Source organism: Parasteatoda tepidariorum, chromosome 6 (genome assembly GCF_982258835.1).
Source record: "Parasteatoda tepidariorum strain Cologne lab strain chromosome 6, Ptep-v5.0, whole genome shotgun sequence".
NCBI classification, from domain to species: Eukaryota; Metazoa; Arthropoda; class Arachnida; order Araneae; family Theridiidae; genus Parasteatoda; species Parasteatoda tepidariorum.
The window spans coordinates 74,468,113-74,540,201 of record NC_141760.1 but is presented as its reverse complement, the minus strand read 5'-3'; the positions used below and the strand labels follow the sequence as shown (position 1 = coordinate 74,540,201).

General features: G+C 28.1%; 3 protein-coding genes across 9 annotated transcripts in view; 2 read left to right on the top strand and 1 right to left on the bottom strand.

Moving 5' to 3' along the window:
- The window catches only part of LOC147808124 (hemolymph trypsin inhibitor B-like), an 8,339-nt gene extending 5,686 nt beyond the window's left edge, over nt 1–2,653 (top strand). The window contains exons 2-3 of the mRNA XM_087166051.1: nt 25–192; nt 2,525–2,653. Of these exons, the coding sequence (XP_087022177.1) occupies nt 25–192; nt 2,525–2,529 (173 nt within the window). The 3' untranslated portion in view covers nt 2,530–2,653. The remainder of the gene's footprint in view (nt 1–24; nt 193–2,524) is intronic.
- A 12,353-nt stretch (nt 2,654–15,006) lies between these two features.
- On the top strand, nt 15,007–34,590 carry LOC107438199 (ras-related protein Rab-38). 3 transcript variants are annotated; one of them, XM_087166048.1, is made up of 10 exons: nt 15,007–15,149; nt 17,252–17,380; nt 19,070–19,102; nt 21,239–21,335; nt 23,612–23,668; nt 23,764–23,796; nt 25,165–25,192; nt 27,618–27,692; nt 28,562–28,670; nt 30,507–34,590. In XM_087166048.1, exons 2-10 carry the CDS (start codon nt 17,260–17,262, stop codon nt 30,644–30,646), a joined length of 693 nt encoding a protein of 230 aa, XP_087022174.1. In that variant the 5' UTR covers nt 15,007–15,149; nt 17,252–17,259; the 3' UTR covers nt 30,647–34,590. The 3 variants fall into 3 exon arrangements, with proteins under 3 accessions (XP_087022174.1, XP_087022173.1, XP_087022175.1); XM_087166047.1 differs by lacking the exon at nt 15,007–15,149 and adding an exon at nt 15,169–15,344; XM_087166049.1 differs by lacking the exon at nt 15,007–15,149 and adding an exon at nt 15,417–15,518.
- Nucleotides 33,859–65,013, bottom strand: LOC107438204 (uncharacterized). 5 transcript variants are annotated; one of them, XR_015434730.1, is made up of 10 exons: nt 64,413–65,013; nt 56,630–59,833; nt 53,707–53,859; nt 51,476–51,560; nt 49,263–49,384; nt 43,125–45,279; nt 41,966–42,241; nt 39,739–39,909; nt 39,442–39,593; nt 33,859–35,889 (listed from the first exon to the last, which is right to left on the bottom strand). XR_015434730.1 is itself a non-coding variant. In XM_087166043.1 (9 exons), the coding sequence occupies exons 1-8, from the start codon at nt 64,443–64,445 to the stop codon at nt 39,746–39,748; spliced, it is 6,192 nt and encodes a 2,063-aa protein (XP_087022169.1). In that variant the 5' UTR covers nt 64,446–65,012; the 3' UTR covers nt 33,859–35,889; nt 39,739–39,745. The 5 variants fall into 5 exon arrangements, 4 of the variants coding, with proteins under 4 accessions (XP_087022169.1, XP_087022171.1, XP_087022170.1 ...); XM_087166043.1 differs by lacking the exon at nt 39,442–39,593 and having other exon boundaries at nt 64,413–65,012; XM_087166045.1 differs by lacking the exons at nt 39,442–39,593; nt 53,707–53,859.
- Between the last annotated feature and the right edge of the window lie 7,076 nt (nt 65,014–72,089).

Genomic DNA, 72,089 nt, shown 5'->3' with positions numbered 1-72,089 from the left:
TTATAATTGCAAAATTTTGTAAAGGTGCTGACGATGTGTGCAACTTGCCTTTCGAGACCGGACCTTGTAGAGCCGGCTTCTTAAGATTCCATTTCGATAAAGCATCTGGGGGATGCAAGCAGTTTGTTTATGGAGGATGCCAAGGAAATGGAAATAATTTTAAGACTGAAAAAGAATGCCAAGACGCTTGCGGTAATCTTTACTTTTCCTTTTATTTTAAGGAATTAAATAAATTAAGAATTGTATATTATAGTATATTAATTGTATATTATAATAAAGCCAATTTAAATAGATGTATAAATGGTCATTGAGGCAAAGTAGCATTGAGGAGTGATGATAGATATTCTAGTCTTCAATGACAATTTCACAGACAAAGGGCCATTCCTGACAGAACAAACCATAGGGCCATTCTTACTGGATGCAATTTTTTTGCAAGTGATTGTTGTTGTTGCAGTTCATTTACGTTGCACTAGATCTGCACAATGGGCTATTGGCGAGGGTTTGGGAAACATCCCTGAGGATGATCCGAAGACATGCCATCACAATTTCGATCTTCTGCAGTGGAAATGGCTTCCCGCTTCGGTAGCCCGTCGACCTGCACGCGAATTCGAACACTTTACGGTAGAACAGTTTAACGAGGACCAATACAGCACACCCTCGGTCCCTACGCAGACTGATGCAAGTGGTCACGCACCCGCACACTGACTGCAGCTAGTGATGCTTGACTTCGGTGATCTGCTGGGAACCGTGCCTTAATGATCAGTCCACTCCGGGACTTTTGCAAGTGAGAAACTTGCATGTGGACGAAGGTTTTATTAACAAGATTTTCGCGAGCAAATATTTTCCACCAATCTAGTTCTCATTTGCATGCATAAAAAATCACAGTCAATGTAAATGGTCCTGTAGAAATGAATTCATATGAAAACTGCCTGCAAAAAATGCCAATATATGATTTTTTTGCATACAGTATGAAATTCATGTGTGTGAATTGAAGTTCAATAGCGAATGAGTAATCTATTTATATTTACCCTCATTGGTAAAATAAATTAACCTGGAAAAAGCTCATAAAATCAGGTTCTCGCTTGCATCTCCAAATTTGCACGCGCTGTTTTTCCCATGCAGTGAGAATAGCCCTAGTACTGACAGGCGGCATAGGCATTTCGTTTATGTCACACTGGAACTACACAAAGGGCTATTGGCGACAGTCTGAGAAACATCTTTGAGGATGATACGAAGACATGCCATCACAATTTGTGAGGCAACTTCCTCAATTTAGATAGAGGGTTGTTCTGAAGGGAAAGGAAATTTTCTCCAGATCTCTGTAACTAAGATACTGTTCAGCAACCGACACCTAGACTTTCGCTCCAAGGATTTTACGATCACGTAAATCGTATGTACTCGGTTGGTCTTTGCAGAGTCGAGTATCGAACCCCGGTCCATCCGGACTGAAGTCCGATTCTCTAACTATTGGCTTAATACGACCCTTCATTTATAGAGCATTCTCACCGTACGTAATTCACATTTGCAAAAACCCGCAAATTTGACTCGCATAGTTTCCTGTAATTCCTTAATGTATTCATGCAGTCGCTAAACGTTCACACAGAACAATCGGATGCAGTGAGCATGGCCACTTTATAGGTGTCGAATAATATTTTTGCGCAATCGCAGAAGATAGTGCATAAAATTCTTGCTGCGAGATTATAATTTTGCCCTATATTTTGCTACAAAATGTTGACAACAGAATAATTAGCTGTTGATTCAGTGTAATGTTATTTCAGCTATTTAGGGGAGGTTATAAAATGGTAGCACTGAGAGCTGATCCAATTTAGGTTTAACGGCTAAAAATATTCACCTCCATTAACTTGTAATCTTCAACCGAACCCAGAAGACAAAGAAACTCCTCAATCAAGCATTGAGATTAACTAGTCTTTCCTGAAGGACTTTTTGATGGAGCTAACCCGTATTTTCACAGCATGTTTATTCAAACCACGATGGCAAGTGAATTCTAACCCATGATCCGGTTGACACTAAAAAAATTTTCTTCAGCACTGTGGTAGGTAAGAGGCAGGGGCAGGAACCATATCATCCAGTCATCACTGGGATTCGAACTTTGATCGCTTCGAAACGCTTCACAGGTGAACAACGTGTTGTCTTGGTTAAGTTGAAGTGTAATTTTTCATTATTGCGATCAGGACACACAGATCAGATCATGAAATTTAATCCTTTTTTTTCGAAGTCTAAGTTTATGTTAACATGCCCACGACCTTCTATGCTCTGAGAAATAAAATTGAGTGCCTTTTAAACGAAATTTAACCAGACTTATACAAAACGGACATTAAATATTTTGATAACTATGTATGTCCCTTCATCAAGCAATATACATATTCTATAGACACTTAGTGAGTCAATAAAAAAAATCTTAATTGAAAACATGAGTTTTGTTTTTCAAAATTATTTCTTGTGTGAATTTTTCTTAACTTGCACGTTGTATCCTAAAATAGCTTAAATTTTCTTATTTTTGTAGCTTGAATGAATCAACAGGAAAGAAGAACAAAAAGAATATGTGTGGTTGGATAACAATACTTAAAACTGAAAGTATATGTACAGAAAAATAATTATGATTATGCATGTCAATAAAAACAATTTTCCAAGAGTTTTTTCACTGATTTTTATGAACAGGGCTCAAATGAGCTTTTTAACTAAAAAACTAAGATAAATAATGTCGATCATAAGTGCCAACGATATTTTTATAAGGGTGAACAAAATGTATAAAATCAATAAATAAATTATTTTAAAGGTAAAAAAGAACAAGATTCCGAAGATTATTTTCAAATATTCTTCGGGAAATACAGCTAATTTAAGGAATGCAGCATTTTAATTAATTTATTTTAGAAAAATTCATTTATTTTGGAAATTTTTTTGTTTGCTTCAAAAAAAAAAATTTGTGGATAACAAGAAGTAAAATAAAATTACTTTAAAGTCGTCTATTTCGATAATTTTACAATGAATTACAGGGTAAAAAATTGCTGTTATTTTTACAGTAACTTTTGATATATTTTTACAACACCAATGTCGTAACAATAAATGAAAATATTTTTCGCTGTGAAATCAGTTGTTTCTAGTCACTTGCGCCTTAGAACCAATCGAAATTATCACTGACTGAAATCGTTTGCTGCCATTTTTCTGTTGGTTTTAAAACAGTGGATTAGCATGTTTTTTCTTATTTAATTAGCTTGTTTGATAATTAGTAATTTTGTTGACATTAGTAGTTTTTTATTCGCGTGCAGGTCGTTGGGCTACCGAAGCGGGGGTGCCATCCCCTCTGCAGAGGATCAAAATTGTGATGGCATGTCTTCGGATCATCCTCAAGGATGTTTCCCAGACCGTCGCCAATAGCCCATTGTGCAGCTCTAGTGCGACGTAAATGAACTACAACTACAACTAGTAATTTTGTATTGTTGTAATTTTTACATAATATTAATAAGCTTTTTTAATATGATAGAGATGGGGTTGAAAATCAATTAAATTCTGTTGAAGCTGGTGTATTCCCTGGTTTTGAAGCAAAAATTTGATTTATGAAACTGAGCAATTAAAGCTATAAAGAAGAGTGTACTTAATCTTAGATCAATTGGGTACTTGCAACTCGAGAAGAAGACGATCACTGGAACACAGACACGTGACCTATGATCTCAGTGTCAGCTGATCGTTTACATACAATACGGCATGTTAAAGACGAGCTAAATTTATCCGCATAAGTTAGAATGCTGACCTAATAACGTGAACCTCAATAAATACAAAGCTTTACAATACAACGTACTTATATTAACGATGAGTTAATTAAAACATTTAACATTCAAAACGATTAAATTTCTTTAAAGAAAACAAATAATGCGATTAAATTAAAAAGGTGTACAGTATATTTAATAACAGCATATTTAATGACAATAGTATTATTTAAACGCGTGGACAATGTTTTTTGAAAATATTTTTATATTCCTATTATATACGAATATTTCATTGATAACCTGTAAGATGATATGTTATAATGATTTGTACGATTCTTAATTTGTATTTTATGAGATTGCGTATGAGATATTAAATATATATCATATCATATGCGATATTCAATAATAATGGAAGATATTTGTCACCGTTATTTGTTTCATAAACATTAGTTTATTTTTGACATTGTCTCGTTAGTTAAACTATTTAAACACTTGTCACTTTCAATATGTAGTGCTTTTATACTAGTAGTATCTATATATATATTTCTCTTACACGGCGACAAAAAAAAAGCCTCATTACAACTCCCCTAATGGCAACGCTAGAAAATCGACCTATGATTGCCGCTAAAAATGTCACATGCCAAATCTAGCAGAGGTGGCTCAACATATAGCGCTTTTCAAAACGGAAACGGAAATAACCTTAAGCTAGGCAGAAGTGAGTAGTCTTTGTCGATAGATCTCTATGTTAGTATTTTGTCGAAAGCGCCTTTTTTCACGAATTTATATAATACGAATTTATTTGACGATTTTTGATTTATATCACGATTTTATTTGTTTTATTATTGTTATTAGTTATTCATTGAAAAATGAGTCTCAGTCGTGCTGTTACGCTTCAAGATTTTATACAATAGCACATTTCTAATAAGTTTAACGAATTACATTCATTTATTTGAATTCAAATTTATTTTAATGACTTAGTATTTACTAAAAAAAACGTAAGTTTTTTTTTAAAAAAAATTTTGTTATATGGATTTGAATGATGGTTTTGAATTCTTAGAATTTTGTGTATTTGCGATGTACCTAAGTCAGTAGCGAGCGAAGACAGCTTGGTTTGCGTAGCAATTTTCGGGGGTTGGCGAGAGTTAGCGAGAAGGGGGCGCAGCCCACTAGTTTTTATATAATGCTCCAAAGTGGATGAAAAATCCCACACTAAATTGTGCTGTTTAAGTTGACCGTAATTTATTGGTATTTTTGGGAATGCTAAAGCAAATTTTCATAATGCAAATTTTCATAATTTCAAAAGTTAAATTTTTTTTTAAAGTGAATGTATTAAATAATCTTTTATCTGTTTAGTCACGGGTAAATATGATTTACAAAAATTCTATTTCATGTTAGTCATAAACAGTTGAATTTTCTTAAACTTATTTATTAAGACAAATATATGGGTATTGGAGGTTTGATTAAAAATATCTCTAGAACCACTTAAAATTAAACAAAAAATAGTTTAAAAGAAAACATAAAAACAGCTAAACATTAAAAACAAAGTAATGATACTGCAAAGTGATTTCTTAGATTTTAAATTAAAAAATGCTCTCCCTCACGCTGATGTAAAATAAAAATAGGGTTAAATGAAAATTTATTAATCATTTTAATAATAATAAAAATTCGCCTAGAACTTTAAAAGAATAAAAAAAAAGAACATTTTTTGATTGTTCGATACTTGGTTTGTTTTGGGAAAAAAATGGTTTTCATATTACAGGCAGCGAGAAAGGGGAATTTCATTCTTCGGTTATCAAAAGTAACGTACTCTGCTCCTCCTTCAAGAGACTCTTTATTTCCAGTAGCTATGGCAACAGATTATAAAGATTTGAATTTACTAGAAACGTATAATGGCAGACAGTAAAAATATGCTGTAATTTTTTTTATGCCGGATGATTTTTTTTTTCCTTTAAATTCTTCAAAAGACTTCTCAAAGCATACATTGTAGCTTTGCAAACAAGTATTTTAACTACGAAAAAGAAAAACTCTATTGAAATCTGTAGAATCAGTAGCAAGGAAATCGAGACGAAAACACCGAAACCAGTTTGGTTGTCGGATGAAAACTTGTAGATGTATATTATTATGTTTTTTTTTAACTCCCTTCAATTTCCATTATGTAGTGAAACAGGTTTTTATATCTTCAGTTTCGCACTTTGCTCAGAAATGAATAGATAGATTTTGTATTTTTCCTTGCTATAATATTATTTTGGAACCCATTATATATATGCTTTTTTCCCCCTTACTTTCTGATATTTTTTTAATTAAGAATGGTCGTAATGGTATAACCTATCATGGTATGCTCAGAAATGATTAGATAGATTTTGTATTTTTCCTTGCTATAATATTATTTTGGAACCCATTATATATATGCTTTTTTCCCCCTTACTTTCTGATATTTTTTTAATTAAGAATGGTCGTAATGGTATAACCTATCATGGTATGCTCAGAAATGATTAGATAGATTTTGTATTTTTCCTTGCTATAATATTATTTTGGAACCCATTATTTATATGCTTTTTTCCCCCTTACTTTCTGATATTTTTTTAATTAAGAATGGTCGTAATGGTATAACCTATCATGGTATGCTCAGAAATGATTAGATAGATTTTGTATTTTTCCTTGCTATAATATTATTTTGGAACCCATTATATATATGCTTTTTTCCCCCTTACTTTCTGATATTTTTTTAATTAAGAATGGTCGTAATGGTATAACCTATCATGGTATGCTCAGAAATGATTAGATAGATTTTGTATTTTTCCTTGCTATAATATTATTTTGGAACCCATTATTTATATGCTTTTTTCCCCCTTACTTTCTGATATTTTTTTAATTAAGAATGGTCGTAATGGTATAACCTATCATGGTATGCTCAGAAATGATTAGATAGATTTTGTATTTTTCCTTGCTATAATATTATTTTGGAACCCATTATATATATGCTTTTTCCCCCTTACTTTCTGATATTTTTTTAATTAAGAATGGTCGTAATGGTATAACCTATCATGGTATGCTCAGAAATGATTAGATAGATTTTGTATTTTTCCTTGCTATAATATTATTTTGGAACCCATTATATATATGCTTTTTCCCCCTTACTTTCTGATATTTTTTTAATTAAGAATGGTCGTAATGGTATAACCTATCATGGTATGCTCAGAAATGATTAGATAGATTTTGTATTTTTCCTTGCTATAATATTATTTTGGAACCCATTATTTATATGCTTTTTTCCCCCTTACTTTCTGATATTTTTTTAATTAAGAATGGTCGTAATGGTATAACCTATCATGGTATGCTCAGAAATGATTAGATAGATTTTGTATTTTTCCTTGCTATAATATTATTTTGGAACCCATTATATATATGCTTTTTCCCCCTTACTTTCTGATATTTTTTTAATTAAGAATGGTCGTAATGGTATAACCTATCATGGTATGCTCAGAAATGATTAGATAGATTTTGTATTTTTCCTTGCTATAATATTATTTTGGAACCCATTATTTATATGCTTTTTTCCCCCTTACTTTCTGATATTTTTTTAATTAAGAATGGTCGTAATGGTATAACCTATCATGGTATGCTCAGAAATGATTAGATAGATTTTGTATTTTTCCTTGCTATAATATTATTTTGGAACCCATTATATATATGCTTTTTCCCCCTTACTTTCTGATATTTTTTTAATTAAGAATGGTCGTAATGGTATAACCTATCATGGTATGCTCAGAAATGATTAGATAGATTTTGTATTTTTCCTTGCTATAATATTATTTTGGAACCCATTATTTATATGCTTTTTTCCCCCTTACTTTCTGATATTTTTTTAATTAAGAATGGTCGTAATGGTATAACCTATCATGGTATGCTCAGAAATGATTAGATAGATTTTGTATTTTTCCTTGCTATAATATTATTTTGGAACCCATTATATATATGCTTTTTCCCCCTTACTTTCTGATATTTTTTTAATTAAGAATGGTCGTAATGGTATAACCTATCATGGTATGCTCAGAAATGATTAGATAGATTTTGTATTTTTCCTTGCTATAATATTATTTTGGAACCCATTATTTATATGCTTTTTTCCCCCTTACTTTCTGATATTTTTTTAATTAAGAATGGTCGTAATGGTATAACCTATCATGGTATGCTCAGAAATGATTAGATAGATTTTGTATTTTTCCTTGCTATAATATTATTTTGGAACCCATTATATATATGCTTTTTCCCCCTTACTTTCTGATATTTTTTTAATTAAGAATGGTCGTAATGGTATAACCTATCATGGTATGCTCAGAAATGATTAGATAGATTTTGTATTTTTCCTTGCTATAATATTATTTTGGAACCCATTATATATATGCTTTTTCCCCCTTACTTTCTGATATTTTTTTAATTAAGAATGGTCGTAATGGTATAACCTATCATGGTATGCTCAGAAATGATTAGATAGATTTTGTATTTTTCCTTGCTATAATATTATTTTGGAACCCATTATATATATGCTTTTTTCCCCCTTACTTTCTGATATTTTTTTAATTAAGAATGGTCGTAATGGTATAACCTATCATGGTATGCTCAGAAATGATTAGATAGATTTTGTATTTTTCCTTGCTATAATATTATTTTGGAACCCATTATATATATGCTTTTTCCCCCTTACTTTCTGATATTTTTTTAATTAAGAATGGTCGTAATGGTATAACCTATCATGGTATGCTCAGAAATGATTAGATAGATTTTGTATTTTTCCTTGCTATAATATTATTTTGGAACCCATTATTTATATGCTTTTTTCCCCCTTACTTTCTGATATTTTTTTAATTAAGAATGGTCGTAATGGTATAACCTATCATGGTATGCTCAGAAATGATTAGATAGATTTTGTATTTTTCCTTGCTATAATATTATTTTGGAACCCATTATATATATGCTTTTTCCCCCTTACTTTCTGATATTTTTTTAATTAAGAATGGTCGTAATGGTATAACCTATCATGGTATGCTCAGAAATGATTAGATAGATTTTGTATTTTTCCTTGCTATAATATTATTTTGGAACCCATTATTTATATGCTTTTTTCCCCCTTACTTTCTGATATTTTTTTAATTAAGAATGGTCGTAATGGTATAACCTATCATGGTATGCTCAGAAATGATTAGATAGATTTTGTATTTTTCCTTGCTATAATATTATTTTGGAACCCATTATATATATGCTTTTTTCCCCCTTACTTTCTGATATTTTTTTAATTAAGAATGGTCGTAATGGTATAACCTATCATGGTATCTGTATGGTACAATTCTGTGTATCAAGATAGGTTAAAAGTTCCAGATTCATTTAATTCGAAAGGAAAATTAATTGCTTTGTTTTCAAAAAAGAAAAGAAAATTAAACAGGTCTGTAAAAGAAAATTCATGGAGACCAGAGAACATTTCGTTATTCAGACATGAATAGCTATGAGAAAATACTTATGATTTGCTTTATATTAGTGTATGAAGTCGGGAAAAAAACACCAGCATTCAGCTGAACACTTCGATCATATAAAAAATTGTAATTAATTTCACATTTGATTCTTGGATGTCCAGTCAAACATGCTGGGCTAGTAAGTAGCGATATACCAATTGCAGCTTTATAGTGCTATTCTCAATTGAATTAAAGTTACATTTAATAACGATACTTTAATTTTTTTCGTAGTTGAAATTTTCCATAATTAAATATCTAGCAATCTAGAACAAACAAGTTTAAGGAGTAAAATTTTCAGATTATTGTGTTATTAATGAGTGTAAATATCATATATGGTAATCTATACACATAATAAAATAAAGTAATTGTGTGTGTCAGCATACTGGATTGCTGATATAGACACTGAAAATACGATTTTCGAATTTTTTTAAAAACATATTTTTAATTCAGAGACATTTATAAAATGGAATTTTTTCATTGGCTTAAAGGAAGCCTTAGTTTTAAATTTTTAACTATAGGTGGCTAAGTTTTGCTAAATATTTTAAAGATAATATGAGGGGTATCATAAAGCTTTAATCGAAAAGGTTGTTAATTGAGCATTCTGTAATATTAAATTATTTTTTGTTCCATACGTTAGATTATCTGAATAATCAACGTGATCGTAGTAATAGAGGCAGACTACGTCACTAAATCAGTACTCCTAAGGTTACCAGTCACCAATTGTTTAGTTTGTTAATACTTATGCCTTTAAAACGTGTTAATGTAATCTGGAACTATCAGTGTTCAACTTCGTAACCTTGTACTTTTGAACCCAACCCGGAAAAAAATGTAACTACTGGATGAAGCATTGGGAAAAACTAGTTTTCGTTTAGGAATTTTTGTTGGAAGTAACGCACATTTACGTTACATGGGGAGAAAAACCTCCCACAGTTAGCCCGATGACAATGTGATACTAACTCATGAATCGTCTACCACTGAGAATATTTTACTTCAGCACTGTGTGTTGGTATCAACCAGCCACAGCTGGAAACGAACCTGGGTCACCTCAACGGGAGGCGGGTGCTCTATCCCCTGAGCCACCGCCGCTCTGTTTTATTGAGGTTTCGAACTATACTAAGTTCTGCTATACGATATTTTTACATTGTTTCACACAGAAAGTAAAAATAATTTAATGAAATGAATTAGCGTTTTCTAAGCAAAATTTATTAATAGTTACAAAATTTTTGTTTTCTATATAACTGCAGAATTAAACCCTAGTAAAACAATAATCTTAGCAGAAAAGTGCATTGTTAAGCCAATTTTTTTAATTTTAGCGATTTCGATACCCTCTTATTAAAATATATTAAACTGATCAAAGTTATTTAACTGTGCACATGGTATAAGTACTCTAAACTTTAATTTTATAACCGTCGTTGTACAGTCGGCCCAATTTTTGGTTTACGACTACTAATGTTCAACACCGTAGCCTTGTAATTTTGAACCCGATCCAGAAGACAAAGGAAATCCTGAATCAAGTACTGGAAGAAATTCTGCCTTCATGTAGAACTTTTTAATGGAACAAACCAGCATTTGCTTTACAAGGGGAGAAAAACAATGAAAACCTCGCAAGGTTAGCCCGATGTCAAAGGAACTCTAACCCAAGATCCGTCCGTCATTGAGGATATTTTTATGTCAGCACTGTGGTCGGTGCGAGCCGGGTACGAAATTCGATTCGATGAGCCATTGGTGGGATTCGAACCCAATTCATTTAATTCGATGGTAAACGCTCTATCCCAGAGCCATAACGGCTCAACTCGACACTTTGAAAAATTTTGATGCAACTTTAAAGATATTGCAATGCAAGTTTGCGGTAGCTTTAATTTGGCGTTATCCATATTATAGCGCTTCTTAAAATTGATTTTTTAATACAAGTTGGATTACAATGGTTGCACTGTGTTGTGGCTCAAGATAACAATATTTTATGATTCAGGATTGATGGTTCATTGCGTTCATGTTTACTAAATGAGTTGGAGGACTTCGTCTTATAATAAAAGATTATTGTTTTCATTTGGCTTTCAGAGAAGTTTGAAAATTTTGTTGCAGTCATCATCAAAAGAATTTACACAAAATGCGTCTGAGCTACATTTAAATATGTCTGCGAAATTGTGTACCTAGCAGTTCAGGATCAACAGTTAAAGATGTCCAAAATAAAACCACAATAAAGTTTCTTTTCCAAAATAAAAAATTAGACAACAACATTCTTCCAATGGGTAACCTGTGATCGCCTTCACAATTTTCCTCATTTTGTAGTGAATCATATTTTAATATAAAAATAAAGCTATTAGTTTTTAGGCCTATTCTATAGATTTAGATTATTTTTAATTCATTTCAGTTTGTTTTCCGCACCACTTCATATAAACGATTCAAAAGCTCATATGCAACGCCACTTTGTTCCAGCTTATAAGACGTTTAAAATGTTGGCAAAATTACTAAATTTTCTGAAAACTTTGGCTTTTAAATCTCTACCACTCAATAATATATTTTTCAAAAAGCGTAGTAGTTGACAGGCCTGCAGAGACCATAGTGCTTATAGCAAGCAGTGAAATTATTGAAATGGGTGAATAAATGTCCTCTACAGAAGAGGCAGGGGCGGATCCAGAAATTTTTCCTGGGGGGGTCACAGACTCAGACCCCCCCCCCTCCCCAATTAAATTAATTTTTTTTAAAATTTTTTTAATATTTTTTTTGAAAAAAAACTGGGGGTTTTTATGCTATTCTTTTCATTTATTTTTTTTTATACTGAACAATAGAACAATACATAAATAATTCAAGTATTCAAAATCTTTAAATAATAAATGCAATGCGCTTTTTAGAAACTTTGGCAAATCTGTCAAAGATTTCTTCAACTTCCAAATCAATTTTTCGATGAATGTTTAATAATGCGAGTCCATTTAATCGTTCTTGATTTTGAGTTGCTCTAAGTCAAGTTTTGAGACGTCGAAGAGTTGAAAAGGAATGTTCTGCTGTTGCTGCACAAACTGGAAGAGTTATTAAAATTCTCAACAACATATCGTACAAATCGATGTCACAGGCATTAATAATTTTGGAAAGATCGTTGGGCACTTCAAGTCCTGCTTCTGTTTCACGCAGCCATTTTGCCACCCAAAGACGAAATTCTGTTTCGACAACTTTTACAGAAGCATTTAAGAGATTCTTAAAAAAAATTCGGCATTTTCACGAACGGCTATAAGATCTTCTTCTCTAACAGTTTGGCGAGGTAAAAAATCTCTGATTATGACTTTTTGGATTATGATTCTTGAAGCAATGAAGAACATAATTAGATGGAGAAAAAAAAATCGATTTTTCCAATCTACCTAGGTGTATATGCCCCCTTAAATAATTTTTAAAATAATTAATTTCTTTTGTAAACTATTAAAAAAATTATTTTTATTCTTTTTTTTAATTGGGGGGGGGGGTCATGACCCACCGCTGGATCCGCCACTGAGTAGAGGGCAGTCATAATGGCAGTTCATAAACTTCTCTCTCTTAAATGTAAAATATGGGATTAGAACAAAAAATGGAAACACTTCTATACTAACTCTAAGCAAACAATCTTCGATCTTCAGAAAATGTTTTTCCATGATAAAACCTTTGGAAACAAATTGAAACATCATGCTTGCACCTTTTTCTTAGAAGTGGTGTCGTTTTTAATCATGCATAATACTGATCGAACTTTCAGAGTAGTTTAGTCCAAATTCTTCACTGTATAGTGGATGTAATTTCTTTGTAGAAATTAAGTAGAATTTTTGTCCGTGTGAGATAGATTCTAATTTTGATATGTGGGGATATTTATCCCAGAAAAATAAACAAATTCATTTGAGAAAATTTTATTTATTATTCAGAGAAAATGGCCATACCTAAAAATATTGAAGGAAAGTCCCTCAAAGGGATCAAGAGAATCATTTTTTAATTGTTTTTTTTTTATTTTTTCGAAACTTACTTTTTGTGTCCTTACATTTTAATGGATTACCAGTTGAAATTTGATTTCCGGTTTTAAATAATTCTCACTATACTGAAAATTATTTTTAAAAAAGTCGAGAATTGTCTCATAATAGCGTTATGCTCTGAACTTTAGAGAGAGTATCGACCAATTAGTTTATAAATAAATATTTAAAAAAAAAGTTTAATTGTAAACCTATAATTTGAGATGCGGTGGTCGGCGACCAAAACTTTTATTTTTAAATATAGTCAATCGTTATGAGAGTAAATTATTATTATAAACTGTAACTTTTAAATAGAAAAGAAATAAAAAAATATAGAAATAAGAAATGAATGAAATAAGAAAAATAATGACGTAAAGAAAAGAAACAAAAAAAAGAAGAAAAAAACTTTAAACAATAAAAAGGAAAAAAAAAAAAAAGAAGAAGAAGAGTCACTTGATTAAAAACTAATTATAACTTTATTTCAAATTATTTATTATAATTAATAATAAGAGAGAGCAAAAAATATTATTTCGAACCCAACGTTCGAAAAAACAACAACGAACCAAATTACTTTTTGCCTGAGCATGAAATAAAAAAAGAGGGAGAAAAAGACATAGAAAAGCAGATATCTAAACTAAACTTGCATCATTTAATGCAAAAAATGTAGAAAAACAAATGGAAAAAAAATACCCCAATTAAATTTAAGGATATTAATAATAACTGTAATCCACGTAACCAATTTCTATTTGAATTTGAACGAAAAATCGATCAAGGGAGTAAGAAAAAAAAAGCGATTACAAAACAATGCGCGAATAATATATACTACATTTTAATTTTTTTTTTCTTTAGTATTTGCTATGAAAAAAAGTAAAGAAGGAATGCAATCAGAAAAACAATAATCTTCAGAAAGGATCACGGAATATAAAAATCATGTCATTCAATGGAGAAAAAAATGCATTATAAAATAAATGAAAAAAAAAATCTAAAAAATGAAGCCAAATTAAAGATAATTAATTATAAATATACTAAGCATTATTTATTTTAGAGCGAACAAAAAATTCCAGAGAGAAAAGTAATAAAAAAATACATAAAACATTGCGCTACATTTTCTTCTTTAGTACTTTGCCAAGGTGTATTGATTTTTCCCAGCATGCAGCAGAGAAACTTTTATACAGGTAGGGGCTACTTTCGAGAAAAATAGGCACTAGGTGATGAGTCATCGTAAAAACTTTTTACTTTTTAAATGGACAGGTAAAAGTAGCAGAGTAGCTAAAAAGACAAAGAAATGTGAGTAAAACATGTGGGAAAATTTTTTTAAAAATAAGTGAATAAAAGTATAAGAAACAATACTAAATACCAGAATATTAATTAACTTTAATTCGCATGATTTATTTCTGTTTTTAAACGAATGAAAAATTGATCAAGGAGTAAGGAAAAAGAATGCACAACAACGCTCCAATTGACGTGTTCTTTCTATTAACATTTTTTCTTTAGTACTTTGCGATACAAAAAGAAAATTAATAAAGAAGGAATGCAAATAAAAAATAAAAACCTTCAAAAAGGAATGTAAAAATAAAAAATCATATCATATCAAGAAATTGAGGAGAAAAAACTTTAAAAATTTAGTGAAAACGTCTAAAAAATGAATCCAAATTTAAGAAAATTAATTATATATACATTTAGAATTATTTATATAAAGGCGAACGAAAGAATAATAAAGGGAATGGAATACTAATAAAAAAAATACAAAACATCGCGCCAATAAATAACATTCTGAACTACATTTTCTTCTGCCACAGGTGTATCGATTTTTCCCAGCATGCAACAGAGAAACTTTTAAGGGTAGGGGCTACTTCTGAGAAAAGAGGCAATAGTTGATGAGTCATAGTAAAACTTGTTTTTTACGTTTTAAATGGACAGGGGACAAGTTGTGGAATAGTTGAAAAGATTTTTAGGTGAGTACTGTGTTAAATTTTTTGGCGCTATAATCGAAATTTATTATTATCTATTTTTATTACATTCTGACAAGTGACGACAACAGAAAAATTAGTTTTATCTTATTTATTGCAAGTTGGATTATCACGTGGTTTGAGTAAACAAATCAGTCGAGTGATTGCATGTCATTTCTCGTTACGCTTCCCATTGTTTACGTAAGATTGTCATTTTTGTTGATTTTTAGGATTTGTTTACTATTTTTGTGTGGTTGAAAATACTAGTCAATTCATAAAAAAAAAAATTTTTGGTTGTTTTTTAAAATAAATATTGAAATATAACAAGAATACGCGATTTAGATTTTCATACACATTAGTAATATTTTTACAACAGTAATTATTTTCTGATATTTAATTTATTATTATTTTCTGCTAAAATAAAGAAATTCTTTGTATTTTTTATAATATATTGGTATTTATAATGTTGCTGTTCAATATTAATAATATTTTATCGTTTATTTTTAAATATTTAGAACAATTATGTTGTCATTATTATGTAAGTGTTCTACGTAGTCATGCTCTGAATTTTTTACTACTCTAAATGTACACAATTTACTTTTCAGACATTTGCATAGTCTATTTATTTAACTTTCCCATTCTATGTTGAATATTAATGAAATTTTAAATAGCATCTTCATTAACTTCTAACTTATGAAAATATAGTTTTTGTTTGTTTATTTTTAAATCAACAGAAAAAGCAGAATGCTTACGTCTAAAAATACTTAAATCATGTTATATCTTAAATTATTTTGCACAATGTTGATTTTTAAATAAAAATATTGTAACAAATAATTTTTGTTCAATATCGTTAATTATAGACTATATTATATTAATTACAAAGATATGTGTATATTATCTTTTAATGCAATGCACTGCCAATGTAATTGAAATTATTAAAAAGTTGTAATGAAAACAACTAAAAATTATTGTTTATGGCAGGGATTAGAACCATTTTATTAAAGTGGAATTAAATTCGGAATGGAAATAATGGAAATTAAATTCGGTGATGGTGCCAGTATTATAAATAAAACTGGAATCTTAACAATGCAAAGTGTGTATAAATTCTATCTTAAATTAATATGAATGACTTACACATAATTAAATATTTTCCTTGGTGGCAAATAAATTAGTAAAATAAATCCATCTAAGAAAATAACTATAGTAAATTATTCCAACTAAGCATATTATTATGAAAAATTTACAGACATAGAAGAAATGACAAAACTCAAATTTTTTCCTTCTCAGAATTTTATTTTTACTATTATTCAGTCTAAATAAATTTTTATTGGTACTAATACAGATAGATTAATGTAATGATTATGATTGAAATTATATTTTTTTTTTTTTAAATTTTATTTGTAAAAAAAATTACACCTCTTCTAAACACATTGTCATAACTCAAAAAACTCTTAAAATGAAATAAATGTAATACTGTTGACTCTTAAAATGTAATACTGTTAAGTGATACTCTAAGAAAGACTAAATTTGATTTGTAACTTGCTGTTCTAAAGCGCATCCTTGAAAAGATTTCTCTCATATTTTAATATTCAAGATAATTTTAGGACTCTCAGAGATTATTTCAGAAATATTTCAGGTTATTTTAGAAATTTCAGATTATTTATTATTTCAGATTAATTTAGAAAATATTTCAGAGGCATTTTTTCCCTATATATGTTTTGCACTCCTGGTTTAGGTATTTTTAAAGCTTTGCTATGCAGTGTATTGGTAAATTGCAGACCTAATTATTTAAATTATGTGCTCACTACTATCATAAAACTTGATTTGCTTTTGATTTGAATATTTAAAAATAAAATTATTTTTTAATTAAATAAATTTTTTAAATATATTCCGAATTTCCTTTGTTTAGAATGAATAAGAAAAAAATGTGGGAAATTCAGGGTAATTGCAATTAACCTTGAGAAATAAAAATTTTTACAAAGATGAATATACTGAATTCTGTAACTTTTTTAAATCAAATTTTGTATGAATCCTTTTACTGTTCTTTAAGTGTCTTATAAATATAAAAAATAATGATTTTGTTATTGATGTATACCTAATATTTGTAGGTGCTAACATGAATAATCATTATACTACTCCATCTACTTATACTGAAGGTACAGAAGATCTAAATGAATCTAAGTATGAAATGAAAGAACTTATGTTTAAGCTGCTAGTTGTAGGTGATTATGGTGTTGGTAAGTAGATAGAATACATGTATATTTTTAAAATGGCCATTACTGCTATTGTTATGATATTGTATCCTTTTTGCAATGTTTACAATGTTATACTACAATGGTGCAGAGCATAACTAGTACAGTAATACTGTTAAAGAGGATTATTCAAAATTATTTTTGACCTATACATTTTTATAACTGCTCAATTATAGCTCTAAAATTAGTATATGTATACTCAGGAGTCTAGAAATATTGGCTGCCAATACAGTAATGCTGTTAAGGATGATTATTCAAAATTATTTTCAGCAAAAGCATTTTTTTTAACTGATCAATTATAACTCTAAAATTAGTATATGTATACTACAGAGTCCTGAAATATTTGCTGCCAATATTTAATGCTGTTAAGGACGATTATTCAAAATTATTTTCAGCAAGAACATTTTTTTTTTAACTGATCAATTATAAGTCTAAAATTTGTATATGTATACTCAGAAATCAACAAATATTGGATACCTGGTTGCCAAAACATTCATCATAACTGGCACCTACTATTTTAGGAAAATTTTATATAAAAGGAAAAAGCATTTAACATTAGTATGGGTTAAAAAACCTATATTGATATTCTGATAATTATTTATTGTATAACCTTATATTTTGAACCTAAAAATTGGTCCAGGCTTCTAGAAATTTTGCATTTTTATACACTATATACATATTTATCGTAACATTATTTTGTTTTTGTGATATTGATACATTTTTAAAGATCCCATAGGTTGATTAATTGCAATATCATTAAATAACAAAGAATTTCTGTTTTTCGTAATAAGAAAAATACCCTGAAATTTTTTTCTTTTTCTTCTATTTTAATCATTTTTTATGTTATTTTATAATTTCCAAAAATTATTAAAATTGTTATTTTCAAAATTATTGTTTTTTTCTAAATATTTTTTTATATTTACCTATTAATATTTATTTTATATAAATGAATTCTGGTGAAAATTTTAGTAGAAAGTGTAGGGTGTGACTCGATTGTTCCTTTTTTCTTTTCCAGGTAAAGCTCATTCATCATGTTATGCATAAAATATGACAGCCCAGACTTATTTTATAGTCATTTCCTTTATAATTTTTTTTTCTTCTTTCATTACATTTTGAAAATATTGTAGTTTCAGAAGAAAAACCTTTCTTTTTTTTTAAAAAAAAAAAAAGAGAAAGAAAATTACTATGTTGAACTAATTTGTTCTTGATTATGTTTACATAAATGTTATACATATTCTCTTCTAACCTTTTAGTTCATTAGAGATAGCAGGATCACTTATGAAGTATTTATCTTGCATAAGTGATCATGTTTCTGAAAATCTAATTTATTGCTTAAAAACAAAGAGATAATATTTTACAAAGGCTCTTTTTTTTAAAACGAAGTTGTATTGTTTTTATATATATTATCTCTTTACAAGTATTTTACTTTCCCTCCATTCTGCTTTATTTTATTGAAAAGCAAAGACGGCTAAACTAGAATTTCTTTTAAAAGCAAATTTAACTAATTAAGTTAGAAAGAAGTAGCAAATTCAACCTTGTAAGTTTTGGGGTTTCCCCCCCCCCCCAAAAAAAAATAACTTAAGTAAGTTCATTTTCAACTTCATATGTATTTTTTCATTTTGATTATATTGTTTAAAATATGTATATTTCAATGTTATCTTCTTCATTTTTTAGGTAAAACCGCCGTTATTAGACGTTATACTGAAGGTGATTATTATGATTTTTCTAAATATTTTGTAACGTTTAGTCTATTTTTACTGAATGAAATTGTTTGAAACGAATGTTATGATTACAAGTGCTATATCTATGTGTTGAAGAAAATTTCCACTGCTTGCTTCGAAACCTCGTTACTTTTCCACTTAACAAACCAGCCGTATTACTCTTTTTTTTTTCTTTTTTTTCCAAATGTATCCAGAAATATAGCTATAAGGGAATATTTTTGTTACAAATTTTTCTTTGTTCTTGTTCCTTTTCATTAAACAATTAAGTTTTACTCTTTATTTATTTTAAAGGTTTTCGGAAATATTACTAGAAGAGAACATTTTTGTTAAAAATTCTCTTCTGTTACAAATCTTTGTTTCTCCAAGCTTCTTCCTTTTCAACTCAAAAAACCAGTTTAACTCTTTCTTTTTTTCTCAAAAGGATTTAAAAATGTCACTCAAAGAGAAGGTTTTTGTTACAAATTCAGTTAGATGAAAATGTAATTTTATATTTTCTTAACCTCTATAAGCTTTAGAAAACATTTTGGTATTAAGTTTTAGCATGAATAGTAGTATATTTCATTTATGATATGCTGCTTCTTATTTAAAACATTTAATGAAGGGAGAAAAAACGATTTAATATAGTTTAAAAAATAGAAGAAAAAAAGTCTTCTTCAGGCTGCTTAAACTCGAAACTCTAATATGTTTACTCACCGCATGTAATATTTAACTGATTGCACTGGAATGAAGCCGTATTATTTTCCTTTATTTAATCTTGCATACCTTAATTTTGATCCACTCATAATTACACTTCTGCACATTGTCCAGTTGAAAATATTTTTCAAAGATGGCACTTTGCCCATTGTTATATCAGAGTCAATTCAACTGTTGCAGTTTTAACATCAATTGTTTCTGTTACCGAATGTGCTTGTTACAATTTGACATACATCAAATATACAAATTTCCAAATTTGACAGAACAGTGAAAGATAAATTCATTGAAAATTAAAGATAAATGAATAATTTAACCCATAGAATTCACATTTTCCTTTTGTGAATTAAATAATCGTTTTTATTTTTATGATGCTCTTAAGTTCTATAAGTGGTAGTAAGATTGATTGGTGTATTTTTTTCTTGCGTCACGTAACAGTTTACTGATACTTACATTTTCCAGCAATAAGTTTACAAGTTTGTGTTGTCAATTCAACTTAAATAATATTTTTCTGGAAATTTTTTCTGGAAATCTAATAAAATTATCAGTTAGGGGGTATGACCCCACCTAGCTTCCACATCTCCCTCCCTAGAACCTTTTTAAATTTCATCAAATAAAGTTAATATGATATTCATATTTATTATTATATTTATTTATACTAATATTTAATAATGTATATATATATACCAATGGTACATCATGGTTAAAAAATATGATGCCCTTTGCCATTTAATAGTAAGGTGACCTGAATAGAAATTCTGTGTACCTGTTTGAAACTTTGTGTTTCATTTAATTTTGACCATTAATATTATGAAGTCATCATGACAGCAATGGACATTTTTAAAATAGGAGGGATTTAACATACAAATTATACATTTTTATGATTCTTTTCATTTGAGTGAGTGAGTGTTGTTAATTTTTGGCGCAAGAGCCATAGTTTGGTTATACCGTGCCTAAAACTAGGTTAAAAGGGTATATAACATAGTTAAAATTAAAACACAAGGTTAAAATCTATGTAACTTAGTTTAAATCCAAACACGAGGTTAATTTGAAGAATCTTGGTTACAATCAAAGCAACTGAAGTAATTTAGCTAAAATCAATATAATTAGATAAGACTGGTTAATTTATTAGAATTTGAACTAAATTGAATTATAAAATCCGATGTCTTTAAGCTAAAGCATTAAGTTAGGATGAGGTGTGTCTCCAAGTAAATACAATAAAGTTGGAAAGTAGCAGTTAAAGTACTGGCTTCTTTTCAATTTAAATTTTAAACACTGTGTCAAGAAATGTTTCACTGTAAGAGGTTCCTGGCAAAAATTGCATGTTGGAGCAGTTTCATTTAAATCAAATTAATTTTGATATTACAATTTTTTTCTGCTGCCACAATTGTTTATTATTATCTGATTCATATGTTCATTGTTTTTTAAACAGGCACATTTACTCAAAATTATAAAATAACTATTGGTGTGGATTTTGCTATCAAGGGATTGCAGTGGGATGAAAAAACTATTGTTACTCTTCAATTATGGTAATTTTATAACATTTAGTTTTTTCTATTGTCTAATTCCGGATTATTATTTTCTAATTAATTATAAAGGTTAGGTCATTTAACAGTTGTTGGTTCATATAGTGCTGAAATATTTCTTGAGTTCTTATTAGCTAATTGTTTAAAACTACTGTGAAAATAGTTTAAATTTTGTTTGCTGTTTTTAATTTTAAAGTTCATATATTCATAAAAATTAGCCTCTAAAGAAAATTGCATGTATTTTCAAATAAAATATACCATGTAGGTTTTAAAAACTATTGTGTCATACAATTTAGTAAATAGTGAATTAAAATTAGGAGACTTTTAATTAAAGAATTCATATATTTATAAAAATGAATCTCCTAATAAATCTATATTTTTATTAGAGTGAAAATATTTTAAAATCTTTGGCAGATTTTGTAAATCGTAACATTTATTATAATCTATATTACCTGATGAATAATGTTTTTCTATTTCATAATTAGTAAAATATATTGTTGCATCCTCTGTTCCTTTTTAATTAATTTGAAACTGTACCCACTGTTTGAATAACTAATCTGTAATATAACTTGACTTCTCATAACTGTTAATGAATTTTATTACTAGGGGGAATTTATTAATTGATATAAGGAAGTTAATTAATAGGAGTCAGAAAACTTTTAAGACTTTTCAAAATGAATATAAATAAAGTTTTTTTTTAGTACCAAAATTGTGTATATTATAGTAAAAAAAAAAATTTAAAAAAAAAATTTGTACTTCCATGCACAATAACTATCTGTAACTTTTATTCAGTGAATCTATTAGTATATTTTAAAAGATTAAGATTAGAATCTAAGTTTTCTAAAATTTTGCCATTCATGTTCAGAAAAAATCTATGCAACTATATTACTTTTTCATAAATAAATATAATTAAACTTATGGATTAAAAATTAACCTTTTTGTCTTAAATAACAGTGATAATAAATATTCATTTCAACCATTAAAAGTCAAAATACCGTAAACAAAGTATTTGATTTCTACAACAACAAGGTAAATATTGTTGCTGAAGTAAGATCATCATACATGAGTATTTTAATCACTATTTTAAATTATTGTACTTTTTTTTACTTTTATTACCTTTGCCTTTATTTTTCTTGACAAAAATGATTTTACTATTTAAGGATCTATTAAAAGAAATTTTCAATTTTAAAAAAAGGAAAATATTCAACACACTCTTTTAGAGAAAAAAAAATTTAATCTGGTGCATTAAAAATTTTCAAATTTTTCGGAAAAGGGTTGCAGTAAAAGGCCACAAATTATTTTTATATCAATAACTTAAATATTATTGAATGTAATAAGAACATTATCAATTTGTTTAAAGAATTAAACAGCAAATCATTTAGGGAGTCAACCCAGGTTAGCTGGCCCACTTTTCAATTCATATTTCGCTAAAAAATTAATCATATAGCTTGACTTTTTTTATAAGATAAGTCACTTACTTTCACCCTTTCAAGAATTTTTTTTTTTTTTTTTTTTTTTTTTTTTTTTTTTTTCAAAATGCTCAGTTGGTATTTTTTTTTAATGATAATTAAAATATTAAAAAAAAACTTTGAAGAATGAACCAACATGTCCCGAAGCTGAAGTAACTTGATCCATCACATGGGACAAGTCAAATCTTATAATAAAATTGTATTCAGAAACAATATTGAAGGATAACTGTTTTTCTATATAGTAACAGCTTTATTATCTTCTGCATTTAAAATCAAAAATTAATTTTGAAAGATAAGATGACTCAATTCTTATGGGAAATTTTGTTTTAAAAAATTAAATTAGTTAAGCTTTAAATTTTCTCTGAGATTCACTGTAGAGAAATAAATTATGTTATTTTTAAGCCATTTATATACAGTTGAATTATTATTTTCAATTTTTAAACAAATCTGATTTGCATGTGCTCTAAATGTGTTTTAGTCAAAGAAAGTTTTCTTTAAAAAAGTGTAAAAGATTTCAATTTTTTTTAATATTTTTTAGACCTCTACATTTTAGAATTTTAACTTCAGTGTTTTTTCAAAGTTTATTTAAATAACTTAGAAAAGTTGTTTTAAAATTTCTTATGCTAGTTGTGTAGGTTTTTGCAATTTTTGATTGCAAAAACAAAAGGCCACACATTAGGTATATGAGAGCCCACTTAGGTACCTGAGCCACAGGTTGTATACCTCAATGTTGCAAAAATTACTTTGAAAATAAAATTTATGAATATTATGATTATTTAAATATTTCATTATTACTTTTATTTATTTAAGGGACATAGCTGGCCATGAGCGATTTGGATATATGACAGGAACCTATTATAGGCATTCGTAAGTTAATGTTTTCCTTTCACTTATCTCCTATTTTTAATAGTCCCATCTAAAGTTTTAAACCTGTGAAATTTATTTTCTTTTACCTTTTTTAGGCAAGCAGCTATAATAGTTTTTGATTTAATTAGGTATGTATTATTTTTTTTTTCTCATAGTTTCATTTTTTGTTAAAATACTTACAAAAAGGTTTCAGTAATAATTTGCTAATTAGATTGCTGTATGTAAATAATATACAAGAATTTATGTAAGTAGATAATTTTTAGTTTGGAAAATTTTTATATATTTTACAATAAAAATATTAAGAATAGTTCAAACTTTTTTTGAGCTTTTTTATCAAACCAATTATAATTTACTGAACATTCTATTTCATTAAGTATAATTTTGAAATATTCAAAAGCTAGCTTGTTTTTATTACATTTCAAGTGCAATAAGAGAGGTTTCCCCATAATAGAAGATTAATTTTTGTCAAGCTCTATAATGAGAGTGAAATAAAGTAAGAAATTATATACTTTTGCAAATCAGTAGTGTGATATGGCAGGTACCTTTCTTGTTCTTTGTTCGCATTACTTAAAATTTTACATATATAATTTTATGGTTCCCTTTTTCATAATGTGGTTACTGTATATGTTGTCTATAAAGTAAGAATTAAATTTGCTTTTATTTTACTTCTCAATTTCCAATAATGTGTGACTTTGTTTTAAACATAAAAAAAGTTGTCCTTGACATTTGGAAATAGTACTTCTATAGTTAATCTGTAGTGTGAACTAACTCTGCTACTACAGTTGTACTACGGTAGTTGGAGTGTCAAGGCTTAAATTTTACATTTTATTGCAAGAAAATTAGTTAGTATTGTTAGAAAAAAAGTTGTCCTTGACATTTGGAAATAGTACTTCTATAGTAAATCTGCTACTGTAGTATAACTTTGCTACTACAGTTGTACTACAATAGTTGGAGTGTTAAGGCTTAAATTTTAAATTTTATTGCTAGAAAATTAGTTCATAATAATTGTAGAGACCCTGAAAGGATAGCTTGAGGTGAAAAACTCTTGAACTTCAAGTTTATCCTAAAGTAAGTGCATTTAAACATCGTTATTTATTTATTTTTTAAAAACATTTATTTCTTGTCAGTGATGAAGAAGTACTAGAGCTTAGACGAAGTTTAAATTGTTTAATCATTTTATATGTACTGTATATAATTAAATAATTTTTAATTAACTTTAGTGGAGGATTTTATAAAAGAATATGTTATACAAGTTAGTCTTACTTATTATTTTCTGACATATGCTAACCACAATTTAGTTAAATTCTTCTTTTTGATAGTAAGTTCTTTTTTATACAAGTTCTACTGCCTGGTAATCAATTAACAGTCTTTATCACTAATTAAAAATATTGAACCAAACTTTTGTTCCAATCAAAAATTTGATTTTTAGTTAAAGTTATAGGTAAAGTAAGATGGTTTGTTTCTATTTCTCTTATTTTTTCTTCTCCTTATTTTAGATTAGCCACATTGGATTCAGTGATAAAAGTAAGTAAATCAAAATTTTTCTTCCATTTTATTTGTTATAATTCTTTAGATAAATGTTGTTTTATTACTCCTATTTTTTCTCATTGTATCTGTTACAATTTGTATAATGTTTTAATTTCTCATGTGTCAAATCTAATATATTCATCTAGTCTTTTTATTGACGCATGATTTAGAGCAGCTTCATTATTTTTTTGCAAATTTTTCCTTTATGTTATTTAATGTTAATAATTACAAAGCTTTTTCCTTAATGTAAACAAAATTAACTAAATATTACTTGGAATCTCAAAATTCATTTCTCTTGAGAAAGAATTTTTTTAACCCTTTTAAGCAGATAATACAGGTCTCTTTTTATAAATATATATATTTTTTTGGCACTTTAATTATAAGCCAAAATATATTTTGGTATTTTTTAATTATTGAAAACAGTCTAGTAGTTACTGAAAAAAATCTCATAGATTATTGGAATTATATTTGTAGTGAAATATAGAATGATAAAAATATAAATTTTTATCATTCATATTTAAAAATGTATCAAGAATTAATTTTGTAAATTAAAGAAATTTCATTGATGAATAACTGTTTCTCTTAGATCTAAATAAGTGCAAATTTGAAAAAAATATTGTTTGGAAGTAAGCTGTGTTTGGAAAGTTTTACCCTTAACCCTTTGGCGGTTAGGGAAATGAGCAGTTTTCGTTTACTTAATTCGTGCAGTATTACGAGTAAACAGTAGTCGAAAGTGGCAGCTGTTTTCCCCCGCCGTTCTTCCGAAAATGTCACCCTTCTCTGGCAATGCCGTAGATAGCTCGACTCACAAATTTTAAGAATTTCGTAAAGTAATTGTAGTACATAAATAACAAATAACAGTTTTTACATACTTTAAAAATATTAATAAATTATAATTATTAAATAGTAAATTATAAATGATTATAATCAATTATACAAGTAATAATTAATTCTAAAAGCACTAAATAAATACAACTAATGTAAAACTTAATGAAGCATTTAAATGCAGTAATTACCTAAAAATATTTTTGTGTGTAATATACTTTAAACATGGAATTGCACATAATGGGTCATTACAATGCAAAATTAATGTTGCAAAAAATACTCTCACTTCATTTGCATTAGTTTCATTCCAATGATGAATTTGGTAATGTTCTTCGCTCTTTAATTTATTTAAATTTTCAGCAGCAAAAATGTTGGTTTCAGTAACAATATGATTTACAATCTCATCAGTAAAAAGCAGCTCAAAATAATCTAGTGGATTAGAAATATTTGTAACGCAAGCTTTCATGCCCACATCAACAGTAAAACTAAATTGGCTAGCAGCGTGAGAACTTGAATCAATTTTACACTACTGTCGAACACTCGAAAAATCCTCCTTGAATCATCTTCTGAGCTTGATATACTGTGAACAAAGTCTTCATCAGACTAAAAACTTGATAAGCTTTCTTTTTTACTTTACAAACACCCTAAAAAACTCGCCAAAATACGCATAAAAAGAACAAGGTTAAAAAAGAAAATCCCCCCTTCATTATGAAAAGAAATTCATGGAACCCTTACTGCCATCTGTAGACAGTAAAGCTAACTAAATTTCGCGAGTAGGATTTGTTTGTAACAGAATCAATACAGAATAATAACGGTGAACGAGCTCAGCTCGTCAGCGTGCATTGGAGAAAATTTTCACTGCGTGGCTAGTGCTATCGTTTCTAACCATTTCGGTTGAAATCTTACTCCCCAGCGGAACTCGTTTGCTCGCTAATGCGCGCAAACAAGCTCGGACGAACGGTTCAGCTCGCAATTGAATCGTACTTCTTAATAGAAGCACAATTAAATTGCGAGCTGAACCCGTTTATAACCATCAAAGGGTTAATTCAGAACAAGACACCGTTGTTGATGCTAAATTTAATAATCATAAGTTATTAAAATACTAAATATAGTATATTAAATAAATATAATATATTTTTCACTTATTTTGATCTAACTAAATACAAAATCAAAATAATTAAAAAGTATGAAAAATATGTTAAATAAAAATTGTACGTTAAATGGTTGACCCTCAGGGTAATTGTACACAATGTCTAATATTATCTCGTGTGGGTGAGTAGTCTCTCTCTTGCTTCGCTGTTAGATGCTACTTAGAGGGGTATGTCATTGAGTCATTGATTACGGTTTTGTTTTTCACAAGATTCTCATACTGTAAATGTTATTATTATTCTTTTCTCATTTTTGTTTTTGGAGTTCACTAAACCAGTCATACACTTTTGTTACTCATATTTTCTGTTTTTAATTGTATATTGCCTAAGTCTTGACGTCATCCTGGTCAATGTTATCTCTGTTATTTGTAAAACATTGTTGTAAAATATGTTTGAGGTATATTAAAACTAAATATAACACCACAATCTCTGTCTTCCTCTTTATCTAGTGGCATGATGATATAAAAGAAAAAGTTGCTACTCCTAATGGAAAACCTTTACCAGTAATACTTCTTGCTAATAAAGTAAGCAGTTTATGTATCATATTTTAATCCTTTTGCTTTTTTTTTTTTTGTAATTAGGGTTAAAATTTTGAGCCACACACTTGGGATTTGTGATCAATAAGTGTGTTTAATGGTCAAAAATCAATAATTCAGGAAATAATTAACACACTTAAAACTTTAATTGTATTATTATATTTCCGCCGTTTGATATTTTATTTTTAGATCAATTGAAATCCCACAATTCATTGTATTTTTAAACAATTACATAAAAAAAAATTTATTCAAAAAATGTAGGGTTGTTTAACAGAAATTTTGTGATTCAGTTAAAGTACTTTGTATTTAAAGCTAATTTTTACACATCTTCACTAAAATGCTGCTTAGAATCTTTATCTTCTAATTATTTAAATTATATTTTCATGATTAATATGAGGTTCTATTAATTAAAAAAAAATTATGTTTTTATAAAAATTTCATTTTTAATAACTTTTGTTTCTACTTCAATTTTCTACTACTGTAATCAAGCAGATAAGGCATATTTAATTTCATAAGCTTAAAAAGTAATTACTTTTAAGTTCAAGTTTTTAATTTAAACTATAAGTCATTCCACTGTATTAGTGTTACATACAGAATATTTTACAATCAAACTTTAAAGTCATTGTTTTTTAAAAAATTGCAAAAAAGAGATTTTTTATTCATTTTTTATAAAATTTTTTTAGTTATGTTTAACAGTTTCGACCTGTGTAAGACTCACTAGTTAAATACTGATGAATAACACCGTAATTTTATAAATAATTATTTATAATTGTTAATGTAGGCTTAATTTTTCTGTGAAGCCTGGTTGAACAGTTGGCATTATTCTCTTATTAATATGATCTTGTTTTATTTTTTAGTGTGATATTCCTGGTGTTACTATCCCTACTGATTATCTGACTCAATTCTGCAAAAAGAATAATATTCTAGCTTGGTTTTTTACTTCTGCAAAAGAAAATATTAATGTTGGTAAGAAAAATAACATTTAATAGCCCTTTAGTACTCATTTAATAGGTTTTTAATTTTGAAAGGTGGAAAGATAAGTAATGTGTAATGTATTTTTTTGACATATCAGCTTTTGTAATTTTAACTCCTGTTTTTTTTCTGCTTTATTTCATGCTTTTAGCAGCTAACTTTTAACATAAATTATGTGAATTTATAATCATCTGAGAAATTAGTATATCAATGAAATATCCGTATCGTTAACACAGACACATAGACTAAAGAGAGGGAAAAAAAAGGATTCTATCCACATAAAAAAATTATTTAAAAAAATTCAAATATTTGATTTTATGTATAACTGTATTTAAATCATTTCTATCTTTGTACAATTAATGCAATACTTGAGCTTTTGAATGCTTTTCAAAAATTATCATCAATTTCAGACTTAAAAATACAGTCAAGTCTTCAATAGTGCCCAACATCAACTGGATTACTGAAAGCTTCGTTTAAACTAATCTTCCTATCATGAAATTGCATTTGTTTTAAAATAACCATTGTTCAAGGCGGCAAAAAATAATGTGCATTCACAAAATACACTTCTCCAATATATATAAAATTATTCTTCAATGCAACATGCTAAATACCTAGACAATGTGCATCTATTTAAAGATCTTAGTTTTTTAGAGAAAAATTTTTTAAATTTTTTGCACGTCTTAAATTATACATGGGAAGAAAAAAATTAGTGTTTTTTTTTTCTATTGAGAGTTATTTTTTCTGACATCTTAGTTACTTTCATATCTCTGAATTCACATCTTAAATCTGTTTTTCTTTCCAAACTATAGTTTTTTAACTGACATTTTTTGTCAAAATGTGCAAATTAAAAATCGTTATACATAACATAGGTTTACATAATTGTGTAAACGAATTTCTAGGGGAGTAGGGGATCATCAGGATTAAAACTGCATTGGAACCCATGCCCAGCTATTATGACCTGTTCAGAAGCACAAATTTATTAAATGAAAGCACCCCTAGCGGGTTTCGGGCATGGGTTCCTCTGCAGTTTTAATTCTGATGTTTTCCCAAATTCCTAGAAGCTTACAGCAACATTTTTTATTATTTATTTTTTTAGCGGCAGGCAGTGAACTTCTGTTCTTCACCTCGAAAGTGATGCTCATTTTAACGTTACCCAGTGGGCACCTGTGAACCAAAGTCACAGAAGCGAGCAACATTGCCCACGCCACACTGCCACAGATACCCATTCATAGGATGGGCCACATTCACACAACAGAGAACAACACACAGAGAGGGAAACATCCATGCCCTGAGCGGGATTCGAACCCTCAGCCACAGTCAGGCACCGCAACATTTATGCAACCCTATGTTTTACATAAAACGTTTTGGAAAAATTTAACAAAAAAAAAAGGATAAAAATATTATTTTTCAAAAAAAAATTTCTTTAGCATTAAGAGCAAAACTAATTTCAGATTTAAAACTCCTCCTCACCCTACCCGAATTAGGCAAGATCAAGTATGTGTATAAATGCAACAAAAAATTTGCTTCCCAGTGTAATTAGCTGCAATGAAAAATAAGAGAATCTAATATTTCTGTCTTCTCTTTGATTACTGAAATTTGAATTATTAGATTGGAATTCTATTTTATTTGAAAAAGCTGTAAGTGCTTTTGTTGGAAGGTATCTAAGGCTGCAGAAATCTTTTTTAAAGAGTAAATTAAGATTGTAGAATTTATTTCTCTATTGAATTATTATTTTCATGAAAATTCCGTTATTTTTTTTTTACGCACAAAACTTTTGGTTATTATACAAAGCATTGGTTATTTTATAACCTGCAACTTTTTTTGTTCCAGGTGAGGCTATCAAATATTTGGTAGAAAAAATCATTCATATGCAAGAAGATGATTATGAAATAGAAACAATTCCAAATGATTCCTTCCGTCTTTCATCTAATAAAAAAATTGTCCAGAAAAAAAAGGTAAAATGTTGTTGAGGAGCAATGTATGTAAAGAGAAATCTGATGTTTTTGCTCGATTGAGATCTGTTTAACGCAACAAAGGCGTCCTCCTGTTCCTGTATCCTTTAAAGGTCATTTTTACGAATGCTGACAGAAGGTATAATACAATATTGTTGCTGTATGATGAATTTTTTCCAAAGATATTTAATGTAATTAATGAACAAAAGATTGTACTCATCTTTATAAACCTACATTACTTCTAATTTATTTCATTATATTCATATCATTTTTTTTTATTCAGTTCTGATCTTGTATCAATATCAAACTTATGTTAGCCAAATGTATTTAGGTTTGTTTGGACAATTTATTTTAATGAAAGTGTGATTTTTTTTTTTACACAAGTGTATATATAGATTTCCAGTGCTTATTTACATTTTAATTTTTTTCTATCCATATTTCACATTCCATTTTTTATTGTTTTATTTTTATCAAACAAGAGTGTTTGATCTTAAAATTATATTCATTGATCTAGTTTTCTTCTTGAATGGTTGTTTTAACTATACTACAGTTTGCACAAAAGCTAAAGATGTATATTGTGCATTTATCAAAACTAATATTAGTGTTAGGAATATTTTATGTATGTCTAGCAATACATTTTCCCTAAATAAATTAATGCAATAAGGTACTTAAGAAATCGTAAACAATGAAACACTTTACGTAGTGATCATACTACTCACAAGGTTTATTTAGTTTGCTAACAGTGCTAAAAAATATCTAACAATGCACCTGCATATTGAACTTAGAAGTAAATTATTATTTTTTTTATTTCAAATGTTTTCTAAATAGTTCAAGTTATTACAATCAATACTATAAAATTTAATTTTACTGTTTAGGCTGAAAAATGAAAGCTTTTTTGGGCTGTTAAGAAATTCACAGATGTGTGTGTACCATAACTGTGAATCACTGTAATGCGTTTAGCGTTCGATTCCTTATAGAAATTGGGAAAAACTTTTATTTCTGTGATATGGACAATAAACGTCTTTTTTTTTCTGTGATAATTGCCTGCCGACGTGTACATCACATCATTCGCGGTTTTGTGACAAAAGGTATTTGTTATGCATGCCACTTCTTTCCAGCCCAAATGGTTAATCTTCCAGAAAACTTTTTTTTAGTGAAAGTGAAGGTATATACATATATTGTACAAAAGTGTGGAAAAGTATTTATGAAAGACAATAATTTAAAGTTAGAATAAGTCTATAGTAATTGAAAAAACTTAATTTATATAAATTTTTAGTTATGAATATTTTTGTATACCAAAGATTTTTATATAAATAGTTTCATAGTTTACTTTTTTTCTTTGCACTGTGTGACTAGATACTGTTTCTTCTCTTATTATTTTAAAGTACAATTACATCTAAGTTAATATTTATAATAGCTTAACTATATTAAACTTTGAAAAAGTTTGCGACCTTTCAAGATATATATTTATTAAAGAAAGCTTTGTCTTTTGAAAACATAATAAAATTATTATTTATATATATATATATAAAGTTCAGGTGGGTCTTGCATGCAAAAATTATCCCTCTTTCTGAACATTTTAGATAACTGTAGTTCTTAAGAAAAATAAGATAACTTAAAATTGTTTATAATTAAGTTGTAACATTTGGTACACTTGTTACAAATATTTTAATTTGCTAAACCATTTAACATGTACAGTGCTCAAAACATACCAACCCTGATAACTTTTAACCTAATAATCAACAAATCTTAATGGTTCAAAGGGGTGATCTCAAATTAATTAGTGCAAACATTATTTTAATTTACGAAATCCGACTTAAAAACGTACTTTCACTGAATAAACATACCTTTTTTTTATGGATTCGGATTTATTGGCCCCCAAAAGCAGCTGCAATCTGGGAAATATGGTTCCAATAGTTTGGACCCTTTAATGTTAATTTTATATTTTGCCATATCTCGAGAACCTTTTAAGTAAATTGAAAAATTATAAAATTCACTTATTTTAAAATAATTCCCTGCAAAAAATAGTTGGGAAGTATTATTTTTTTATACATTTGATATTATTAATAGTTGAAAATTTTTTAATTTGATTTCTCAGAAACTATTTGACTGCTTTTGTTCAAATTTTTTAATGTAAAATTGCATTCTTTAAAAATCATGTAAAAAATTTTATACCTTACAATTAAAAATATTTTCGATTTGCTAAAAAACCTCGAGGTATGGTGAAATATGCAAAAAGTAAAATTAACATTAAGGGGCCAAATTTTGGAAAACTCTCCTGACCAAACGTTTAGAATGATTTATATTTCCCAGATTGTGGCTACCCACTCTGTTTTGTGCTTAGAAATCCGAATTCGTCAAAAGAATGGCATATTTATTCAGAGAGAGTATATTTTTGAGTTTGATTATAATTTGCATATTGACCCTCTTGAGCCATTAATATTGAATCTTAAAACATTCAAGATCAGATCAAAAGTTGCACGCTGTACATCTGTTACGGCTCACGAGTTCCAAAATAAAATTGCTATAAATAAAGACATTTCAAACTTTAACTTGTCAGTTTCCTTATTTTTTCTACAAATTAGATATAATTGCCAGTTTATGCACTTTAACTAATAATATTGTTATTCTATATCTTTTATTGTGTATTCATATTACGGATATATTTTTAGTTCATGATTTCCATGTATAGGAATGAGTAGTTAAATATGACCTTATCTTAAATTATAAATAACTTTTTCAGGTTGTATTATACATATCCATTGCTCATTTTTTTCTTTTGTTAACAGGACCAATTGTATTTGATTTTAATTTTTACTGCCATTTCAAGACAGTGTTGAATATGAAGTACAATGCCTTGAGGTTTTAATCTTTGGCATGGTTGTGATTTTAAAAATGTTTCTTTTTTCTGCGTTTTTAAACATATTTGTTGTTTTGTGATTTTAATTGTTATACATTCCAAACTTTTATTTATTTGATTGTATTGTGTATTAAAAATATTAGTTTTTATCGATGACATGATTAATAGAACTGCTAAAAATTTTACAAGAATAGTACTTTTCATCATGAAGCAGTAGAATAGACTTCAAATTTTTGCTCACTTCTGATAAATAATTTGTGTAATGAGTAATATTGACTGTTTTGAAGTCTTAAATCATGTGGACATAATTCTTTATTCTGAGAGAAGAAAATTTTAAAAAAAGACTAATTTTAACGTTCTGAAATATTGATAGATTTTGTTGTTTAAAATTAAATTTTAACAAGGATATAAAAATACTTATACTAACTTTTAATTTTTTTTCCCCAGTATATATCCATATGCAAGCAATTTTTGATTAGAATAAGTGGTTCATTGTATTAAATTTATAATTTATGTATTAAGATAATGCTACTGTTTAAGGTATTGGACTTAACTTTTCCACATGTACTTTTTTATGTAATAATTGATGAAGCTTGCAAATTATAAACATAATTTTGAGGTACTTATTTTTAAAAGCTCTTGAGATAAATGTGCTTATGTTCAAAAGACATATTATTATTAAAGTTATTATATTGGAATTAATTTTTATAATTATACCCAGAACTAATAATGTAATTGAATTGTTTGTTTTAGGAACTAAGAAACTAAGGTCAAGATAATAACTAATAAGTTGTTGCAATATTAAATTTAATAATTAAAAACAGTTGAATTATTGTCTATGGACAATCAGTATAAAATTGTTATTCATATCTTTTGAATTTGTAAACAATATGAATATGTTATTCATTGTTAAATTATGAGTATTTAAATCTAAATGCCAGTCTTCATTGATTAAATGTAAGAGCCTTTTGCTTTAAAAAATGTTAAATTGTCATTCTATGCTAAATCCGTCCATTTTACAGATCTTACGGTACAACTGAGTCAAGCTTGAAATATTTACAATGTAAAAGCTTTGTTTGTTATTAAAGTATTACATATCCTATCTTAACTTTTTTTATTGTCTTATGTACATTATGCCACATGAAATTTACATACATTCTCAATGGATCTGTAAAACAAAAAGAAATTTTTTTATAATGTTGGAAAGCTATTGTTGAATACCCTTCAAACTTTAGTACACTAATTAAGATTATACTTTTTCATGCTGAACTATTGGTGAATTATATTTTCTTAGCTGAAATGCCTAATGTTGAGATTTGTCACAGGTTTCATAATAGCTGCAGGAAATGTTTACTTGTGTCATTTTGCTAGAAAGCATCGTTATATATGTATATACAGACATAGCAAAATATCTATTCCCTGTTGGTTCTTTCATTAGTATCAATAAGGAAAATAATGGAGCAAGTTAAACAAAAATTTATTTTAAACAACAATAGAATAAACATAACTGTTATATGAAATATACTTAATTTCATGCAAAACTCTGACAGAAAATAATTTTACGTTTCTTTAACCTTAAGTGCCTCTCTTTAAGAAAAACAAAACTGAATGGAATTAATACTTTTCTAATAAACTACTAAAGTAATTTTTATTTAAAATATCACTTTAAATGGTTAAGAACTACATTTATTTACAAATAAATGTTTGTCAAAAAAAATTCTTATACCATTTTTCTTTTTCAAAAATTGGGATTAAACGTTTAAGATACTAGTTTTATAATATAAGGATTTTTAGAAAAGTAACTTAGCTCAGTAAAGAAATAATGAAAAGCGATCATAATTTAGTTAAATAAGGATATATATATAAATTAGGAATGTATTGAACTTGAAAATATATTAACCTCATAATTACAGTTTTAACTTTTAAAAAAAAATTCAATGCACTCTAGTTACAAAAGTAAGTCATGAAACTAGCATTGAAAGATTAAAGAAATATAATAAGATATTACTTAGAAATTTTTCTGTTTGTTCAAGTTACTATACACCCTGCCATAAAATAGAATATAATTAAATATATAAAAAAAATCTCTTAATAGACTTTCGCCATTTAACTGATGTTATAGATATCACTGAAGAAAATAAAGTGAAATTTAGAAAGCACTAAAAAAATGTATGCAATATTGCACTGATTATAAAGCATTTCGTTTAACTCTCATCCTTACGTATTGCCAATAAGACAAATAATAAATTTTCCCTTTTTATATGCATAATGCTCAATATTAATATTGCACAGTAAGAGAAGTAAAGTTAACAAAATAGAATTTAGAAAAGGTACAATCATACAAGGATTTACTTTTCCACAATCAGGTAGTTGACTAGATTTCCGGAAAAACACTTGGAATCTAAAAATAAATAATAATAATAATTAAATAGTTGCACACAAATCATCTTCAAAAAGCTAAAATTCATTATAAATTTTCTAATAATTTAGTATTTATTGTAACTACCATACATTCAAATGTAGATAAACAAAATTAACAATAACAAATTTTACAATAAATTACAAATTAAGCTTATTTTTTCTGAGAAAATAAAGCATTCTAACACAGAATTCTTGAAATAAAATAATTCTCCCATTATTAAATTAAAAAATACCTCAAGAAATATTGATTTTGTTAAAAGGCCAAGCTTAGACTAGGTATTGTTATTTTAGACTGGACTAAATCGATAAGTGGAGAACAGGAATGCTTTTAAGTATAAGTGTTACATTACTACAGCTACTTATATTTTGTTTTAAAAAATTCAAAATTTTGAGTGATTTCAAAATATTTAAGGTATTTTCACTACACTACTTATTTGATTTTTACACTCAAACAAAGTATGAGATTGATATAAGCAAATTTTAAGAAAAATGCAAACTTTAAAATAATAAATCAAAATGGAAAAGCGCTAAAACCAAATTTGTCTTACATAAACAATTTAAATAAAAAGTTAGGAAACAAAAACGAAATTATTCTAGAATTTTGTTTTTGGTTTCTAACTTTTTATTTAAATTGATTTTTACATTATTGTATTTAAAGCTTAAATATGAAAGGGACACAATAACTGTGCTAAATTATTTGAAATAAATGTTATAAGATATCATACTTAATATTTACTAATTGTATCTTACAGTATTTATAAGTTATAAATTGCATTCAAATGTATAGTTATTATGGTGAAAGTTTCACATCATTGTTGGCATGCACAAGGTGAGAGAAAGCAGAACCTGTCCATAGGGTTTATTTCAGCGATTTAGAGGAACAAAGGCAGTCGGAGTAAAAGGGAATCAAAGAAAAGTGAATAGATACCCTATTCCGCATTTCATCGCTATCTCTTCACTGAAAATTCTTTCTTTTAATTGGACATTTTCTATTGATACCCATAATCGCAACAGTTGGTTCATACAGTTTCAAAAATACAATAGTCAGGGTTCCAACTCTTTTAACAAAGCAAAAATTAAGGACCCTAAAAATAGTATAATTGTTTATCATCAAATATACATATACCACCAGTAACAGTGCCAATTATTGACTTTTTTAAAAAAGAAAATCAATAAATAAAAAAAAACTTTATTATAATAATGTAAGTACTAATATAATTGTATTAATTAACAGGGCTTGCCATAGTAGGACCAGGCGATTTTTGCAATGTGTTATTAGGAATTAACTTGACATAATGTTAAAAAAAACATGAACTAATTTTAAAGTAACCAAAAGTTGAATAAAACTTAAGAAAAAAATAACAGTATATTAAGTTGCAATTTAAACTGAATAAATTATTAATCAAATCTAAGTTTGAATTTTATTCTAATAGACATTATTAAAAAAAGTTTGTTATCTTTTAATTGAGTAGATTTAAATTTTTTTGTAATAATCTGCTTATCCTTAAGAAATAAAAAATGATAGAGTAACAATCTAAAACTTTAAAAAAAATTTTACATTACAACAAAAACAAGCTATTAATAGTTACCAAATACTTAACTTTCTTGTTAGAAGCAAGTCATGCATTTTTATTTAATACTCAGGAATGAAAATTGAAAGTTTTTTTTAAAAAAACTTCAGCTTTTATCAAAAACACAATAGACCCTAGGTTTTTGATGAAAAACCTAGATCTGCCAAGTCTCCTGCTTTTTAACAAAGACTCCTGTATTTTGCAATTATTTCCTGTTTACCCGTATAATCTCAAATATTTCCGTATTTGTTGAAGAAATTTATCAAAAAAAATTTTTTTGATGAAATATCCGATGATGGCAAAAATACTTATTTTATTCTTCAACTGCCAGTACTACAGTATGTTGAGTGTTAATAGTTTAAGTAAAAACTTCCTAAGTGGTAGACGAATCATGGGTTAGAGTCCTCTTGCCGTCAGGCTAAACATGAGAGTTTTTCGTGGTTTTCCTCTCCATGTAATGCAATGCGGGTTAGTTCCCTCAAAAAGTCTTCCACAAAAGCAAATTTCACCCTATACTTGATCCTGGAGTTCCCTTGTCTCCTGGATTGGGTTCAAATTACAAGACTACACAGTTGAACATGAGCAGTCGTAAATCCAAAATTGGGTCGGCTGTTCAACGACGGTCATAAAATAAAATCGTTTAAGTAATTATAAATAATGGTTTAAAAAAACTTTCTTTAGATTAAGATTTATATACATATTTTTTACTTCATGTAAGTGCTTCCAATTTTGAATTTCTCTTTTTGACTTACAAGATGATGCATTAAAATTTTGCGCTTAGTCTAAAAAATGTCCCTAGTAAGATGTCCATTATTTTATTTCTCTAATGTTGGCAGGTACAAAACCCTAATTACAACATATCTGCTTAATTTTTAGTACAATCATGAATTTTAATGTCACTGCTTTCGATTAATTAACAGTTATTTATTACACAGTGATATATTATACAATTTTATTTAATTCTTCAAGATTTTCGGAAATAGTTTTCGTAATGGATTCTAGTTAAAAAAAAAATTCTGATACTCCTTTTTGTAGGATTTTACTTCGTTCCTATAAGCAGATGAGTTACCAGTCGAACTGAATTTCTTGAATTCTGTTAATTTTAAAGGACAGTGTGAGTCTTCTATTTAGGTCCCTTAGAACTGCCCCCCCCCCCCTCCAAAAAGCACTATCTATTCCATGTGCAATATTTCCCTTGACCACACTCTATTCTTTTCTTTTACAATGCTTCATTCTCCGCATAGAGTATCAGTCTTAGCAAAAGGCAGAATATTATTAATGAAAGGACATGCTTTCTTTCCCTTACGTATAGCCCTCTCACACGCGGTCTAATTCTCGGTGATAAAAGAACGACTTTTTGTTTTAAAAAATTAAACAGAAAAATTGTTCCTATCAACTATAGTGAGACTGAAAAATTAAGGACTTTCTAAAACCTTGCACTAGAATTAAGTACTTTTAAGGGCCCTTATTTTCCAAAATAAAAATTAAGCAGTTTTTAAGGACCGTGGGAACCCTGATAGTTAAACATTTTTCTGTGCATATTTAAGGAGAGTAATCGAGACAAGAAATCAGTATTTTCATTAAATTAATTTTTATTAGAATTACTTTTAAATAGAAAAATAACTTTTTAAAATTAATTTTTGAAAGCAAATATACAAAAATAAAATTACAAGAATAAGTTTGTTTTATTATAAAGTAGTCCGAACTCTTTTTTATTCTTAAAAAAAACTATAAAACTTAAGGCATTTTTTTATTCCTACGGCACAACTCAACCTATTCAACTTATATTTTAAAGAACAAAAGTTTAAGATATTTGAATATTTTTATAGCTATTGTAAAAAATTTCTTTTTCTCAGAAAGAAATTAAAATAAAACAACAAAATAGCCTCAAACTACCTTCTCCACCAAAAATCTAATAGACAGTATAATAATTGACAAAAAAAAAATTTCATTTTGCTTACAAGAACTAAATAAACCAGCTGCATAGTTCTGTCCAATTCGTTTTTTACCCAATGGAAAAAGTGTGTGTCCAAGGGAAAGTCACTACTTTCTTTTCCTGTCCCGACTAGAACTTTAGTTGTATTTGATGCACTATATCATGTAGGCAGAATCACTGTAATTTATAAGTTTTCACTCTTCAGTACTTTCAATTTATGTTCAGGGTGCATCATAATATTAGGTACTTAAATATTCTTAAGTACATTTTAAAATCTTAATTATATTCCAACTAATCGTCATTTTTACAAACAAATAGTTACCTTAAATTCAGTCTTTATTATTCCTTTGCTTAGATGAAAACAAAGAATGTGGGAATGCTGTATTCTGCTTTTTACAATAGTTTTTAACCTCATTTTCTGACTTCAGCCTAACACCTTTAAAATGTGGTAGATAATATATTTTCTTTCCATTATATTTTCTTTTTTTCCACTCTGAAAATTCCGAGAAAGCAAGTTAGGCATTTGGATAATAATATTCCAGCATTATATTCTTACCAACATTATATTCCTGAAACATTTTACTTCTTACCAAATTGCAAACTTTTTTTTCAGTGCTACAATTTGTTAATGGTCATTTTTTTTAAGCATTTTGGTCTAATGTCTTCTAATAAAGTAGTGCTGTAGATCAGTCTAATGTATATAGATGGGGTAGGTTGGATCTAGGGGAACGTTGGCTCAGGCACAATAATTTAAATGTTACATGATATTTGTGTTTGTTTTTGTTTGTGCTATTAGTATACTGCACCCCGCTAATACTACAAAACCTAAGAAAAAAATCATATGGTATAGTTCAAATGGAACATTTTTTTTTTCAAATAAGTTGTATTTTAGTACTGCTAAATAATTTTTAAAACTTTACTACTTCACCTTCTAAAATTTGTTTCCATGAGAAAAGAGTAATAAATTGCAATTATTTTACAAAGTCAGATCTTTAATATTTACTTGCAGCAATTTAAAGTTTAAAATAAGGAGAAGAAAAAACTAATATGATCTTTTGTGCAATTTAAAACAATGGATACCTTTGTAAACTAAAAAATGGGATAAGCTGGATCATCAAAACAATTCAGAAATACATCAGCATTTCTTATTCTGAAATGAAGATGAATAAAATATCCAGAAATATTACATAAAAAATACTTCATTATATTATCAGTTCATCTTGTCTAAAAATATGCATTTTATTAATTTAATTTAAAATTTTTATTTAAAAATTACTTTTAACTAGTTTTTTCACATAAAATAATAAAATTTGTCAGAAATATTGCTTTTTACCTTTTGTTGAAATGGAACAAGGTTTAGAATACAGTTCTAAAGATAATTAAATGAAAAAGAAATATTAAACAGAATATCTAGAACCTACACTCCTAAAAAAATATGCAAGAAATGTTTTGTGTATTAATTTCTTTTTAAAATTAATTTTATCAAATATAAAAATTTTTAAAGCAATTAAGACTAAGAACAAAATTTTAACAGGCATACTAAATTACAGATTTTGATATTGTGTTTTTTAATGTCTCAATGTTCCATAGTGAATTAAATTTGAGTAATACGATGTTGATAAAAGTATTTTTCTTATCCAATCCAACAAACGTGAATTAAATAATAGTGCATGAAAATGATCTGAATCTTTTTTTTTTTAGTACCTTGTTCAGGAAATATTAGGCTTTTCATTATACAGATATAGTTTGATAGGCCCTTTGATAACTTTAATTTGTAATAAATTATTTCAAACTATATTAGGTCATGTTTCATTATGGAAAGTCAACTAGTACAGAAACCAAATATTTTGCTTCGTAAAAAATTCAATAAATAATTGTAGGCAATACAATTTTACAATTGAAGATTCATTTTATTAACCTTCAAAAATGCATTTTGAATTTTATATGCTTTAGAAATTTCTGAATTGGATAACATTATCTTTCAATATTATTTCTGGATATATTTTTGTTACATGGTCAATTATTCCCCATAAGGTGGACTAAGGTGCCCTAGCCTCGGGATTTGTTGGTCCATTATTCAAGTGTTTTTTTTAATATAAATTATAATAAAAAATTAATACAAAAGAATTTGAAAAAATCAGAAATGGTGAGAAGTGGGCAATTTGGTTCCAACCCTGGTTCCAACTATTCATTTTAATTCATAGCCAAAAGTTCTAGAGCCTCCCAGAGTATTTGAACACGTAGCCAAATAACAATTTAAAGAATGCACTTAAAAACTTCAATGCAAAATTGGTTTCATATATATGTTTAAGTAGTTTGTATGTAGTGGGACAAAATCATTCAAAATTAAATTTATTAAGTAAATTAATAAAATAGTAAATCATACATTTTACAACCAATTTAAACGTTCAAATAAAAAATTTCTGATAAATTGAAACAAAATGGTAAATATTTTAATGTGACATTATTTGCAGCTAAATATAAAAAACAAATACTAATTAATGTAAAAAGACTACTATAATATAACAATAAAATAAATTATACTTTACCTTGTGAAATATCAGTCAAACGAATAGAACATTTTCTGCAACTAGCAAGTAACTTTTCTGTTTCTTTAAGTTCATCAGATTTTTGAGATGATTCAGGCTCTTTCATAGTTTCGTCACTTACTTTAAATGCATCATTAAAAAATTGATTTGAATGGCAGACAATAACATTTTCATTTTTATCAAACAAAATATTTGATTTCATAGTCTTTGAAGTATCAGAAACTAATTTATTTATCAAATTACCCAAAATTTCTTGTACCTCGTTTGAAATTTTACCTAAAAAATTAATCAAATTATTTTATAAGTTATTTACAAAATTTAAAAAAAAAAAAAAAAAACATGTTATAAATAATACAGTACAAGATCTATATACAGCAATTCTCCATAAACCACATAAACTTTGAGGGTGTAAACAATTAAAATTGCAGCTTAAGAAATTTCTGTAACTAAGCAAAAAGTATTAAATTTTTACATTATTTTATTTATTATTTGTAAACAGGTTACAATATCAAAAGCTAAACTCCAAACTGATAAAGTTGTTTAAGTTCTTATGTTCCAGAAAATTTAAATTTTTTTCTGTAAATAATAAAGAACATATTTGTATTTTTCATTATTTATATCTAAAAACTATTTTAAAGCATTTTAAGATTGATCTGTTCCAGACTAATATTGCTATGTTTAAAAGGTACGTTTAAAGATATCTATATAATGCAAAATTCTATACAATAAAAGGCCTTGCATTTTAAGGTTTGCTTTATAAAGATCTTTTTACTGTATATAAATACTATATGAATAAAATTAAAACAAATTGTCTTTAAAAACTGTATGATAGTAATTTTTGCAACAAAAAAATAAATAAAAAATAATAAATTTTTGATAATTATAACCTTAAGATTTACTATAAAAAATATTACATATACATTTTCTATACATTAGTTTTACTAATATAATTATTTATTCAATTATTTTAAGTATTTAAAACTTTCTATATAATAACTTCTTTTAGTTTGCATGCATAATTCAATTTCAGACGTAAGTTTTTGGGTTCTGAAATATGTATTCAAGATTCAGATTTTTTTGAAAAACAATTTCTATCTAAAGCAAATATTATAAAATAGTTATAAAAATATAAATATTAATACAAAAACACTTAACAAACCTTTAAAATCACCACAATCAGCTAAATTCACATCAACCAGTGAAACATCTTTAAGCTCTGCATTACCTTCTCTGAGTACATACTCAGAATTTTCTTGAGCAATACTTTCATTAGTTGATTTAGTTTTCAATGAAAAGTGAATATCATTCTTGAGCTCTAGGACATCATTTGCAACTGAAATTGGGAGACTGCTATCATGAGATCCAACTACACTTTTCATTTCTTCAATATACTCTTTGTCTGGTACTGATGTCAGGGAAACAGCAAATTCTTTAAAGTCAGAAGTTGCTTCATTATTTTTAATTTTTACAGTATCAAGTTCCTTATCAATATTTTTGGCAACCATATTTATAATAGAGGTCAATACTTTCTGACTCTGCACTGTATACTTTTGAAAATCTTTGTCAATTTGAGTTTTTACTCTAAAACTTGACGTATTGCGGCCTCCAAAAATATCGTTAATTACATATCTAGCTGGTAATTTGTATTTAATACAACTTGTTAAAGTTTTTTCACAATCCAACAAAGTTTCAGATTCAGTTATTAAACTTTTGTTTGTAATGAAAGCTGTAGTATTTAACTGAGAAGATTGACTTTCAGTATCTCTACAATTTAAATAATAAGTAGCTTCAAAAGATGATTGATTTTCACTTGCAATATTCTGAAGCGCTCCATTTTCTGAGTCTGAACTTATTGCTAGTTTCTTAGTGTCTCTCTCAATTGAATCGCAAGCAGAATACTTCCTTTTAAATGAATGAGGTGACACACCAGGGACATTTATTTCAGTTTCCATTTTAGTATTAAGCTTTTCTGTGTTCACCTGAATTTCATGAATATCTGTAGTCTGAACAAAATCTGAATTAGGTTGATCCACTATAATTTCATGAGAAAGAACTTGTGCAGGTGAAGATGAGAGTGGATTGTTTAAATCAAAACTATTAGAAGATAAATCTACTCGTGTTTTTGCTTCTTCTTCAGGTGTAATTGGAAACATATTTTCAGCTTTATTCTCTTGAGAATCCAAATGAAAAGATGACATTTTCCCACATTGCGTAAAGAGAGGGGAAAATTTTAAAGGAAGTTTCTGTTCTAGGCTAGTTTTGTTCTGCCTTTCTTCAATAAGCATCACTTCAGATTTTAATGAATAAATATCACTTTTGTCATTTTCTTGAAGCTGTTTCCCCTTAGCGTTTTTAAGTATTTCATAGTTATGTGAAATCTCCTTAGCTAGTGAAGGTTTATTATCAGCTTTTGTTTTTTGAGCAAAAGTATTTACAGTAGATTCTTCTAAAAAAATGTCACAATTCTCTTCTCTTTTTTGAAGCAGGTTTTCTTCTGAGTTCATACACATTTCATTATTTGGTACATTCTCCTTAGTTAGAAAAGTTTCATTGTGAGCTTTTGTTTCTTCATCAAATAAAGCCTTAACCTCTGATTTTTCTAAATCATTATTTTCTTCTGCCTTTTGAAACTGATTTTCTCCTGAGTTCATACACATTTCCTTATTTGGTACATTCTCTTTAATCAGAGAAGTTTCATTATGAGCTTTTGTTTCTTCATCAAATGAAGCATTAACCTCTGATCTTTCTAAATCATTATTTTCTTCTGCCTTTTGAAACTGATTTTCTTCTGAGTTCATACACATTTCCTTATTTGGTACATTCTCTTTAATCAGAGAAGTTTCATTATGAGCTTTTGTTTCTTCATCAAATAAAGCATTAACCTCTGATCTTTCTAAAACATTATTTTCTTCTGCCTTTTGAAACTGATTTTCTTCTGTGTTTTTGCAGACTTCATTATTTTGAGAATTTTTTTCCGTTAGTGAGATTTTATCTCCAACTTTTTCTTTTCGTATTAGAATTTTTTTTAGATTTGCACGAGATTTATAGTTGGGCATCTGTCCAATCATAGGTCTATTTTTAATTTTAATGTCAATTTTCTTTCTTGAAGCTATTCTGCAATTAGTAGATTTTTCATTATCTACTAGAATATTTGCCTGCTTACCATCAGCTTTAGGATATAGAAATCGCCTTTTACCAAATGTTAATCGCTTTTCAGCAAAATTTTGTTTGGTGTTTTTGATCAAACCATGTTTATACAATGTTTTCTTTACCTCTCTAAACATATCATACGTAGGATTTTCTTCATTGTAATGCTAAATAAAATTAAATAAATATAAACTTTAAAATGAAATTGTATTTTATTATAGAATATTTGAAATCAAATTGTTAAAAGAATTAAAATATTTTTTTAAATAAAAAAAATAAAAAAATGAGGCAAAGTAAAGAAATGAGGCCATGCTAAAAAAAAGCTTATTAATGATTAAATGATCAGTGTTAACAGTATGTAACACCCCAAAATAAGTACTTGCATTATTAAAATTTTCTAAACATTTTTGGAGAAACAAGTGACAGTACAAATACATGCTAAATTCCTCTTTTGCCATGCTATAAATTGTCCAAATTAACATTTGGTACACATTGAGTAACTTTTTCTTTTTTTTGATAATAGTTTGCCCTTTTTCAAGTCGTTGCATTATTTAATTTATAAAGCATATAATTAAGTCTAAAAATTTGAAATATTATTACCCCTACAAACTAACTCCCTAATTTGACACATAGCATATAAAGTAAAAACTTGCTTAGAAAGATAAACTTATTTAAAAAGATAAACAGGATATCTGCTATATTTTAGATTTTCAAATTCATGACTTTCCATGACTCCCATGAACTTTTCATGACTTAATGAAGATATTTTCTCCCAAAAAAAACAGAATAATAAATTCAAAAAGCATTATAATAACATTAATTAAAATGATAGGTATAATTTAAATTTAAAAAACAGAGTAAAGAAAGAGTTGAAGCAATAAAATAGCTGAAAAAATAATTTTTTTTCTTTTTTTCTGCAGAATGATATTCTAAAGATACTTTTCTTGTTCATCAGAAAGGAAAGAAATACTCCTGATTTTTCTGTTCTCATTTTGGAATAAAAAAAATCTCCCAATGACTGGTTTGCTTTAGCTAGAATTTTAAATTGATAAAATGGAAATATTAACAATAATTCTGAAATCACAGAAGTTTAAAAAATACTTCGCTCTAGAAATGATGTTTTTTCTTTCATTTTTTTTAAAGAACACCATAATTTTGAAAGAAAATGATAAAAACTTTTTATATTTTAATAAAATATGTAATAAATTATGTTTTAACAAAATATATGATATTTTTAGCAAAATAATATTTTAATAAAATATGATTTTGTTACAAATTCAGATATTCGGAACACCATGAAATTGGGGGAGGGGATTCCATTTTTAAAATAAAATTTTTCGGAGACCTAAATCCATGACTTTCCATAATTTTTTTAAAAAAATAGTTAAAATCATGTTATTTCATGACAAATTTTGTTCAATACCAAAATTCATGACTTTCCATGATTTTTCATGACTTTCCAGGTGCGCAGATATTTCCGTAAGGTCCTAGTGAAATTTTTATTTATTCAATGTATTTTAAACCTGCTAACATAGATAATCAATTTTCAGCTAAATCAGTCTGTAACAATATCTTTCCCTCTTCAGAAAGCTGATGATACTCATAACCAGACTTTTCTATCACTCAAAAATGACACCCCATCCAGCCAAAGAATTTGTTTGCTTGCGTTCAGATGTCCATTCATTGTTTCTGAGGAAAAAAATTCCTTTTGGGAAAAGAGAATAAAGAACATAATAGCTTTCCCCACCATTGTACAGAAATATTTGTTCAGAGCTGTGACATGTATTTATTCTTGCCATCTCTACATCTTGATTTTGAGGGGTGGGCCCGTTTCATCTGGAAAACATCAGTCTGAACAGGTTCTGATTTTCGAGTTTGTTAATGAGAGATATGTTGGGAGAGTTTTTTTTTCCCAGAATAGTTACTTTCAAATATTTTTTGTAAGTTAGTCATACCTCACTTTGGGCTGTTTTCCTTGCAATAAATTTAATTTTTTTCTGTTAAAAATGATGGTTCAGTGTAAAGCATTATTTGAAGTTAAAAATCATTTCGGGAAATTGATCATGGATAGCAGCAAGTTGATGCCGCTAAAAAATATGGGATTTTACAATACTACTTTTTTGAAGAAAAGATATCGAAGATGCTGTGGAAGCAAATAAAATTGAAAGCAAAAGAAAAATACTTAAGATGCAGTGACCAAGGATGTTGATAAAGTTACCTTAAGATGGTTTCATGAAATGATGCAACAAAATATGCCTATTAATGGTCCGATTAGTTTTTTTTTTCTTTTACGTTACAATTGTCAACAAATAGCTGACCCAATTTTTTTAGTTTACGACTACAAATGTTTAATTCTGTAACCTTGTAATTCTGAACCCAATCCAGAAAACAAAGGAACTCTTGGATCAAATTATGGGAAAATTTGCCTTCGTGGAGAACTTTTTGATACATATTTGCACACATATTTGCATACATATTTGCACACATATTTGCATTACATGGAGAGGAAACTATGGTCAGCCTTATAGCAAGGGGACACTAACCCATAATTGATCGAACATTGAGGTTACTTTACGTCAGCACTGTATTTGGTGCAAGCCGGTTGCAAAATTCGTATCAAGCAGCCAACACTGGGATTCGAACCTGGGTTGTCTAATTGAGAGGAGAGTGCTTCATCCCAAACCTCCAGCGCTCTAGACCGATGACTGCAGAAAAAAAAAGTAAGAACATTTGCATCCTTGTTAAGCAACAATGACTTTTAAAGCTAGCAATGGATGTATTACGACAGGAAATTCTTTTTAAAAGCATCTCAGGTAAAGAAAAGTTATCTCCAGTCAATCATGCCTCACCCAGGGAACAAAGAATAAAGGAGAAGATTGAAAAAAATGAATTATCCTGATAACATGTACAATGTGGATGAAAGTGGCTTAGTTTATCAGCTCATGCCAAACAAAACAATGGCAGTCAAAGGAGGAAATTTTAATGGTGGTAAAAAAATCAAAACAGAGGTTGACAGTACTAGAATCTATAAGTTGAAACTGTTAGTTATTGAAAGATATGCCAAACTTAGATGTTTTAAAGTTGTGAAAAGTTTACCAGTTCCCCTATTAGGCAAACATGAGGACCCGGATTACAAGAAATCTTTAACAATTGGCTGCTTGATGTGGATAAAGGGATGAAAAAGAATAAAAAGAAAATAGCTCTCATAGTTGAATACTGCCCACCTCACAATAATCCCCTAAGTTTGAGAAACAATCAATTGTTTTTATTTTCTCTCCAATTTGCACATCGATTCTACAGTCATCAGATTTGGGCATAATAAAGTGTTACGAAGGATACCAAAAAATATTAGCTCAGAACGTTATTTATAATTTGGATTATGAACTTCAAACTAAAACCAAATCCTTATGCAATTGATGTAAAAAATGCATTTGATTAGATTTCTGGAGGTTGAAAATCTTAAATTTTAAGGAAGCTTCTCTCGTTGAAAAAGAAAATGTGGAAATTGAGCTAACTAAAACTATGTAGAGTATGTAGTTGGTTTAACTTCAATTATTAGTGCTTTCCAAAGATTTTCTAATCCGTCTTTTACATTTAACATGGATAAGTTTTTACATTTGGACAATGATGTGTTGGTGTTTAGTGGTGCAAAAAACTAGATTTTAGCAGAAGTTATTTCGTATTATGAGGAAGAGACTGTTGACTGTTCTGAAATTGCCATATATCATTAATTAACACTCTGCGAGATTTTGTTTCAATGTTACAGAGGCATTTGATGTTCATTTGAACTCATTAGATGGACTGAATTCTTCAAAAAATAAGCAAACAAAATTAACTAATTAATTTCTTAAATATATTTTTTTTTGCTGTAAAATAAATTTATGTTTAACATTTTATATTAATGTAGTTTCATAATCACATGTAAAATTTCATTTAAAATCACATATGTTTAAATTATCATCAGTTTCAAACATGTGCTTTTATAGTTCAAACTGTCCATAACAATAATCGTCTACAACAATATTTTATCGAAACATATTTTACCTTCCATTTTAATATTTATTGTCCTTACTGTCAGGAATGTGGATTTCTATGAGGAATACACACACAAGCATATATTGTGTTTCATATATATATAGATTTTTCTTACCATATAGTAATTGAAAGTATGAGTGTGTCCTTTTAAATGCTGATGAGCATGGCTTTTACTCAACAATGATTCATTACACAGAGTGCAATAAAATGAATGATGTGGTTTGACAAATTCTACTCCTAAGAAATAAAAATGAAACAGATTAAAGGAGGAAAGGAAAGATGCCTTCCAAGTTTTTATAAGTCTATGTTAAATTAATCACAAGTTTTTCAAATCAGATATTTTGTCTCAAATATCGAAACATTAAACTAATAAATAACTACTTGATCTGTAAGAACATCATGAATAATTCTAGTAACATTGGATTTAATAGAAGTTACAGACTTGAGTACTTTCCGAACTTGCTATCAGCATTTCAAAATAAAATAACAGAAATATAATTAAAAGAAGCTAGTGTTCATGAAATTTAAATTAACACAATTTTAAGGTCTAGATATATTACTTGATTCTACATAGGTCTAAATATTAACAAAATTGTGCATGAATTTCACTAATGAATAAAAAGAGTTACACTTAGTGGGAAGTACCAAATTAAATAATATCTGAAATTTTACATTTCCTCATAAAATTATAAATTTATTAACTGAAATCATTAATTTAGTTTTTGGTTCAATTTTAAACCAGTCCTCATGGTCTTTTTAAAAATAGCTAAGGGGAAGAGAAAAAGACGAGATAGTGTTCATTGTTCTAGTTACTTTTATTTCTTATTTCTATCAAAATCAAATCATTTTTGCTTTTAAAATTGTTTAAGTAGAAAAAATTAAAAATTATTACACATTAATATCAAACAACAAAACTTTATAACTCTTAGCCGTTAAAGGTAAATCTATTTTAAATAGATTATTATGAAAATTCTCAAAAGTCACGATTTTAAATAGCATATTAAATTTATTATTAGTAAGACCGCTATCAGCATTTCAAAATAAAATAACACAAATATATTTAATAGACGCTAGTGTTAATGAAATTTAAATTAACACAATTTTAAGGTGTATATATATTACTTAATTCTATATAGGTATAAATATTAACAAAATTGTGCATGAATTTTACTGATAAATAAAAAGAGTGACGCTTAGTGGAAAGTACCAAATAAAATAATATCTGAAATTTTACATTTCCTCATAAAAATATAAATTGATTAACTGAAATCATTAATTTAGTTTCCGGTTCAATTTTAAACCAGTCATCATGGTCTTTTTAAAAATAGCTAAGGGGAAGAGAAAAAGACGAGATAGTGTTCATTGTTCTTGTTACTTTTATTTCTAATTTCTATCAAATCATTTCTGATTTTAAAAATGTTTAAGAAGTGGGAAAAAATTAAAAATTATTATACATTAGCTACACACAACAAAACATAATAACTCTTAGTCGTTAAAGGTAAATGTATTTTAAATAGATTTTATATAATGAAAAGTCTCTAAAGTCACAATTTTTATTAGCATATTAAGTTTATTATTAGTAAGACTGTAACCTTTATAGAGAAATCGAAATAATTATATATAAATCTTAATAGTTGAAACCTCTGCCGTTTTTTTTTCTTCTTTTTTTTCATTTATTCTTGGGATTCCATGATTTCTTCATTTCTCTTTTTTGCTATAAATAGGAATGCATGATTTTAAATATGACATGCAAAGAGCTTCCTTTTATCTGCTGCTAAATCTTTGAAAAATTACCACGACTAAATTTTTAAAACGTGAAATTCTCATCAAGAAGAAAATCTATTCCATACTTTTAAAACTGATTGTAACTATAGTTGATAAGATAACTTAAAATATTGAAAAACTTAACATTTAACATTTTAATTGAAACGGTTTAGCATATTAAATATACTAAAAAGGAGCTGAATGAACAGTTACAGTCAATTACTTTTACAAATATTAATAAATTCAGTATCACTCTAAAAACTCCAGAAAACATTTTATAACTTCTGTAAATTAAGTTATTTTTAATTAAAAAAAAACACTATTGTTTAGGTAAGGAAGGCATATTATCATAAGGAAAGAACTAATAACATGGAAAACTAATAACATGGTACGGAAAACTAATAACATGGTATGGAACTATACTAATAACATGGAAAAGAATATGACATATTTTCACAAAAATTGAACAAGTATTCAATTAACAGGACAGTATGTAATGAATCAGTTAAAATGAATTTGTCTTCACAACTCCCATTGAAAAATTATAAAAAGAAATTAAATTACCTTTAATGGGCTTAAGAACATAATCACTTTCAATCACTTCTTTGATTGGCTCTTTGAAATTAATAGGATGACATGGATCAACTCTCTTCAAAAAATACAATGAAACATTTCAGTAAAAGGTTGCATTTTTAAACTTCATAATGAAACATAAAAAATTTATTTAAAATTAAAAGAAAACTATGAATTAAAACATGGAATGAAAACAAATTAAAATTAGATTATAATCCATGTTTAAATTTAATAGCCAATAAGTCTTCCCATTCTAAAACAATTTTCGAAATTTCACTGTGACCTCCAAAACATTTTCACTATTCTGAAATTTAGAACATTATGTATGACATCTGGCATTTAACAATTTTAATTTTCTGAATGGAATGCTTTTGAAATGAAATTGGAAATTCTTTATCAGTGGTTCCGCAATACTTAGAAAACTACAGGTCCTTAGGACCAGGGACATTCCTATTTCAGACACCTTTCTTACTAAAAGAAATCTTTTACTATTGAAAACAAATATATCTTACAATCATATTCTCCAGTGACATTATTACTTAAAATTCTTCAGTGATAGCATTCTGAACTGAAATCCCCATAATTATTTTTAATTTATTCTTGCATTATCGGTTTATAGCTTTAGTATTTATCTTTCTTTGCTTATATTTTTTTTAGTAACAGATGCAGCTTTTTATACTTATTTTTTATTTTTAAAATTTTACTTAATTTTGCTAACTCAAATCCTTTTTTTAATTTTTAAATGGAGAATCACACGTCCCAGAAGACATGCCATAACTTTTTATTCTGTATCTCAACAATATTTGACGTACTTCATGCTTGATAACTAGTTAACGGAATTGCTGCTTTGTGTTATAAGCAATAAAACAACACAAACTCCTAGTAAAATCTGGAAAATTAAAAAAAATCACTGCTGAAAACAGCCTGCAGCTTAAGAAAAACATTTTATTAATAGCTGTGTTAAAGACGAGCATACTTTTATTAAATTTAAACTTTTGAAAAACTTTAAGCAATTACTTCTCGATTGCATAACTTGTCCATAATTTGTCTGCATTTTGATATTTTGAAACAATTTTCAGCATTTGAAACTTTATGGCATACTTGAACTTACCTTTTGCTATGTTTTATATTATATCTTATATCCGTCGTTGAACAGCCGACCCAGTTTTGGGGTTTACGACTACTAATGTACAACTCCGTAGCCTTGTAATTATGAACCAATCTAGATGACAAGGAAACTCCTGGATTAGTACCCCCAGAGGTACGATTTGTTATGGGAACATGGAGAACTTTGTGACTCAACAGATTTAACGTGCATCATCATCATCATCATAGTTGGCCAGACAGCCTAATGTGAGCCAATGCCTTCCTCTGAAGATTTCTCAATGACGACTTCCGATTTATCTTTGATCTCCAATTTTTTTCATTAATTGCGAGAAAATCAGACTCCACTGAGTCAGCCCATCTCAACCGCGGCCTTCCCTGCTTTCTTTTTCCAGTGGGTCTAAAAAGCAGTATCTTTTTTATTGTGTTGTCGTCACTCATTCAGCATTAACGTGCATCAGTAAGTTAAAGTTTTAATTTTTAATGTAATTTAGAGTTTTAAAAATGTTGATAGTAACGATATTAATGATCTTCGCATTATTATACTTAATAACAATCATGATTAAAAAAAATTTCATTTCATAAATGTAAAAAAAGTACAAAGATAACTAATGGGATTAAGTCAAAAAACTAGTTAGGGTTGAGGATACAGCGTTTCCTCATGTATGTGCTTTACTACACCTTTATAGCACATAGTAAATAAAAAGAATAATTTAATCCATTTTTTTCTAAGGAATATGATTCAAATAAAAGAATTAAGTTACAAAAACATTTAAATTTTTAGAAATTTATAAAATCAAAAATAATTTGTCTCATTGCAATACAAATTAAAATCAAATTTTCACAAAAATTTTGAATGATTACAAAAATTAGGGTACTTCTAGTTTCAGGACATGTCTGCGCTGGTTCAGTGAAGTTTTCCTATTCTGACTAGCTCACACAATACTAGGAGGAATTGGAAAACTGATTTTCATCACTGTACTAAACTTATCCAGCAACAACTTATTTTTGTAACAATTCATTATAATTTGACTGGACTACATACAATGTTAGAAGTTTTAAACTTAGAATTAGATCAAGGAAGACATGAAAAGAGAGAATAAAGCACAAACAATTACTTTTAGATGCTCAGAACTGTAAAAATGAGTTAATATTTCGCCCACAGTGATAAACTCTTTGCAACAAAAATCACACCAGTGATGTTGGGCGTCATATGCTGCAAATTTTATCGGAGTTGGTGTTCTACGAGGTATGAAACTGCTTTCGCCTATCTAAACAGAAAATGTCTGCACTTAAATCAAAAATTATATTTTTTCTAAATTTTTATATATATAAATTCCACATTATATGCAATTTTAAACTAAAATACACAACCATCTTTGTGGTGTAATAAGTTCTCTGAAAATTTTTTATTCCAATCACAATACTAAAGCATGTGAATAAAAATTGCAACAAAATAGCAATGAACAATTCATTATACATAATTTAACTAAATATGACTTGCTATCAATGTATAATGTAATTAAAGAAATTAATAGTATTAAATGATGAGGAAATGAAAACCATCAAATGCATTGTAAAAATTATAAGAAAATGCTTATCTAACAAAGTTATGAACAGTAAAGTATAAAACCAGGGGTCTGTCCAGGCCGAATTTACTACCGTTTAGCGGTACCTTCACAAATTCAACTTTAAGAAAAACGGTAGTTTCACAAATTCAATTTTAGGAAAAACGGTAGTTTCACAAAATACTTTTTCTTAAAATTTCATTTTTGTATCCCTTAAGAAACGATAAATCCATATTTTTGTGTTGATTTTTTAATATAATTTTTTATTTTTCACAAATTACGTCTAAATTTTCACAAAATAGGTACCTGTCAGAAAAACCTAGACAGACCCCTGAAAACAAATAATGAGATAGAATGAACTGATGACCTTTACTCACAATCCATTTGATCAATGGATTGTGAGAAACAGTCATTAGAGAAAGATTACAGCTTTCTGTTGTTTCAGATATTTGGATCTTGCATGCAATTTATTTATTTTTTATTGCTCTCATTTTTTCTAAGATAAACATATATTTTAAATGAAACAGTGGAGCATTTTGTCAATTAGTGTGGATTTTTTGTCAAATTGAGCTTTCACATCCTGAGTAAGTGGTTGATTTAAAAACATGAAAACTAGAAGCATTACTTAAATGATAAGATCACGATAATCTGGTAACTGAAGAGCAATGATGATATAATGAAAATTTATTTAATATTGAGAATAATAACATTGGGATTTCCGCAAATCTGTATACCTAATTTTACAAAATTATTAATTTCAAAATATTAAAAAAAATACAAATGAAAAAAATATTACAAGTTATTTTATACAAAGCATTTGCTTCAGGGTGGGAAACCTTCCTGTTATATACAGTGATACACTAGATTACTTTAGTGAAAAAGTTGTTAGCTGTAAAATTAAAATGTTTTAATTATTTTTAAGATAATTGCATTTGGTAGCCGACAGCTAACATAAAAAAAGTCCTACCATATATCCAGTTGTATAAGTCTACTCCATATTTTTAATTAAGTAGCAACGAGTAGTTAAGTCAGTTGAATTAAACGATCGGTGAAAAATCATGTATGAAAATTTATAAAATCAAAAACAAGTACTGAAACCAGCATTTGTATACACTTCAAAAGGTGATGTTTAATTTTAACACCAATAATTGATAAAGCTTAAGATCTTTTTATTTGGAATTCCTTAATTTAGCAAATAATTAATGTATGTTTGAACTATTTAACTAAATTCTTAAGAAAAATTATGGCAGGCCATGTTTTAAGCATATAATAAATGCTTTTGGACGATTAGCAGATTAATTGTGCAATTGCAAGATAGAGGCAATATGACGGGCAAGATAGTGGTTTGTTTAGATTAAGTGTTCTGGTGAATTTTTATTGTCAGATTGAATTGACAAACTACTCATAAAAACTCTTATCAAATGCTTGTATGTTTTTAGTAGTATAATAAAGATAATTATGTTCCCGTAAGCTTTACATAAATCTGTTAATTTTACAAAATAATATTGAACTTCAATATACTTGGGTAATTTGAATTCATATTAATATTTTGTTTGTGCTGTGTATATGTTAGATTAAAATCCTAATTTTATTTTAAGAAATTTCATATAATATGCATCCTACATTTATGATTCCTGCTTAACATTGTATCATAAAAGCAACAATTTTTATGTGTAACATATCTTACTGTAATTATAAATTTTAGTATTACTGAATAACAAGAGTGGTGGTGACTACTTTACACCAAGTAGTGTTTCCCTTCACTAAGAACTATCTTTGGTTTTAGTACAGTGGAACACTTAGTGATACACTACTTTGGTGTAAAGTAGGTGCCACCATGTTTGCTGTCAGGTGCAGGGAACTTTTTGCAATAGAGTGGGATCCATATTTTACATGGGTAACATTATTAAATCCAACACATATGATTTTCTACTCTTTAAATTTATAGATTTGTGGCATGTATTAAAAATTTTTACTGTTATATTTTTTAAAATAGTCTCAAACAGATTACACTGTCGGACAACTTTTTTTTGCTTAGTTTTCGGCTGCAGAATATTTTTTTTAGTGAATCTTGGATGTTTTCACATTGATGATTTTAAATCTACAATGCTTTTCTTACCACCTTAGTTTTTTTTTTTTTTAATGATATTTTCAGTCTACCTTTTGTGAAAATGTTACATATAACAGTGGATCGTATAAATACTGCGACTAATTTCTAAGAGAGTTGGGGCACACCACCAGGATTAAAACTGTATAGGAACCCATGCCAGGAAATGTTGTCTTGTGCCGCTTCATTATTAGGTATTAAGTGTTTCTTCGCATGCTTCTGAACAAGTCATAAAAGGGAACGGCTAAGATTTATAAAATTTTTGTTTAATATGCTGCAATTAAAACAAGCCGATTATAAAAATTATATAACTTAAATTAGACAATTATTTTTTACATAGTATAAAATTGTTCCTTTTTTAGTTACCTTAGTTTCAATTTCTTTTCCCAATGCTTTAAGGTCCTCTTTTTTAAACATATTCTGTAAAGTTTCTAAATCTTCACACTTTTGTTCAATTTTTCCAAGGAGAATATTTCTTTGTTTTTCAGCATGAACAATAAATTTTTTGCATGAACTTAATACATTCTTATCACTTTTAGAAGTATTTTTTTTATTTTCTATCTGTTTCATAAAATTACGAGTTTCAGCCATATTCATAATTATACTACTTAGTGCCTTTTTTAAAATTTTCTCATCAAAAACAGAGCCTTTAAAGTTTTTCTTATAAAAATCAACATCTGCATTATATTTTTGATCAGTATGGTCTTTGTCATAAATTACAGCAGACTCTTTTAATTTAGATATAGAAATTGACGGATAAGTGAAATTTGATTTTATGGATGAAGGAATGATTTGATCAGTTGCTTTGCTATCTCTAAGGCATGCAGCATTAGTCAAATCAGGCAAAAGTTTGGTTTCTTCAATAATTTGACTCACAGGTTCAGCTATTTTACAAGTTTTTTTACAGTTCTTATCTTTTTTAGGGATTTTTGTGGAAATTTGAACTAAATTGTTCTTTGGAGTAGATTTTAAATAAACTTTTCTGCAAGTTGAATGTTTATTTTCTGCTGTTGGAAACACTGCATTATCAATTGGAGAAAAACTATGGTATTCTGAACAATTACGTGGTTCTAAATTTTTGGGAGATGTCTGTGAAGGAGCATCTTCACAACAAGGAATGTTATAATAAGAGTCAGGTGGCTGCTTAGAATAAGATTTATGAAGTGTTTGAGAATCTGGAAACGAAGAGGGAACTGTTGGTAATACTTGTTCTGGAGGTAAAACTTTACTCGATAATACAGAACCAGAATTTTCCTTATCGATATTTTGCTTGCCAGTTCTTTGCTTTTTAAGCAATTCAACTTCTTTTACATCTTGCATTAGTTTGCAATTAATTAAGTTTGAACTCTGAGCAATATCATGAACTTTGGCTTGTGAAGAATCTAGTACTTCAATTGGCCCTGCAAATTGCTTTAATTTTTTATTTAAACTTGATGAACTCTTCACTTTATTTTTCTTAGGTATTATAGATTTTTTTCTTATAGTTCGGTTTTTTGCTCTAGAAAAGGGCCTATTTCTTGATTGCTGACCATAACTGCCTGAGCTTGAAAAAGAGAAATCAGAAAGACTTTCACTATCACTGCTCCTAAATGAGTGTCTTTTTCTATTATATGAAAAATTGTGAGGGGATCCCTCTGCAGAATATTTAGAACTATAAGAACTTCTGTAATATTTTGGACTTCTAGATCGACATCTACTATACCTTCTTATTGGAGAACGGCTATGCCTGTAACTTCTTTGTCTAGGAGGTGAAATGCTTTGCCTATAACTTCTATGTTTAGGAGGTGAAATGCTTTGCCTATAACTTCTATGTCTAGGAGGAGAAATGCTAGGCCTACCACCCTTTCTTCTAAAAGGTGAATAACAATGTCTATCATGTGAGCTTGATGTAGAAGTTTTACCTCTAGAATAATTAGTATATTTTTTCCTGATAGAATAAAAGTCTTGCTCATCCCAATAAGATTGAGTCTGAGAATATTCTATAATTTGTTTTTGTTTGTAAGACCCAGAATTTGAAACGTGATTGCCAGAAGGCAAATTACTTTTTGAATTAGAATCATGATCCAATCGTCTTTGATGATCATATGCTTTCGAACTATTTTTATTTTTCAGAATCTTTTTTTTATCACAATCTTTAACTGAATATTTGTGATTTTTCTTTGAACTTTCAGTGGCAGAGTTTTTTGAAGGATTTTTTTCAAAATCATCATCAATCATTACAGGATTGAAAGATATTACTGAGGATGAATTATTTTGTCCGCTTTCAGGTAAATTTTTACTAGAGCTTAACTTACTTAATTTGCTCGGTTGATTAATTTGCTTTGTCTTTGAAGATATTGCATTGAGTAATAAAGTATTACATTCAGTTTCATTTTCTTCCTCACTGTTCTCCCATTTACTTTTCACTTTGATAAATGGATCTGACTGAATTGGAATTTTTAATTTTTCATCACTTAAATCATTTTCATTTCTACACATTGCTTCATCTTTTTCAGAAGCTACCTTACTGTTATTTACCAATTCATTATTAGCTTCTTTAATATTATTTGATAATAAGGATGGTTCCTCACTTTGCCCCACTATTTTTTTTAAAATACCTTTAGCTATTTTGTTTTCATTGACTTTCAATGAAGATGATTTTTCATTCAATTTACTATTATCACAACATAGTTTGTTCTTAGAAAACTCAATCTCATACTCATCATCATCACTCCATATTGCACTGCTTGAAGTTAGATTAGCTTTTCTTTCTGCATTTATTTTAACTTGCTTTGAAAAAATACAATCGTCTGCCCTTCCATTTATAAACTTATTGACTGCTGTCTTAGCATCAGGTGTTAATGACAAACTTGATAAAGAAGACTTATTTTTTTGCAACAGAGGATGATCCACAATATTAGTATCTACATTGTCACTAACCTTCAACTCTAATTTATTAACAAAACCTTCATTCTCCTGTTGGTCAAATTCATCATCGTCACTCCAATTTGACTTTAAAAAAATCTCAGTCTTATTTTCATTAATCCGTGTTTTTACCTCATTTAAAGGAGGATCAGAATACCCATACAGAAACTGATCCTCATCATCAACTGATTGTAGATTTATACCAACAATTTGTTTTACATCTCCATGATCAATAAAAATTTTCGTGTCCACTACATTCGAATCAATACCTTTTTCATCTAGTTTATTTGGGTAGTACAATTCCTCATCATCACTTGATTCTAGATTTATAACTTCCTTTACATGTGTACTTGAATCTTTGGTGTCTATCAGTTTTGATTTGATATATTTATCAGTTACTTCATTTGAACCAAACTCTTTCACTTTTGCATCAGATGAATTATCATTCAAAAAAGATTGGCCAGACAAATTATTTTTCTTTGAATTATAGCAATGCAAATCCTTAGAAGAAGTTATAATATCAGTTTCCAATGCAAGTTTAACAGCTTGAAAATTAATATTCTCATTTTCAGAAGAGAATTCTAAAGTAGAGTCTTTAACATTTCTATTATCATCTAATAAGTTAACTATACTTTTGATTTGAGAACTAGTTTGGCAAGGTGAATCCTAAAAAAAAAAATTTTTAATAATTTTAGAAACAAACATTTTTTTAAAACATTATGTACAGTATGATATGTATTTATGTAGTTAAATATCAAAAAGAAGTCTTTTTATATTAATAAAACAGGGTGAAGCCTGCATGCTTAAAATTTTTTTTTCTTTAAATCTAATAAACTACATACCAAATTAAAGGTCAATAAATGTATTTTATGAATATTCAATTAGTTTTTTTTTTAAAAAAAAGTGCTGTACTCTTTCTTTAAATTGCATAAAATGTAAAAAATTGAGTTTAAAAGTTGCGGACATGACAAAGAGAAGAAGAAAAAAAATTTGCAATTGCAGCATTTAATATTTATAATTAAACATGGTATTTTAAGAAATATATTGTATTTACATAATTATTGACTGAAAAAACGTCATTTTTACGTTTAGTATTTAAATATGTGGTGCTTATAAGAGAACATGTTTACTTTTTAATGATTTTTTTTTTTCAAATTGTATTAAAACAAAGCAATTAAAAGATCTATTTTCGAAAAAATTGGATTTCTTTCAAGTATTCGGAGTGTTAAATTATTTCGATTTTTAAAAAATTATTATTTTTTTATTTAATATTTTTTAAAGAATTTTTAAATTGGTCATGTCTGCAACGTTACAGACATGACAAGTTGCAAAATACAATTTATCTAATTTTTAATACAGATCTGAGCTTCATTAAAAAACTCTTTCAATAAATTTGTATCACAAACCATAAAACTTATAATATTTGCATTGTTGTAATTTATTTTTGTAATGACCAATTACATTGACAAATTACTTCATTTCAAAACATTTTTAGATTCTTCCATTTATTAAAAAAAAAATATGTATTTTAAATTTAAACAACAATTGCATTTATGGCAAACAAATGTATTTGTTCTAAATTATGTTAAGAATAATAGCAACAAAACAATTAATAGAAGATTAATTAGAGTAGAACATTGTTTAGAATAGAACATTTTTAAAATTATTTAGGTTATGCACATGCTTATTTGCAGATATTTTTCTACGAAATTAAATTTTTCTTAGAGTTTTGAAAAGATTTAATATTTGCCTGTTGATTTGTTTCATTATTATACAATCAATTCAAGTTAATAAAACTTGAAACAGATTATAGAATTCTAAACTAAGTATGGAAAACTATAAAAATTCCTCAGGCCATTAACAAGTGCAGAAAAATCTCCACTGAGAATACAGATTTTAAAAGCTGAAGCAGTGAAATATGAAACTATCAAAGCAGAAGAAAGCAAGAAAAGAAAAGAAAAAAAGGAATATAGACATTCTAAGGTTCTTACTGAAGAACAGAAGGAGCACATAAGAACAAAAAATAATGAAACACAAAAGAATGAAAAAAGAAGAAAGCAAAAGATAAAAAAATGAAGCAAGAAAATATCTGGCTACACCAGCAGACAATCTTTGGGAAAATTAATTACTATCAATTATTAATGAAAATTAATAATGCTTCGCCAAAATCTCCTCAGAAGAAACTATGTTTTAACAGATATATCAACAATGCCTTCATTAGAAAGAAAGCAGATAATTAAAAATGCCATTTAAAGGAAAAGGCAACAGGTACACATTTAAAGAACAGATTTTGGAACTAGTAGTTGAAAAACCAGGAATAATAAATTAGCAGAGGAAACTGAAATAAAAGTAAAACAATTTTTTATTAGGGATATTAGCCGTATGTGCCCAAGAAAGAAGGAAGTGCTATCTATAAAAACACCTAAAAGAAGAGAAAGACATCAAAAGCGTTATTTAATGATGAGCATTAGAGAAGCATATGAATTTGTTTTTTTTTTTCTTTTGAGAAAATTCTGATTTAAATATTGGGAAAACTTAATTTCATAAGCTTCGTCCTTCCATCTGGAAAGAAAGACCAAGGAGTGTGTGTTCATATACTAAGAAAAATTAGCAATGATTCTTTCAGGAATCGGAACTCCTCTGTCCTGATCTTCCAAAAAAATTCTGAAACAATCGCAAAAGAAAGTATTTGTAAATTTTGGTTAAAAACATGTCCACTGCATAGACAGATGCAAAATTCTCAAAGCAAAATTTAGACAGGTCAAATATTATCAATGGCAACAGAATGAATAAGGTTTCACTGTTAAAAAAAAAATTACCGATTTGGGACGTGTAAAGGTCTGATGGAGCTGCCAGTCAATTCAAAAATAGATTTATATTCGCAAACTTAGTTTTTCACACTGAAGAATTTCTCATTGATGCTGACTTTGAAACAGCTCACAGGAAAGGCGCCGTCGTTGGAATAGGCGCCATCATCAAAAAGTAGTTTAGAGAGCTGTATTGTAAAGAAGAAGTTGTTGTTGATGCAATTTTTTTTTTTTTTTAATTGGCTTGTAAAATTTCAGAAAGAAATATAAAAATAATGTTTGTAAGCGAAGTTGAACGTGAAGCAACAATGTTGAATGAACGTCATAGTCTCTGCAAATCTATCCCAAATACTACAAGATTATTACATTTCATCTCGCCTATAACATTTAATTCAGCTCAATTTTCTCTGAATTCTCCTTTCTCTAGTCCCTAAATCATGTACCTCATCATCAGTAGCTTGACAGTCCTGGGTGGACCCTGGCTTTCTCAAGAAGACTGCACCAGTCCTTTCTTTTGCATGCCACGGCTGTCCAGTCTCTGACCTTGATTGTGGTAAAGTCAAATCATGTACCTAGCTGAATTATTTACAAAACTGCCTTCAAAGGTTGTTGTAGATTCCAAACAACAAACTTCAACATTAGCAACATTTTTAGTCAGTGGATAGCAGTATTGTTTAATGACTATTGGTTGACCTTGCCAAATAATTTCAACAACCAAGACAGATATGACACTTGTACACCACTTCAAGTTCGTAGCTCTAAGCAAGTTTAAGTATTTGGATAAACCACTATTTGAAATAATGATAACTGACTCATAGTTATTCCCTTTGTCACATGATCCTTCACCTGATCATTTTGCACAGTTTTATTCATACAATTCTGAACTTCCTTTAATTTTAATTGTAATTGTCTAGCTTTAATTGTAATGTAATTTTTCACACATCACTTGCCTGGAATCTAAAATAAAACTATTTGCAATAATTAATTTTATAATAAACTCTAAGTTTAAAAATTTAAAAAAATGAATAAACTATCTTTATTTAACAAAAGAAATCTGTAATATTCTAATGATATATGACCATCTAAGAAGATTATTTATAATGAGAAACTTTTTGTCGTGTCTGCAACATCATTTCCGCAACACACACGTTTCTTTTAATTTGGTAATTTTCAATTAAACTAATTTTATTACTTCAAAAGTTTTGGGATTTCTTTTACAGAAATATACACTGAAATCCAACCTAAAAAAAAAAGTTTTAATTTATTTCATAAAATTCAGAGATATTGGTGAATGCAGAAAGACTTTCTAAAAACTATATTTTTCCGTGTTATGTCTACACAGGGTTGGGTTTTTGCCGTCAAAAACTAGTTTTTGACATGACAGTGGTAAAAACCATGTTTTTACTGGTAAAAACTGTCAAAAACCTACTGTTTTATTTAATTTATGGCATATAGAGGACAATATATTATTTTCACATAATTTCCCTTTAAAATGAATGATGTAAATGATTGCTATTGATTTTGCAACTACGTATATATACATGCATTCTTACAGAAGGATATACATTCATATAGAAATATTGTAATATACTTATTGAAAATAGTGATACTTACTTTTATCATTATAGCTTGATTTGCAAAGGATTCAAAATTTTGCACTTCTTAATTGTTAGAAATAAACAAACCAAAAAAACTTGGAACTATTAATAAATTCAAGAACTAAAAAGAAGAATTTAAAATTTGGCATTTCTTAAATTTTAGAAATAAGCTAAACAAAACTTTCAAAACTTGTAACTACTAACAAACTAAGTCAAGAATGACTTGACATTCTTCAGTAATGTAATATGCCAAACAAAATGATGCTTGGAAATGTTGAAAATTTTGTTTAGTATCCTAATATTTTACTTCAAATAGTATGTTTTGATATAATCATGTTGGGAAAATGCAAGAATCAGTTTCTAAATATCTTTTTAACTTTTTTTCTAATTTTATTGCCCAAAAATGAATTAATTTTAAATTATAAGCAGTTAAACTCAAATAAAAATACAGTTTTACCAAAACTATGGGTTTTTGACATGACGGTAAAAACCATGGTATAAACTGGTAAAAACCATCATGCGTCAAAAACTTCTTTAAAAAAGAAATTTGATGTGTTGTAACAACACATCAAATTTCTTTTTTAAAGACGTTTAAATTAGTTTTAACTTTTAAACATGCATTGGGTTAAAAGGAGACATATCTCCTGATTTTATAATGCCAAAAAACAAGTCACCTAACTAAATTTTTTATTTAACTATGAGCAATCAAACTTTGTAAATGTCATTTCCACAACATGCACAATACTGTGAAATCGCCCAAAACATACAAAATTAAATAATCCTCAGCAGTTGAGGAAAGCTGGAAATGGTTTAAAAAATTAAGGCTTAGGCCTGGCGCACTACTATCGGCTCCTTGGATTGAATTTCCATCATGGAATAGCATAACTTGAAGTGGGAATATCTTTTTCGGCATCATGAATGTCCTGGAAATTGTTTCTTTGCAAGAAATTCAACCATTTTTTTTTCCAGCCAGTAACTATTACCCAGAATCTTCATTCTTGGATGGAATAAGAATATTTTATCACTATATACAATATGGTGTCTATGAATTTAATTTTTTCTATTACACAGAAGATAACAAAACTCGGAAAAGAAAAACCTGCCTGAGCAATTTTCAAGATAATTATTGAAAGAGAAATATTTTGTTTCATTTGTATGTGTGAGCAAAAAGATACTATTAGAGTTTACTAAAAAATAATAGCCAATGAATATAAATTATTCTCCCACGATGTGATAATTATTACTATTTCTTTGTAATAGTATATATTCCATGGCCAGTACCTCTTTTCGAAGTCCCAATCATTTCTTTTTAATTCTGTATTGATGAACTTTTAATACAACATTATTTTCTCTTTGTTACGAATGATGTTTGTATCCTATGTACAGATGGCAGCACAATTAACAGAATTTTTTATGGGGATGTATTATAAGGAAAACAATTTATTTACAATAAAAGATGCAAATAAGAATATTGTTAAAATTAGAATAAAAATGTTTTGAAAAATATTTATGTAAAAAAATATTTAGGGTGACCCGGGGTAATTCTTGATCAAAAAATGTAAACATCTATTTTGTGAAAAAACTATTCAAGATAGAATTTAAATATTTACTGGAAGTTTGAGGCTATATAAGATGAGTCCTATGCCTCCTTCTTTTGTTTGAAAATCTAATTAGAATTTAAAAGATTTTAAATTTTTAGTGATCAGGAATTACCCCTGGTCTTGATCATTTCTGGGGTAATTCCTGATCACTTCTGGGGTAATTACTGATCACCAGTTTTTATTGTAAAGGGGCTGTTTAAAAATAATTATATAATGGTAATTAACAAATAAGACATCAAAATCAAACAAATAAACCAAAAAGATATGTTTAAGCAGCTAATAAAACTATTTATTTAAAAGCAAGAAGAAAGATTAACACTTTAAATTGCAAAAAATCTTTGCATCATGCCATACATTTTAGGCAATCAGCCAACTCATTCTCATGTTCTGCTGAAATATAAGAGAGTTCCCTGATGGATTACTTTTGCTGGATTTTTTAACTTCATTAAGTGAAAGTGTAAAGTAAAGTAAGGTATGTCAACTCAGCAGCTCTGGCAGCAGCTCTCACATTGAAATTTTCATTTTCAATCATTAAAAGAAATTAACTAATTTTGCTTTCTAGAAGCTTAGTGAATGTGAAATGAATATTGCCTTTCCAAGAAAAAATATTGCAAATTAGCAATTTACCCAGTTATACGGAATTGCTCAAAATATATTTACCTGTCTTTGAACAATAAGCATAGTAAAGGAAATTGGCCAAATAAGTCATTACAACTAATCTTTACAATTTTTGCTAAAAGTTTTTCATAGATAATTAAAAAGCATTAAAATTATCAGCAATTTTTAAAATTTTATCAGGCTTTATACGTATAAGGCATAATTTCACGGCTCTTGCCTATGTTTTTTTTTTTTTAATTCTTTAAACTGTGGTAATGAAATTAACTTCAAATTAATATTTTCAAACCAGTAAAGACCAGTTCAGAGTGAAATAGTAAAGAGTGAAATTTTCTATTCTCTCAGAAATATTGTTCATTAAAATCGAAAAAGTTGGCGGGTATGCCAACGTGATGTTAATGGTGGATGATGCATAGCGTTGTGTGTTTGTTGTTGACACTGGTTTGTTTTTTTTAATTAAATTGTCAAGAAAAAATTAATGAATCAAAAATGTTCTCTACCACACGCCTAGAGAACCTGAAATGGTCACGAACACAGCAAACAGTTCCTGCTGTTACAGGTATCAAATACGTAAACTGAATGCATAATTTATCCACAGGGTGATGCAAATAAATAAACTAACTACAACACTCTTTCCTGTACGTATTTCTACATTAAAAAAAATTTTAAAAAAAAGAAAAATTAAATGATATTTTCATTTAATTTTTCTTTTCATTAGTTTTTCATTTTTAAATTCAATTTAGTGATAATTGCTTCTTTTAATTACATTATGGAAGTATGGAAGAATTTACCCCGACCCGCCCTTATTTAGGGCATACGGGTAAATGTTTATTAAAATCCAAAAAAAAAAATAAATAAAATATATCCAGAGAACAGTAGAAACATAAATTACATAAAATACACATCAGACATGGCAACAGCCCATGAACATGGCGGGCGTAGAACAGCTAAAATCATGTAAGGTGCTAAACATTAAAACAGCAATATATTAAAAGTGTCAATTAAAAGAATAATCTAAAAGAGCAATTTAAAAGATAAACGTGCAAAAATTACAAGAGAACAATATTGTAAAACAATTAAAAGCATTACTATTAAAACCAATTAAATAGTACAAAAGTAAATAACAATAAAATTGGAGCAAGTAAAAGAAGAATAGTTTATAAAAGACATAGTAAAAAAAATGAGACACCCAAGCTGGAAGGAACAAGTTCCGAGACATTAAAGACCGTCCCCCAATACATCCTCTAAAGTTTGTTTAATAATCTTTTTTATGATATTTCTACAAGTTACATTACATTACGGAACATTATGGAATGGAAGTATGGAATACATTATGGAAGTATGAAAAATTTTCATTTCATTTGTAATGAACTTGTCAATTTTTAATATTGTGACGTAGCTACGTCACAATATTAAAAATTGAGGTAGTAATTGTAAGCATACACAATACATTTAATTTTTTAGTTGTTTGTAAACATCACAAATACATATATCGTAACTTTTTAACGCATCAATCTTTGAAAAAAGAGAGAAAAAAAATAGAAAACACTACAACAGAACAAAGAGAACCTTAAAACTAAGAATTGTCCCAAAGTCGAATACCATTTTTACAAAATTTCGAAACAGAAGAGATCGTTCTTTTTAGTTCAATTCAATTGTGAACTGAAATTTTCTTTTTAATAATATAAAGTTAGATTTATTTTGTCCGCAAGGTAAAAGTAGCCCGTCACCGTGTCGCACTATCGGTGTAGAGTGCCTGTAGGCCCTCTATATCGGTGCTACTAAGAACATTAAATATTTTTAATAGTCCTATATAACTTTTAGAAATCATTAAAATAATGGGTGTTCCAAAATTTGACCGGTTAATTCAAAGAGCATCAGGATGATGACAATTTGCCGAATTACTGATTACATCAGACCGCAAATCACGATGAGGTGGTGAGAAATGCCATTGATCGTCACCGCTTTTGCAGACATGAAAAGCCCATCTTGCATGTTCGAATCGTTTTTTGGTCGTTGTTGTAGACTGGGCAGTGACTTCAACGAGTTCCACTACGTACAACTTGAATGAAGCTTAGACAACAATAGATATAACAATGAAGCTTGTAATATCTTTTATAATTCTTTTCCAACTGTACATCGAAACTAGTTCGTTTTTTTTTTGTTGCGATTTTATACTTTTTCAACGTGGTTTGTGACCCTATGTCCTATGGTAGGTTTTCCTTCTCTTCATGCTTTTTATTACTTTATTACCACTCTAAATTTGTCGGCCGAGTTCGGAAGATTCTGTATTATCGATAGTTTAGTCTATTTAATTTTTTTCATCTGCTGCCAAAGTAAATAAAATATTTTAATTAAAATCTTGTTAGATAGATTTGTCTATCCATTTCTAACTAATCATAGGGAAACAATCTAGATATATATTTCTCTTACACGACGACAAAAAAAAAGCCTCATTACAACTCCCCGAATGGCAACGTTAGAAAATCGACCAATGATTGTCGCTAAAAATGTCACATGCCAAATCTAGCTAAGATGGCTCAACATATGGCACTTTTAAAAACGGAAACTGAAATAACCAGAGAGAGCATTTTGATTTCTTCCGAAATTCACCCTATCAGCTGCGGCGATCTCATACTATTAAGCTAGGCAGAAGTGAGTAGTGTTCGTCGATAGATCTCTATTTTAGTATTTTGTCGAAAGCGCTTTTTTTCACGAATTTATATATTACGAATTTATTTGACGATTTTTGATTCATATCACGAATTTATTTGTTTTATTATTATTAGTTATTCGTTGAAAAATGAGTCTCAGTCGTGCTGTTACGCTTTAAGATTTTATAGTATAGCACATTTCTAATAGGTTTAAGGAATTACATGTCATTTATTTGAATTCAAATTTATTTTATTGACTTAGTATTTACTAAAAAGATTTAATTTTTTTTTTTAAAAAAAAGTTGTTATATGGATTTGAATGATTGTTTTGAATTCTTAGAACTTTGTGCGCAATGTACCTAAGTTAGTCGCGAGCGAGGCGAGCTTGGTTTGCGAATCAAACCATATAAGATTGCGCAGCAATTTTCGGGGGTTGGCGAGCGTTAGCGAGAAGGGGGCGCAGCCCACTAGTTAGTATATAATAATTAAAGATAAAAACTAAATAATCCTTTGTAGCTGAATTTTCATTAAACACATCTTTCATACTTTTTACATTATTTTGTAGGTTAAAATAAGTAAAAATTATTATATTTAGCATTTTAATAATTTATGGTTATGAAGTACAACATGAAATATCTTTGTCTTTTTCTACGTTAAAAATAAAATCTTTCAAACACAGCTCACTTCTAAACACAAGCAATAACTTTTAAAATTTGCAATTATTTAGATCTAAAAGAAACAATTATTCATCATTGAAATGTATTTAAGTTGCAAAATAAATTTTCGATAAATTTTTAAATGTGCAAAAAAAAATTTCAAACTACTTTTTTGGGGGAGATTTTTTTTAGTACCAGTATAATTCTGATAATTTGGCAAATTTTTTTTAGTAACTATTAGACTTTTTTTTATAAGTAAAAAATACCAAAACATATTTTTGCTTGTTATTAGAGCTTCAAAAAAAATCTATAAAAGGGACAAATGTGTCCCATTTCCATCAAAGCGTTAAATGCCATAACTTTTAAAAAAATCCCTCATTGTAGATCGTACGTTTAATTCTCTTCTCTGTAACATAAAGTTATTCCAATTCCTAACATGGGATTATGATTTAGTCCTAAATAGTACCATCAAGAAGGTATGATAGTAACCATTTTATTCCTCTTGGTATATCACAGAAAAAACATTAAAAATTTTGTTTTGGGTACTGACAAAATACAAAGTCAATACGTCATATTTATTCTTTAAAAATATTGTGTTTAATAATAATTTATTTCTGATCTTTAGAGTGAGTCTAAGGATGTAGCGGCCCTGAGCGTTTAACGTTACATTTTCAAATATCTTATCCCGTAGGCTCGGTAAAATATGGAATGAGAACGCTTACTGTTGTAAAAGTCGTGGTGGCTCAGGGGATAGAGTGCTCGCTTGAAATAAACCGAATTCGAAGCCCAGCTGTAGCTGGTCGATAAGAGTTCCGCATCCGGCTTGCACTGACCACAGTGCTGACCTAAAATAGCATCAGTAGTATAAGGATCATGGAGTCTCCTCACACAGTCCAGCTAACCGCGAGAAGTTGTCGTGGTTTTCTTGTCCATGTAACGCAAATCAAAGGGTTCCATCAAAAGGTCCTCCACGAAGGCGAATTTCTTTTTTTTTTATTACTTGACAAATTTTCGATGAACTAGTATCATTCGATAGCGCAATGCTTGTCACGATGGCGCATCGCCTCCCAATTGGGTGGCGCGTGTTGAATCCCAGCGATGGTTGATTATTAAGAATTCCGCACCGTCCTCACGCCGACCATAATGCTGACATAAAATATCGTCAGTGTTAGACGGATCATGGGTCCCCATGCTGTCAGGCTAACCGTATCAGGTTTCTGTGTTTTTCCTCACCCTATAACACCAAAACGTCCTCCACTAAGGCAAACTTTTCCCGATACTTGATCCAGGAGTTCCCTTGTCTTCTGGACTGGGTTAAAATTACAATGCTACGGAGTTGAATATTGGTAATCGAAAACTCAAAATTGGGTGGGGAGCTCAAAGACGGTTACAAAATACAAATGTAAACTATTAAACTTTTCGTAACACTTAAAACACAATTACATCTGTAACTAATTTATATTGTAATAATAATAAAAATGCATGAGAAACACCACAAACTTTATCAATTTTAAAACTAAGTGAATGAATCCACAGATTAATCTGATTTTTGGTGATGCCCGTTTCCCCGCCTCGGCCCCTAATGGCACTCTCTATTCTTTATTTTCATTTCTCAAAGGTGAAATAGGCTCTAGTGGCTATCTTTTAACATATTGTTGAAAAAATAATCTTTTCTCGAAATCTTATACCTGTTCTAAGGAAATATTACTCAATTGGCTTCTTGACATTCCAGCACGCCACGCAAAAATAATTCAGATTAAATCGAGTTAAAGAGGCACCTCTTCTCTTACGTCAATAATCTTGAGAATGACATTGAAACGTGGTAGAACTGCTAATCTTCAACACATTTACTTTCGTGATTAACCTTTTTTAATTGATTCCCTTACGAGTCTCTAGAATTACATTTTTTAAAAATTATAGAGCACGTAGAACTATTGAAAAACAATTTGTTGAAAACAACAAATCTTTTTTGTTAGTTGTTAAGGGTTAAACACTATTTTACGTGAAATGCATTTGTCAGCAGCTATTTGTTTGATGATGCGTTGATGCGTCTATCTTTTGTTGCCTAAATAATGATATGTTACGTTTTTTTACCTGATTTTAAGGATAGTTGCTATATAAAACCATAAATAATTTGTGAGAGCTACGTAGACTTAATATATATATATATATATATATATATATATTTTTTTTTGCCGTTAATTATTTTTAAACTTAGCTGATCAAGCCCTTCAATTGCTTTTGTTTCGTAGTCACTTTTGTGTCTCGTTGTGAAAAAGGAATTTCATAGAAAAACAAAATTTATTCCTGTTTTTCAAGACGTATTAACTTTAGCCATCTTTTTTTCTTTCTTTCTTTCTTTTTTTTTTTTTTTTTTTGTAATTTTTGATTCAACTAAGAAATCAATTATCGACAAAGAAACAAAGTCGTTTTTGGGGAGTATTTTTTAAGTGAAATTAAAAAAAGCCTTCGGTTTAAAGAAAAATTATGTTTGTCACATCTTTCAGGCAATTTAAAATTCAACTGTATACACAAGTATTCAGACACTCATCTTCGTTGACTTGTCTTTGACAATATTTAGAAAGTTCAGCAGTAACGTTTTTTTTTTCCTTTTCTTTCTTTACTGATGTATACCGCGGGTGAAGCTCTTCCGGACAAAATCTTTTTGACAAACATAAGTAATTTAAAGTATAGAAAAAAACTTGGTCCTGGTAAACTTAAATAAACCATTAAAATTCAAATGCTGATTTTTTTTTTGTTCAAAATATCAAAAGGCAAAAAAAAAAAAAATTATGGTAGGATTACTCAGTGGGGAGGTTATCCTGCAATAATTTGTTTGCATTTCGTTTGCAAAATTCAATAGCTGATTTTTTTTTCTTCAAATATCAAGAAGTAAACAAATTATGGTAGAATTGCTCAACGGAGAGGTTATCGTGCAATATTGCATTTTAAGACCATTTTTTCAGCATTTGAAACTTCATTGTTTACTTT

Bases quoted from the DNA above. Each gene is read 5' to 3' on its own strand.
- LOC107438199 (XM_087166048.1), top strand. From the start codon at position 17,260: ATGAATAATCATTATACTACTCCATCTACTTATACTGAAGGTACAGAA. The intron at 17,381-19,069 runs GTAAGTAGATAG...TTCATTTTTTAG, and splicing joins TGTAGGTGATTATGGTGTTG to GTAAAACCGCCGTTATTAGA. The intron at 23,669-23,763 runs GTAAGTTAATGT...TACCTTTTTTAG, and splicing joins GGAACCTATTATAGGCATTC to GCAAGCAGCTATAATAGTTT.
- LOC107438204 (XM_087166043.1), bottom strand. From the start codon at position 64,445: ATGATGGAAATTCAATCCAAGGAGCCGATAGTA. The intron at 51,561-53,706 runs GTAATTGTTTGT...TATTTTTTGAAG, and splicing joins ACAGTTCTGAGCATCTAAAA to AGAGTTGATCCATGTCATCC. The intron at 49,385-51,475 runs GTAATTTAATTT...TTTATTTCTTAG, and splicing joins TGTTCTTAAGCCCATTAAAG to GAGTAGAATTTGTCAAACCA.